The sequence below is a fragment of the Engystomops pustulosus genome, chromosome 5, assembly GCF_040894005.1.
Source record: "Engystomops pustulosus chromosome 5, aEngPut4.maternal, whole genome shotgun sequence".
NCBI classification, from domain to species: Eukaryota; Metazoa; Chordata; class Amphibia; order Anura; family Leptodactylidae; genus Engystomops; species Engystomops pustulosus.
In genome coordinates, this window is record NC_092415.1 from 199,856,529 (window position 1) to 199,928,617 (window position 72,089).

A 72,089-nucleotide genomic window follows, 5' to 3' on the forward strand; every position below is an offset into this window, starting at 1 on the left:
CTCGCATCACACTCGCAACACATGCTGCCGGGAACGCACGGCCCGAACGCTGCACCGCGGGAGTGAACTGACATGCAGAGTTCACTCCCGCGGTGCAGCGTTCGGGCCGTGCGTTCCCGGCAGCATGCGTTGCGAGTGTGATGCGAGTTCATCGCATCACACTCGCAAGTGTGGAATGGGCCTAAGGTTCTGCGTTTTTAATGCCACCACATGAGTTCACTACTAAGAGGCCCAGTGAGGCACTGTAGGGGTCCTCTGTAAGTCGGTTGTCCTTAAGTAGGGGACCTCCTGCGTCGCAATCAGGTTCTTCTTTTTGGACTCTGTAGATATAAATCATCTAGATCTCATGTAACTGACTGACGATACACAATGGTTACAATCAACGTTTATTTCAAAACACAATTATTCACATTATTACAAGTCACTGATTCTGTTTTTGTTGTTTCGTGTCAATCACATTTTATGGAAAGTGAAAAAAAAAAAATTCAAGCTATAAAAACCCAAAGAACATTGTCATCAATGATTTATTACACCCAGAACAAAACGATCAATAATAAGAGTATAAAACCCAATACTCCCCCCCCCCTTGCAATATACTGTAACTAAACCCAACAACCATCAGCAGAGACCCCTGTGGTGGGGAAAGATGGACCTCACTTTCAGGGTCCCGCAATGTGGGGTCACCCTGGGATGGACAAAGCTATGATATATACGGTAGATAGTTTATTGATTCCCTTATTAGAGGTCCCTGAAATGGAATTGGCTCTAAAACAAGATTGATAAATCTGCCCCATGAACCACAATCATGGCCACAGAGACACAAAATAAAAATTAATTATATGAAAAATTAATAATTATTCATAGAAAAAAATTGAGTTGTTTGAAAGTATCAATACATTGCAAAACAATAAATCACATTGTCACAACTTGTAAAATATAAAAAAAAAAAAGTAAAAAAAATTTGCATGTAGTACCCCGTCTGACCACAGGGTGTGCTGTTACAAAGCAACATCTCTGAGCTAGGTTTGTCCTTCCAAGTAGGTTTTATACTAGACACTAGAGCTCCACCTAGTGGTAGAAAAATGTAGTGCAAAAGACAACGGACCCCCGGACGGCTACAGGGAGGACCAGGATCGACCGAGAGCCGGGGCCGCCGGGATTTCGCCGTGGACGGCATACCCGTGAGTAATTCTTCGTCCCCCCCCCCCCCCACCTGGAGGAGAGAGGGCACCTCTCTATGACCTGCCTCGGTAGGGACAGGAAGAACACTGGCGGGAGGATGCGGGGAGGGGAATTTAACCTCTCTTCTTCCTGTCCCTACAGAGGTCAAGGGGCATCCTCCAGGTGGGCCGTCATGGGGGACGAAGTGGAAATACTAAGTATTCCTCATAAAGAAGTTCTCCCAATGTATGAAGATATTATATAACCAAGGCAAGTGCTGCTTCTTAAAGCCTTGAATCACATCCTTAAAGTGACCCATGCTGTCAGGTATTAGATGATAGCAACCCCACGTTAAAGGCGTTGGCCATTATTTTTTTTTGGATGGCCTATCCTTAGGATGGGCCATCAAGATCAGTTCAGCTTATGTTAGAGCTCAGGTCTTCACAGAAAAATTAGTTCTCTAAGAAATGATCCAATTTGAGGTCCTGCTTAAAGTAAATGTCCAAAATAAGGAAAAAACATGGCAGCTTTCTTCGACAAACAGCGCCACATCTGACCACAGGTTGCTTGTGGTACTGCAGCTCTGGCCCAGTAAATGTAGTTGACATGGCACAGTTTCAGGGAGGAAGCGACCATGTTCTCAGAAATGAAAGGGTGGTATTAGGAGCTGGTGACCACCCAACATCTTCAGACAAGTATAGATATTGAGAGTTATCACACCAGTGTCTGCTGATGCACAAGTGTAACACTATTCCCCAGTGCATTCACTGAATACAACCACTCGAAATATCCATACCAATTCTACTAATTATGTGTTATCTAACAAAACATGGTCCTCCAGCCTCCGGGGGCAGCGTTCTTAGTGCCAAAGTCCATTATTACAGTTCACAGTACAAAGCTCTGTGAAATATTGTCCCCATGAGAAGTTTATTATCATATACTGCGGCAACGGTGGAAGCTTGGATAACGGAGCCGTTGTTGGCGTAGACGGTGGTCACGGTGGGGTGGTCCGAGTGAATGTTCTGGATCCGGATAATCTACAATAAATAAAAAAACATAGTACATTGCTTGAAGAGATTAGTTTTGGAGGACCAGTGCTGGTAATTTATGTGACCGACCATGGTGTAATATTTCATTTACCCTGTGGGGGCACTGCAGGGAAATTCAATGCTCTCAAGGGAAAGGTAAATTGTAGCTACTGTTATTCCTCAACCAAGGGCAGCCTCAACCAAGTGCCCTATAAACCTTCCCAACCTCTCAAAGCCAGAGGAACTTTCAAGGGTCATGGACTGATGACCTCTCTTAATTGAAGCCTAGAGAAAGTTCATCTTGCTCCAGTGATCCGTACGATGTCTTCCCCTTCTCCTCTCTCACAGCAGAACACACAGACAACCTGCAGCTGCATCCCCCTCCTCTCCCCAGATTGACAACTGGACTTTGTCTTTGAGAGGTTGGGAAGACTTGAGCGTTGGATCCACCCATCTCTACCCATAAAGTCACCAAAGTCCAGTTGTTACTCTGGGGAGAGGAGGGGGATGCAGATGCAGGTTGTCTGTGTGTTCTGCTGTGAGAGAGAAAAAGGGGAAGACATTGTGCACAGTACAGATCTTATATCACAGGAGCAAGATTAGCTTATTTTAGGCTTCAATTAAGAGAGTTCATCTGTCCTTGACCCTTGAAAGTTCCTCTGGTAACTTTATGGGTAGAGATGGGTGGATCCAACGCTCAAGTCTTCCCAACCTCTCAATCTCTACCCATAAAGTCACCAGAGGAACTTTCAAGGGTCAAGGACGGATGAACTCTCTTAATTGAAACCTAAAATAAGCTCATTTTGCCCCTGTGATAGAAGATCTGTACTGTGCACAATGTCTTCCCCTTCTCCTCTCTTACAGCAGAACACACAGACCACCTGCAGCTGCATCCCCCTCCTCTCCCTCGATTGACTACTGGACTTTGGTGACTTTATGGGTAGAGTTGGGTGGATCCAACGCTCAAGTTCAACTGCCTAACCCAGAGGACATATTGCAGGACTGGCGGGAGGACAAATGTTATGGCTAATCTGGCAATATGTCCGGGTCATGGAAGCCAAACTTCTGGTTCATGGGTCGTCAGGTATATAAAATAATTAAACGACTTATACTATATACTGACCTCTGACCCCGGAACGTCTTCAGTGTTGTATATTAACAATTTAAAGCCATTTGGATGAGCCCCAGTCCAGACGTCTCCTGTAGCCGGGTCCACGAAAAGGTTATCCAGGAGACAATCCAACTGCACCACCTGGTGTGGAGAGCACAGGAAAATATCATATTACTCAATTCATTCACATTTATATGTCCAAAGTTTCTAGCGGGTTGGACTGGGGTTCCCTGGGACAACCAGATAAAATAATTACATTACATTTCCCCAGGGACAATACCTAACACTGGGTGCAAAGCGCCCAGAGCACAGCAGTGTGAGGACTCTACGAGAAGCTACAATCCTGGAATAAATCCATATTTCACAGTCCTGCTGCTACTATCATACACAAAGGTCTGATTACACACCTCTCCAGGACTGCCTGGTCAGGACTCTAAGACAGTGACAAAGTTCTCAGGTCGGTATCTGCTCTGTCTGTATCATCCATTGCTATGATCAATCTCACCTTTACTGGAGACAGTGACCAGTCTTCATGTTTTTCAAAGATATTAACTGTGTGACCAGTGACATCAGCGACATAGATGAACCTAAAAGGAGTCAGGTGTTATTATTCTGTATTTCAGGGATCCATATCTGTGCTGAAAATGTCTGAAGTGGCTGTCCAATCCTGGTCTAGCACCTCCACAGCAGAAATGTGGTATGACATAGAAGGTCCAGACTACACAGCCAGACTGCAGTTATAGGGGGAGGTCCAGACTACACAGCCAGACTGCAGTTATAGGGGGAGGTCCAGACTACACAGCCAGACTGCTGTTATAGGGGGAGGTCCAGACTACACAGCCAGACTGCTGTTATAGGGGGCGGTCCAGACTACACAGCCAGACTGCTGTTATAGGGGGCGGTCCAGACTACACAGCCAGACTGCAGTTATAGGGGGAGGTCCAGACTACACAGCCAGACTGCAGTTATAGGGGGAGGTCCAGACTACACAGCCAGACTGCTGTTATAGGGGGCGGTCCAGACTACACAGCCAGACTGCTGTTATAGGGGGCGGTCCAGACTACACAGCCAGACTGCTGTTATAGGGGGCGGTCCAGACTACACAGCCAGACTGCTGTTATAGGGGGCGGTCCAGACTGCACAGCCAGACTGCTGTTATAGGGGGCGGTCCAGACTGCACAGCCAGACTGCTGTTATAGGGGGCGGTCCAGACTGCACAGCCAGACTGCTGTTATAGGGGGCGGTCCAGACTGCACAGCCAGACTGCTGTTATAGGGGGCGGTCCAGACTGCACAGCCAGACTGCTGTTATAGGGGGCGGTCCAGACTGCACAGCCAGACTGCTGTTATAGGGGGCGGTCCAGACTACACAGCCAGACTGCTGTTATAGGGGGCGGTCCAGACTACACAGCCAGACTGCAGTTATAGGGGGAGGTCCAGACTACACAGCCAGACTGCAGTTATAGGGGGCGGTCCAGACTACACAGCCAGACTGCTGTTATAGGGGGAGGTCCAGACTACACAGCCAGACTGCTGTTATAGGGGGAGGTCCAGACTACACAGCCAGACTGCTGTTATAGGGGGAGGTCCAGACTACACAGCCAGACTGCAGTTATAGGGGGAGGTCCAGACTACACAGCCAGACTGCAGTTATAGGGGGAGGTCCAGACTACACAGCCAGACTGCAGTTATAGGGGGAGGTCCAGACTACACAGCCAGACTGCTGTTATAGGGGGAGGTCCAGACTACACAGCCAGACTGCTGTTATAGGGGGCGGTCCAGACTGCACAGCCAGACTGCTGTTATAGGGGGCGGTCCAGACTGCACAGCCAGACTGCTGTTATAGGGGGCGGTCCAGACTACACAGCCAGACTGCTGTTATAGGGGGCGGTCCAGACTACACAGCCAGACTGCTGTTATAGGGGGCGGTCCAGACTACACAGCCAGACTGCTGTTATAGGGGGCGGTCCAGACTACACAGCCAGACTGCTGTTATAGGGGGCGGTCCAGACTACACAGCCAGACTGCTGTTATAGGGGGCGGTCCAGACTACACAGCCAGACTGCTGTTATAGGGGGCGGTCCAGACTACACAGCCAGACTGCTGTTATAGGGGGCGGTCCAGACTACACAGCCAGACTGCTGTTATAGGGGGCGGTCCAGACTACACAGCCAGACTGCTGTTATAGGGGGCGGTCCAGACTACACAGCCAGACTGCTGTTATAGGGGGAAGGTCCAGACTACACAGCCAGACTGCTGTTATAGGGGGAAGGTCCAGACTACACAGCCAGACTACTGTTATAGGGGGGGAAGGTCCAGACTACACAGCCAGACTGCTGTTATAGGAGGAGGTCCAGACTACACAGCCAGACTACTGTTATAGGGGGGAAGGTCCAGACTACACAGCCAGACTGCTGTTATAGGAGGAGGTCCAGACTACACAGCCAGACTGCTGTTATAGGGGGAGGTCCAGACTACACAGCCAGACTGCTGTTATAGGGGGAGGTCCAGACTACACAGCCAGACTGCCGTTATAGGGGGAGGTCCAGACTACACAGCCAGACTGCTGTTATAGGGGGCGGTCCAGACTACACAGCCAGACTGCTGTTATAGGGGAGGGTCCAGACTACACAGCCAGACTGCTGTTATAGGGAAGCATAGACTATAGAAATAGTGGAAAGTTTGGAATACATAGCGATACTGTAGTAATAGTTGGCGATACTGACAACATACTTTTTGTCACTTGACATTGCAATCCCATTGGCGCTGTAGAATCCGGTTGCGACTTGTCTGACATCTCCTGGACTGTAATACACCACATTTGTCCACCTTAACCCAATGAACATCTCGACAATTCTCATGATGAAGTCCGTAAAGTAATAATCATTAGTGGCATAGAAGCTTTCAGGTCCTACAGCAACAACGTCATTGACGCTGGAAGACAAAGCAGAAATATCAGTGCAAAGACAAAAGTCTGAAAATCATTTGGTTTACTGTAAATTAATATTTATAATTCTATTAAAATGCCAAATATAAATAATTTAGGGGTCTCTCTCTGATTTGTACAATCCTTTAATGGCAGGAAGAGTCTGTCCAGTGATCATTGGTAATGTGCTGGAGAATCGGGCAACAACTGTTTAGTTTCCCCGCAGTGCCCCCAGTGGAGAAATAAAGCATTACATCATTGTCCCCATAGAATCAGTGTATTGCGGGGAGGTTGTGAGTCCTCCAGAGTTAGAGACACTTTTTAAAAAACTTTTCTATGCTCGGGGGAACGGGGACGTCTTTTTTCTCAACACAGATCTGAACGCAGGATTATTAGACTTAAAATAAGATATTTTTGTTATTTCCCAGTCTCTGTGGCTCTTAATTCTTCCCTTACCTGTGCAGCGCTGAGTGTCTAATGGTTTTCAGGTGCACAAGAACATTTTCCTCCTCTGCAAATCTAAATATTTCCACAGTAGACTTGTAATGAGGATGATTCACCACGAAGAGGTAGACAGAGTCATCTGGAAATAGAGGGGGAGACTCATAAACCAACAGGAACCGAAGAACTTCTCTACCTTATGCTGGAAAATCAGCCTGGAGCTCAGAGAGCCCTAATTTGTCTTGTTCTCTTAGCCACAGATGGAGATATAGGCTGTTCGCCAATTTATACTATATTTAAAGGGAACCTGTCAGCTGGGGTTTAACTTACAGAAGTTGATCATTGGGTTGCCACGTTACAGGAGAAACGTGCCAAGGGTTCGGTGACTTGAGCCACTTAACACCAAGGGCACCAACACAAGACAAGGTTAGTACCCACCTCACTTCACTTTGTCTAGGGTCCAAAGCAAATTCAAGTCACCGGACTTTAATTTTCTGCAGCTTAGTAACATGTTTGGCAGTTTAGGAGCCCCACTCCTACTGACAGGTTCCCTGAAAGCACTTTTTACAATGCAATACATGAACGTTACATTCAGTGCCCAAAAATACTCCCATGCATTGCCCGAATAATACCACCAGACAGTTTTGACATAATACTACATATAATATCATATACCATATACCAAATACTTCCTATACAATCTGGTGCCCCCAACATAAGACACAAATACCCCACAAAAAGTGGTGGAGGAGATAATGGTAAATCCCTGGTTTTACATGTTCCTCTATCAGTCTGCTCGTGGGGAGCTAAGTGCTGGGGTCTCCCAAAGGAATTGGGGGTTATCCGCAGTGGTCCAGATTGGCAGCTGCTACAGATGGTCCTGGATGAGGTCAAGGGTTACAATCAGGACACAACCCTGGATACTGCAGCCTAGATCTCTGCTTCCTCCATTCTATCTGTAATTTGCCAGATTATAGAATGTTCTGTACAATCAGGAGTCGTCTATTTATTCTGCTTTTAGGGTGTCTCCAGTGACATACAAGTAATGCTGGTTAGTGGGGGTCTCAGTGACGGGATCATGAGAATGGGGGTCTTTTGTACCCAAGATAAATATAGCAGCCAGTTGTGTGTTACATCGGCTGCTCTATTCATCTCTATAGAGCTGACGGAGATAACCAAGTGCTAGGCTCCAGTTTTTTGGGGTGCAATGAGGTACAACAGACCCCTGTTCTTGTGATCTTTGGGGGTCCCATCATTGAGACCCCCACCCATCAGCAAGTTAGCCGATCTGTTGTCACAGAAAAACCTCTTTAACACCATGAGAAATATTAGCATAAAATGTATCAGTAAAAGGAATTTTGGGTTGTACAGGTAATGGAGAGATGGGACCCCCCCTACACATATCTCCGGACTCACTGGTGGTGGTTGTGGTCACAAAATCTACTGAGCAAAGGGAGAATCTTCATTGATGAAGGGCAGACATGTATCTGCAATGAGACAGGGGAAGAGGGCTGCAGGATCAGCAGGAGGGCACCCAGTGAGTAAGGACTCCTAGCAATAGGAGTAATAGTGTAAGGGACGAGCAAGTATCAAGAATCGGAGAGAAAAGAGACCCCTATCCGAAACTTCATTAAAGGGGTTCTCCACTCACATACAAGTTACAAGGATAGTGGATGATGGGACCCCCACAGATCACAAGAACAGGGGTCCGTTGTACCCCTGTCATAGTCCTGGATAATAGTTGGTTGCGCATGTACCGGCTGCTCTATTCATCCCTATGGCGCTGATGGCAATGGCGCCGTACTTGGCAATCTCCTTTGCGCTATGTCGGGGGTAAAATGGACCCCTGTTCTCACAATCTGTGCAGTTCCCATCACTGAGACCCCCACCTGTGGATAGGGGATAACTTGTTTGTTGCTGGAGAGCCCCTTTAAGGCTCATCTATCAGAAAGTGTAGCCCGATTCGCTTGTGAAATATCACTGCGGTATCTGAAGTGTTCCTAGTAACTTTGTAGTCAGGAAGGAGTGTGGGCAGCGGTTTTGTTACAATTGGTAAGTATATTTACACAAATGACTGATATGCTGAGACAATTAATGTCACTACAAAAGACTGGAACCCAGTAATGGACTGCGGAAATAAGATGCAATTTCTAACATTCCAGGTTTACCACCTGCTAGCACCTCACACTATTGTCCCATATGACTGTACTGTTTGTAGCTCGTGTCACTCCCTCATCCTCATAGACTGTAAGCTCTTGTGTCACCCCCTCGTCCTCAGACTGTAAGCTCTCGTCACCCCCTCATCCTCATAGACTGTAAGCTCTCGTGTCACCCCCTCATCCTCATAGACTGTAAGCTCTCGTGTCACCCCCTCATCCTCATAGACTGTAAGCTCTCGTGTCACCCCCTCATCCTCATAGACTGTAAGCTCTCGTGTCACCCCCTCATCCTCATAGACTGTAAGCTCTCGTGTCACCCCCTCATCCTCATAGACTGTAAGCTCTCGTGTCACCCCCTCATCCTCATAGACTGTAAGCTCTCGTGTCACCCCCTCATCCTCATAGACTGTAAGCTCTCGTGTCACCCCCTCATCCTCATAGACTGTAAGCTCTCGTGTCCCCCCCTCATCCTCATAGACTGTAAGCTCTCGTGTCCCCCCCTCATCCTCATAGACTGTAAGCTCTCATGTCACCCCCTCATCGACTGTAAGCTCTCGTGTCACCCCCTCATCCTCATAGACTGTAGGCTCTTGTGTCACCCCCTCATCCTCATAGACTGTAAGCTCTCGTGTCCCCCCCTCATCCTCATAGACTGTAAGCTCTTGTGTCCCCCCCCTCATCCTCATAGACTGTAAGCTCTTGTGTCACCCCCTCATCCTCATAGACTGTAAGCTCTTGTGTCACCTCCTCATCCTCATAGACTGTAAGCTCTTGTGTCCCCCCCCCTCATCCTCATAGACTGTAAGCTCTTGTGTCACCCCCTCATCCTCATAGACTGTAAGCTCTTGTGTCACCCCCTCATCCTCATAGACTGTAAGCTCTTGTGTCACCTCCTCATCCTCATAGACTGTAAGCTCTTGTGTCACCCCCTCATCCTCATAGACTGTAAGCTCTTGTGTCACCCCCTCATCCTCATAGACTGTAAGCTCTTGTGTCACCCCCTCATCCTCATAGACTGTAAGCTCTTGTGTCACCCCCTCATCCTCATAGACTGTAAGCTCTTGTGTCCCCCCCCTCATCCTCATAGACTGTAAGCTCTTGTGTCACCCCCTCATCCTCATAGACTGTAAGCTCTTGTGTCCCCCCCCTCATCCTCATAGACTGTAAGCTCTTGTGTCACCCCCTCATCCTCATAGACTGTAAGCTCTTGTGTTACCCCTCATCCTCATAGACTGTAAGCTCTTGTGTCCCCCCCCTCATCCTCATAGACTGTAAGCTCTTGTCATCAGGGCCCTCACTCCTATTGTTCCATATTAATGTTTGTAATCTGTAATGTAATATTATATGTGTATTTGTCCCCTATGATTTGTAAAGCGCTACAGAATATGATGGCGCCATATAAATAAAGATTATTGTAGTAGTGCATGGTGTGTGGAATGAGGGTCCAGGACATGGATCTCTATACTGAAGAGAATTACACTGGACACCACAAACTCCTCTGAGATCCTCGGAGAAGATCTGACCAGTGTCCTTCCCTTCTTTTACGTCTGTAAACTGTCCCCTTAACATTAATAATCACATTCATGTCATATGCAAATGACCTGATCAGTCTTACAGAGTAAATAATTTAGGCCAAAAGTCTGGATGGGGAGAAGTCACTTGAGACAACGCTCTCTTAGGCTTCTGGTTTTTAAAGATTGGAATCTCATCTTTAAAACTGCACCAAGATCCTATTTTTCAGTCTTGTAGGATACGGGCAGTCAACGACACAGTTACAAATGTAACCAGGAATTACAGATCCACTTCCCAATTGGATGCAATTTTAAAGCTGAAATTATTATCTTTAAAATGACGCCAGAATCATGGTACAAGGTGCCACTGAGCACAAGGTAGCAGAGTCACTCCCCACCCAGCATCTTATTGTTACTCATCGAGGGATCATATGACTCTTTTTAACAAGTTAGAATTCCCTCTTTTATATTCTAAAAGTATATTATAGACCCGACCCGAGTGGGGGGCAGGTTTAGCGGTGTAAATGCTGGTGATGGTGTCCCTTTAAAGATAGGGAGAGCTACAGATACAGGATGTGTCCTGGGGCACATGTCTTCATGATTTACTGATTTTTGGCCATGAACACAAAGTTGTTGTCCAGGACACCTCTGGTTCTACAGACAATACATTTCCTCGCAGTTTATGTTGCTTTATCCGTGTGATCTGTATAAGATCCGATTGACTTGTGAAGGAACCGGCTCTACTCGTTCCGCAACTACAGGAGCCAAGTCAGACGCCACCACATTTATATATAGAATTACTCTGCGTAAAATCTGCTGCCGTCACCATTCTCCCGCCCTCAGAGCTGAAATCTCCCAGCATTCCCTGTATAATGGACAGTAAGTGGGTCATGTGGGTTTACTTACCCTTCTCATCAATGTAGGTGCTGATTCCATGAGGGTTAAATGTGGACAGGTCAAACCCTTTACTGATGCGCAGTGATGAGGGGCGGAGCTTTTCATCGTTCAAATCGAGAAGGAATATTTCTCCTGGGTTTTCCGGGGCAAAGTGTACAATTCCAGGATATTTCAGACCCTTAAAGAACATATAAACAATTAGGGGGGAGAGGAGGGAGATGCAGCTGCAGGTTCTTATGCATTCTTACGTGACATCTGATTGGTTTAGAGCAGACAACATAGCTATGACATCACAGGTAGTGCCCGCCCACTGAGCAGGCATGCTGTACAGGAGCAGGCAGAGCGAGGGGGGAAAGTTTACATAAAAAAAGAGATTTTTTTTTTGTTTTCCCCTCATTATTATAGAAATCTGCCCTCAAGCCGGGTGACGGGCGCTGATGCGTACGACCTCTATTCTGTATGGGAAGCGAATCCGTGTTTTCAAGTTTGGTTGAAAAAATGTCGCCATCTGGTCTTTGTTGTTGGCATATTACAAATTCCTGACATTGTTAGATTCCACTTTAATCAGCAAAGCACCAACAACCATCCGAAAAACCACCGTCCTCCAGTCACATCCAAAGCTGCGTCTGCTAATTCAACAACCCAGGCTGCACCCCCAGGGAGTCACCTATCCTGGGCAATTATTCATGGTGCTAGTATTTGATATAATTGCGGTATTATATAGGAAGCATGTGGCAGTGCTATGTGAGCAATGTATGGGGGTATCATATGGATCCTGCACTATTTAGGCATCGTATAACGGTGTTATTTAGGCAGTGGAGGGCTGTATTAAGTAAGTGTGTGATGGGGGCGCTGTATGGTAGCATTATGTGGATATGTTGAAGTATTGTATGGACGTGTGTTTTTGTAAACTGAAAAGCAGCATTGTGGGTGCACTAACTGGAAGTATTATTTAGGCTCTATAGGAATGTATTGTGTGAGCACTAGATGGAAGTATTATTATTATTGAAGTGTAATATCACTGCGGTATCTGAAGTGTTCCTAGTAACTTTGTAGTCAGGAAGGAGTGTGGGCAGCGGTTTTGTTACAATTGGTAAGTATATTTACACAAATGACTGATATGCGGAGACAATTAATGTCACTACAAAAGACTGGAACCCAGTAATGGACTGCGGAAATAAGATGCAATTTCTAACATTCCAGGTTTACCACCTGCTAGCACCTCACACTATTGTCCCATATGACTGTACTGTTTGTACATTGGGGCAGAATTACTTACCCGGTCCGTTCGCGATCCAGCGGCGCGTTCTCTGCGCTGGATTCGGGTCCGGCCGGGATTCATCAAAGCAGTTCCTCCGACGTCCACCAGGTGGCGCTGCTGCGCTGAAGTCCGCTGGAATGCCTCGAAATAAACCGGCCTATCCAGGATGAAGGTGAGTGAAATTTTCGCGACACAATTTTTATTTAAATGCGGCGGTTTTTCTGAATACGCCGGGTTTTCGCTCGGCCACACCCCCCGATTTCCGTTGCGTGCATACCGGCGCCGATGCACCAAATTCCGATCGCGTGCGCCAAAAACCCGGGGCAATTCAGGTACAATCGGCGCAAATCGGAAATATTCGGGTAACACGTCAGGAAAACGCGAATCGGGCCCTTAGTAAATGACCCCCATTGTGTGTGCATTGTACATAGATGTTATGTATGCAGTGTATGGCTATACTGTGTACGCACTATGTGGAAGTATTATTTAGGCTCTATAGGAATGTATTGTGTGAGCACTATATGGAAGTACTCAAGCAACGTGTGGATACACTGGGGCACATTTACTCACCCGGTCCTGCACGTTCCCCTATCCGGAGTCTCCGGCGATAATGCTCTGTGCCGCGATTCACTAAGATCGTGCCGGAGTTCACCTTCTTCTTCCCGGTGCATGTAAGTGCTTGGCTTGTGACACAATTTTAAAGTTAAATCAGTCCGAATCCGTTCGACAGCTGGCCCCCCAGATTTCTGTCGCATGAAAGCCGGCGCCGATGTACCAAAATCCGATCACGTGTGACACATTCCCCTTCCAAATCCCTGCATAGCAGCGCAATTCCCAAAAACATTGGCAAACCCAGCTGAAAATGCGGCCGCGGAGCCTTAGTAAATAAGCCCCATTGTGTGTGCATTGCATATAGATGTTACCTATGCTCTGTCTGCTGATGTATGTATGGCTATACTGTGTACGCACTATATGGAAGTATTATTAAGGCAATGAATAGATATATTGATTGCTATTTGAATGGACACATATGTGTGCACTGTATGGATGTATTAAATAGGCGATTTTCCCTGAATTGCCCCGTGTTTTTGGCGCACGCGATCGGATTGTGGGGCATTGGCGCCGGCATGCATGCGATGGAAATTGGGGGGGGGGGGGGGCGTGGTCGTCAGAAGACCCGCCGGATTCGGAAAAAACGCCGTATTTAACTCCAGTGAACTCCGACGGACTTCAGCGCAGCAGCGACACCTGGTGGACATCGGGCGCACTACCTTAGTGAACCGGAAGACCCGAATCCTCGAATGCGACACTGGATCGCGACAGGACCGGGTAAGTAAATCTGCCCCATTGTATGTGCTCTGTATTGAAGAATTATTGGATGGATTGTATGGATATGATATTATTTAGGCACTGTGTAGCCATATTGTGTGGGCACTGTATGGAAGTATTATTTGGGTGCAGTGGGGATGTATTGTTTTTGTACTTTATATTGTATGTGCTCTGTATTATACTGTATACATATACTGTATTGCAGTATTATATATCATTTATAATGCTTGCCTGGAGCCCCGCGTTGTGCATGACCCGGGTGCATTGCCATGCATCACCTTAGCCGACCTCTCATTGGTTTATCTAAATGCAGGTCCCAGGGAGCAGCCAGCAGATTGCAGCTCATATAGAAACGTATTCATTAGTAATTTTTCTGTAGTTTCTGTTTACCATAGGGGCAGGTCTAGACAAATGCCTTAAGAAATCAATGACCATATCTTCATTATTAGAGCAAACTGAAGATCAGCCAACAGCAGCTGCTCATAGGCACCGGCGTGAGCGCCCTCTGACTATAACTTCATGTCAATATTAGATATTTACAGGGATTAACTGTTCCTGTAAATTTTGGAAAGTGGAGGTCTGATAGCTGGAAGGAGTTGATTCCTGAGATGCCCCTCATCCCTTCTGCACTCGAGGGACAGTCTCTCAGCACTCACACTAATCCCCCTCCCTTCTATGTCGGGGGCAGTCTCCTCTCAGCACTCTCACACTGCTCTCACTCCCTCAAACTCTTGTGGTATTAAAGGGGTTGTACATACAAGTAAACTTAAAGGGGTCCTTAAACATACTATCCATCCATATTAGCTTATACTTTCCGCACGGTATCTTTTGGATGGCATTAGACATATGAGAAGATCCTATGTACTCACGGAGCTGATGAAGGCCAAACCATTGGGAAGGATCTCTATATCTTCAGCGCCATATTCTGTGGAAATGTCATGGAATAAGCAGACGCTGGTTATAATACGGTAACTCTCAGTGTAGTCCAAGTAGCGACTAAATTATAAGCAAGAATAAAATCCCACATCTCTGTGATATATATATATCTATTTGGCCTGTTTACATGATGGAAACCATCAGTAAGTAGTCCAGCACCCGTCCTATCTAATTATGACCTACCCGTATTTTTCGGACTATAAGGCGCACAAAAAAATCCTTTGATTTTCTCAGAAATCAAAGGTGCGCTTTATAGTCCAGTGCGCCTTATATATGAACCGTACTTACAGACAACAGCTGCCTTGTACTGTGCACAGGTCTGCCACCTGCTGGTCATTCATCCTTATAATCAGGGGCGCCTTATAATTAGGTGCGCCTTATATATGAACCGTACTTACAGACAACAGCTGCCTTGTACTGTGCACAGGTCTGCCACCTGCTGGTCATTCATCCTTATAATCCGGTGCGCCTTATAGATGAACCTCGACGTTTTAGCAGGTATTTATTGATGGTGCGCCTTATAATCCGGTACGCCTTATAGTAACTACAACTATAACTAGTCCCAAAAGGAGCAAATTCAGCCCTGCTACATCTGCGCTGAGCTCCATATATTACTAGTTATTATATGTTATTTCCATAGGGCAAGGCACATACATACCGATCCCTTTCAGGAGTTGGCAATTAGGAAGGTCCACGGGGGCGATCTCTCGGAAGAGGTTGATTCGATGGCTATAAAATAAATAAGAGTAAATTAAAATCTGTTCAGAACAATAAGTTGATACATTTATATTATTAAATAGACTTTGAAGCGATTGGCAGCAAACATGAGGATGCACTTTGTTCCTGGTGGTTCGGTTCCATGCAAAATGCCAAAGGTGTCCGTCATTCCCGGGATCAGTGGGCAGTAATCCCATTATTCATACAGTTAGAGCATAACCTGACACCTGTGACAGCGATATATGTCCCAGAGTATAACAGGGTCTAGTAGGATGAATAAGGATGAGCCGATTCCAAAATATTCCCGGCCAAAGGTGCCAACCAGAGGATTCTCCGGCGAGTCTCGTCCTCACCCCATAACAGACTGTGGAGGTCCAGCAGAAGACAATCCAAGTTGAAAGTTGACGCATAGACCTCAATGGAGAGTGGCCGCCCTTGCACAAATTGACTATCCACTGAGTCCCAGATGAGGGTCTTCCTACTGGAGATCCGTGAGAGTCGCAGAGGAGTTAACTGCATTAATTCTGGTGCAGTCTTAAAGCGGTGACAATAGCCTGTGCCTGGTGACAGGTTCCTATAGCCTATGTTATTCTCATTTTAAAAATGCCTTATCAGTGTTCTGAATCATTTGACCACTTTATAAAAGATTATTTCACATTACCTTGCTCCCTGCCAGCAGCATGTGGCGAGTCCCTGGGGAGGGAGCAGCTGCAGCCGGTGTCTCAGTCTCCTTCAAACTCATCCAGTCCCTTCCCCTCTCCACCTCTTGTCATGTGCACTGGGCAGGAGGGGAGGGAAGGGGATGGTGTAGTGCGGGGGATTAGAAGACTGTATGAGGAGACATAGGCACACACAGGCTGCAGCTATCCCTCCCCCTGGACTCACCACACACTGCTGGCAGGCAGCCAAGTAATGTGAAATAAACTTATATAAAGTACTGAAAAGATACAGATTGTTTTAAAAATTCAGCATAGCAGAGGTTATAGGAACCTGTCACCAGCTAAAAATTACATTCCAGGTGACAGGTTCTCTTTAAAGCTCTGAGCTCTGGCCCTTCTATCTTAGCTGCAGCACTAATTTCAAGTCATAATATATTATTTACTTCCTTGGTATTTAAAGGGTTTAGTCTACGCCAGCGTTTCTCAAGGATCTGCCGTTCCAGACTACACATTGTTTGTATGCAGGAAGTTTCCATGGAGACGCATTGCTCAGCATAGAGGCTGCGTACACAAACACTATGAGATTTTTATGGAAGTCTATCTACACAGCTGCCAGTTTTTTATGGCAATGGAACAAAAAATAAATAAAAAAAAAAAAAAACTTGTGGTTGCAAAGGTCTCCACGCCCTAAGTTTACATTTCTGTGATATTTGCACAATCTCCTCGTCTATAGGGGCGGTACAAATAAAACCGCCAAAGATAACAGATAACAATGTGTTGTGCACGACTGTTTCAAAATCTGAACTCTACGCGACGCCCTGACGTGAGATCGAGCCAAAAAGTCACGAGGCGGAGCAGTAGGACATGACGGATCCTAATTTTATCTTGTCGAATACTGCGCTCGCTGCTCGTGTCCTGCCAAGACGAGGATTGCACAATAATGAGCAGACAGGAGCGTTACATACTATACACACAGCATATAGAGGGGCTCTTACCCACTGAGCCAGTGTCAGCAGGACCTATATATTTATCTAATATGTATGGAGAGTGGGGGGGTCCCAGTTTAACCCAATTAAAGAGGTTTATTTGTTCTCCACTTTGACAAGCTGAGCATGCATGTGCATAGTGGAGACAAGAGAATAGCTTTAAAACAACCCCTGTGTAAGATGTATGGGAACCCGTCTTAAGGTTTACCCCACTAAACTACTAGTCCCCCCAGGTAGGGTATTAAATGTTCTTACTAGAATTCCCTCTTTTATGTGAAATCTCTCATATTTACCTATAAAATAAATCTCCCCCAAAGTCAGGGAAATATGACTCATCTCATTCCATTTTCACATGAGATGAGTCAAGTTTAGTGGTTGCAGGGGGAGAGTCACTACAGAAGCCCCTAGGACCTAGATGTTATAGATGCTATGCTGTTGGGGTCATATTTAAGATAAGTATCTCATCTTTCAGATCCCATCAAGCGTATGGTTCTAGAAGCTACAGATCTGGACACAGAGGCAATTCAAATATAGGAACTGGATCTTTATAGGTCTCTTTCATTTCCAACTATGTCTTTAGCTGCCTTTATTTTAGTTTTTGTAGCTTCTAAAGCCATAAGCCTGATGAGATTCGTATCTTTAATATGACACCAGCAGCATAGTTCTAGGTGCTATGGAACCAAAGATATGGACATCTGAAGTGATCCTACCCCCAAATCTAACTCCACTAAACTTAACTTATCTCATGTGAAAAGTCTCCCTGCATCCATCCAGTATTTATTACATAGCCTGTGGATATATACTGTTCATGAGAACATCCCTTTAAATGTCTAGGTGGTCTTATCAGTAGACAGGTCACTGACTCCCTAGTCAATTAGAACGAGTCTCCTTAAATACTCTGTGCTGCTGTGCTGTGTAGGTTCTGTATACAGTTAGGGGCCCCTATATATTCTTGTGTTTGGGAAGATTTCTGCGCTGTGCACATTCCAGGCATTTCCTCATCTGTTAAAGACATCAGAGCGGATCTGGAACCGGAATATTCTATCCTGGGATCTGAGCGTTAGATCTCTGATGCTGAACCGAAACAATAGCGTCTGCAAGAAGGAACGGATACAAAGTCAAGGTGTTTCGGGCTAGCACCTAGGGGTCACCCCATAGACCCCATGGAGCATGTGCCGTGCACTACACCCCTGCACCTCTTCACCCTTTGTGGTCAAATCCAAATAGTGGGACGCTACTTTTCTGTATATGTACATGACCCTGGCACTACAAGTCTCAGCCCGCCCTGAAAACAATGACATCATAGGAGAAAAGTGATTCTGCAAAGCAGCTCATTGGCCTGGGGTTAGTGAGCACTTGGTGAACTACAAATCACAGCATTAAGCCACGACATAAGCTTATAAAAATCCCAGTGCAGCAGGGATCTAGCTCTTATATACTATTCAGGGTGTGCACCCAGGGGCGGCGTGGCCCAAAATGCCTCAATATTGGGGGAGATTTATCAGAAGTGACTGAGAGCACAACTGTTCTACTTGCTCATAGCAACTAATCAGAGCTCAGCTTTCATTTTATAAACAGCTGTGGGAAAAAGAGAGCTGGACTCTGATTGGCTGCCATGGCCAACTAGAACAGTTCTGATTTCAAATGCTTTTGATAAATGTCCCCCAATAATGTCATGGGGGACCCAGAAATCATGAGGGGGGGGGAGGTGACCCACACAATGAAGGAATGGGAAATGAGTGTAAGATGAATCCCTGGGTGCTGTAACTTGTGTTGGCATCTTCATAAAAGTTTAAAGCCATATTAAGGGGACGTGTATTATGGGGGATCCCTGGTAGTTATTGCCCCAGAAATTCCAAAAAACACCTTTGTACAACAATGATGTGGGTGGGAATTAGAAAGCCGCAGAATTAAGATATCTAGAGAGGACTACAAGTCCCAGGCTGCCACAGACCCCTGGTAAGGGAAAGACAAATCACAATGAGCTAGGGAGTAACATAGGGGTGTGGGTGCCATAGGGGGCCCAGAATGTACACAGAGACCATTACCATATGTGATAGATTGGGGGTATAGACACCCTATACCCTAAGCTTCCAAGACCAGCCCTGACATGATCATCCACAGCATGCTGGGACTTGTAGTTATACAAGAGAATGTGAACTAAGGATATTCCCAGAGATGCTGGGGGTTGTAGTTTTACCACAGCTGCGGATCTACAAGTTGCAAACTTTTACATTAGACCCTATGGTTCTAGTAGTCTCCCCTCACCTATAGAATAAGCAGAGGTTTTCCTCCACTGTGTAGGATAGAAGGGGGACTACAAGCCCCAGCTTCCCCTTGCCCAGGAGCATGCTGGGGCTGCAGATACAACGTGTTTATGTTTTGCTGAATTATGTAAATAAATACAATGGCAAAAGAAACAATGTATCAGCTCACAGTAGCCCCTCCCCTTCTGACGAATTCTAGGTCTCCAGCAATCCCCCCCAGTGACTTCTAGTGACTACTTACCTGAACTGCACCAGCCTCTCCCCCAGAGCAGCCAGGAGCACCCCAATAATGGTCAGTTTGAGCAGAGCCCCCATATCTGCAGCTATGTCCCTGCCAGGTCCCTGGACCTTATCAATGTGGAGCAAGTAAGGAGGAGCAGAGACTGGGTGCAGCCTGCAAGTGCCCTGCCTGGGTGTGATCTGCGCATGTGCTGAATGCTACTGACCAGGAGACTTCTACAACTCTGGGGATAAGTTGTGAGCAGGTGTGTAATATGTCTGATTGCTCTGGATGAGCATAGGGAGGGCGCAACAGGACAATGGCACAAGGACCAATTATTTTGTGGAGACCCAAAGACTGGATTTCTAGGAGGAGAAATTTAGAGATTTTGTTGTATTTTTTGCCCACTAAGTGGCATTTTTAGTTTTATTTGGGTGTGGAATGGCATTAGTGTGTGAGAAATATACAACCATCAGCATTGACGGAGACTACCAGTATCCATCAGTATCCATCATTATATACCAGGGACATTATTCATAGATCCAGGCACCGTGACTGTGGGAATCATCTAATATTTGTTATCCATGGCCTCCTCCCTTCTATAGTCAACATTAAAATTATGCTAATAAGCCTGAATGGCTCTCTGGGTGTTACCAGAGCTCCTCCGTGCTGCAGCTTCACGGGTTGTTACACTGTGCAGGAGCAGTTCCCCCTTCCTCTGCCTTTCTCTCCCTTCCTCTGTGAAAGGAGGTGCTCCTGCAAAGTGTAACAGCCCGTGAAGTAACAGCACAGAGGGGCTCTGGTAACACCCCCATAGCCCTTCTGATTCATTACCATCATTTAAAAAATTTATTTTTAGAGTGAAGGAGGCCATGGATAACAAATATAAGAAGATTATCACAGTCACAGTGTCGGGATCTATGAGTAATGTCCCAGGTTTATTAGGATGGATTGTGATAGGAGATTTCCTTTAAAGGGGCTGTCCCTTATAATGTGGATAGGGGATAACTGACTCACCAGTAGGTATCTCATGCAGGATATAGATCCCTATAATATATGGAGCTCCAGTCTATGAGACCAGTGGAGAAAGCTGAGTACTGCACTACTGTTAGAGCCAGTGCCATTGAGACAGGGCACGTGCTGTTTTTATTAAAGGGAATGAGACCCCCATCATTATCAATGTAGATCCTTTAAGATAATAAGGGTTGGAATACGGAGCCCTATGATGACTGTGGGTGTATATGAGGTACATGGCCGTGTGCATGAATTTTTTGCACTTTTTGTACTGCGTTTAGTAATAAGCTGGGGTGGGGGTCACCTACTACCGGTCATATAACATGAAACCCGGCCATGACGAAACTCTCCAGAACCTTCTATATTTAGACTATAAATCCTATAGAAAGCTCAGTGTACACAGAAGACATGGGAGCAGGATGTAGCTGAGCTAACAGCGCTGCTTGTTTAATAGGAGTGATGTAAGATCTGTGTGCAGACACATCACTCACTATGTACAGATGGAGACCATTAGTCTCGGACTTGTGAATGGGAATACTGGGGGTAGTAGTAGTGCAGAATATGCAAATCTGTAGAATAAAACATCTCTACAAAGTCTCCCAAGTCTCCTAATGCATTGCTTATAGCACCTCAGACGCCCTTATTCCCGGGGTGTAGCTGTACCGTTATAGCAGTACCTGTGTGATCTCCGAATGACAGCTGTCACCTTGCAGCAATGTCCTATTTAAAGAGGACCTCTTACATGTGGTGGTGAACTAACCATATTGTACCAGCTCCTACACAGATTCAGGAGCACATTGAATTTTCTTTCTAGCCCCCACGGTGCTAAGATATCAGTCCCCGTATCTGACCATTGTTATCCTCTCCACTGTCAGAGAGGAGTTGCTGGAGCAGAGGAGGAAGGGATGCAATTTGATAATCTTCGCAGTATCTAAGTGTAAGGCCTCATTCACATGAACAGATATCCATCCCCATAGACGCCTATGGCACCGGGATGCAGTACGATGAACATGTGTGTCATGGTAGAGCATGCTCTATTTTTGCCTGTAATGTCGGCCAGGCACCAGGCATCTCTATGTAGGGAAGGGGTTAGCAGAACTCCTCTCTCTGCCTGTCCAGCTTAACATGTGCTACGCCTGGGTGTAGCATACATTGTGTGCAAGGGGCCTAAGAGAAGGCTATCCTAAACACCCCCCCCCCCCTCCTCTGCTTCAGAACCTCTTCTCTGTAGGGGCTAGAAAGAAAATTTAAAGTGCCCCTCAATCTTTGTAGAAGCTCCTGCGTTGTATCAGAATATTCATCACCACATGTGTGAGGTGTTAATATGGGCCACTTCAAAGGGGCACCTACCCAGCCAGTCCTCCTCTCACCCCCATGACCTGCAGCATCTGCATATGATGTCCCATAGAATAGAATTGAATGGATGGAGTGAAGGTGCAGATGGGATTAGTAGAGCAAATTTCAGGAAACATTTGTGTCTCCATTCTTATAACTTCAGGGATTCCCAGTGATTGCACCACAGCAACAGGTTACTAAGAGATGGCAGTATCACTTGAGAGGGTCTTGGTGCATAGTCAGGGGTGTAGCTTGAGAGGGTCCTGGGGCATAGTCAGGGGTGTAGCTTGAGAGGGTCTCTGTGCATAGTCGGGGGTGTAGCTTGAGAGGGTCCTGGGGCATAGTCAGGGGTGTAGCTTGAGAGGGTCCCGGGGCATAGTCAGGGGTGTAGCTTGAGAGGGTCTTGGGGCATAGTCAGGGGTGTAGCTTGAGAGGGTCCAGGGGCATAGTCAGGGGTGTAGCTTAAAGGGTCTCGGTGCATAGTCAGGGGTGTAGCTTGAGAGGGTCCTGGGGCATAGTCAGGGGTGTAGCTTGAGAGGGTCCTGGGGCATAGTCGGGGGTGTAGTTTGAGAGGGTCTCGGTGCATAGTCAGGGGTGTAGCTTGAGAGGGTCCCGGGGCATAGTCAGGGGTGTAGCTTGAGAGGGTCCAGGGGCATAGTCAGGGGTGTAGCTTAAAGGGTCTCGGTGCATAGTCGGGGGTGTAGCTTGAGAGGGTCCTGGGGCATAGTCAGGGGTGTAGCTTGAGAGGGTCCTGGGGCATAGTCAGGGGTGTAGCTTGAGAGGGTTTGGGGGCATAGTCAGGGGTGTAGCTTGAGAGGGTCCTGGGGCATAGTCAGGGGTGTAGCTGACTACTGGGGCATAGCCAGGGATGTAGTTTGAGAGGGTCCTGGGGCATAGTCAGGGGTGTAGTTTGAGAGGGTCCTGGGGCATAGTCAGGGGTGTAGCTTGAGAGGGTCTTGGGGCATAGTCAGGGGTGTAGCTTGAGAGGGTCCCGGGGCATAGTCAGGGGTGTAGCTTGAGAGGGTCCTGGGGCATAGTCAGGGGTGTAGCTTGAGAGGGTCCTGGGGCATAATCATGGGTGTATCTTGAGAGGGTCTCGGGGCATAGTCAGGGGAGTAGCTTGAGAGGGTTTGGGGGCATAGTCAGGGGTGTAGCTTAAAGGGTCTCGGTGCATAGTCGGGGGTGTAGCTTGAGAGGGTCCTGGGGCATAGTCAGGGGTGTAGCTTGAGAGGGTTTGGGGGCATAGTCAGGGGTGTAGCTTGAGAGGGTCCTGGGGCATAGTCAGGGGTGTAGCTTGAGAGGGTCCAGGGGCATAGTCAGAGGTGTAGCTTAAAGGGTCTCGGTGCATAGTCGGGGGTGTAGCTTGAGAGGGTCCTGGGGCATAGTCAGGGGTGTAGCTTGAGAGGGTCCTGGGGCATAGTCAGGGGTGTAGCTTGAGAGGGTTTGGGGGCATAGTCAGGGGTGTAGCTTGAGAGGGTCCTGGGGCATAGTCAGGGGTGTAGCTTGAGAGGGTCCTGGGGCATAGTCAGGGGTGTAGCTTTAGAGGGTCCCGGGGCATAGTCAGGGGTGTAGCTTGAGAGGGTCCTGGGGCATAGTCAGGGGTGTAGCTTGAGAGGGTTTGGGGGCATAGTCAGGGGTGTAGCTTGAGAGGGTCCTGGGGCATAGTCAGGGGTGTAGCTTGAGAGGGTCCTGGGGCATAGTCAGGGGTGTAGCTTTAGAGGGTCCCGGGGCATAGTCAGGGGTGTAGCTTGAGAGGGTCCTGGGGCATAGTCAGGGGTGTAGCTTTAGAGGGTCCCGGGGCATAGTTAGGGGTGTAGCTTAAAGGGTCTCGGTGCATAGTTGGGGGTGTAGCTTGAGAGGGTCTTGGGGCATAGTCAGGGGTGTAGCTTGAGAGGGTCCCGGGGCATAGTCAGGGGTGTAGCTTGAGAGGGTCTTGGGGCATAGTCAGGGGTTTAGCTTGAGAGGGTCCCGGGGCATAGTCAGGGGTGTAGCTTGAGAGGGTCCTGGGGCATAGTCAGGGGTGTAGCTTGAGAGGGTCCTGGGGCATAGTCAGGGGTGTAGCTTGAGAGGGTCCAGGGGCATAGTCAGGGGTGCAGCTTGAGAGGGTCTTGGGGCATAGTCAGTGGTGTAGCTTGAGAGGGTCCCGGGGCATAGTCAGGGGTGTAGCTTGAGAGGGTCTTGGGGCATATTCAGGGGTGTAGCTTGAGAGGGTCCAGGGGCATAGTCAGGGGTGTAGCTTAAAGGGTCTCGGTTCATAGTCGGGGTGTAGCTTGAGAGGGTCCCGGGGCATAGTCAGGGGTGTAGCTTTAGAGGGTCCAGGTGCATAGTCAGGGGTGTAGCTTGAGAGGGTCCAGGGGCATAGTCAGGGGTGTAGCTTAAAGGGTCTCGGTGCATAGTCGGGGTGTAGCTTGAGAGGGTCCTGGGGCATAGTCGGGGGTGTAGCTTGAGAGGGTCTCGGTGCATAGTCAGGGGTGTAGCTTGAGAGGGTCCCGGGGCATAGTCAGGGTTGTAGCTTGAGAGGGTCCAGGGGCATAGTCAGGGGTGTAGCTTAAAGGGTCTCGGTGCATAGTCGGGGTGTAGCTTGAGAGGGTCCTGGGGCATAGTCGGGGGTGTAGCTTGAGAGGGTCCTGGGGCATAGTCAGGGGTGTAGCTTGAGAGGGTCCCGGGGCATAGTCAGGGGTGTAGCTTGAGTGGGTCCTGGGGCATAGTCAGGGGTGTAGCTGACTACTGGGGCATAGCCAGGGATGTAGTTTGAGAGGGTCCTGGGGCATAGTCAGGGGTGTAGTTTGAGAGGGTCCTGGGGCATAGTCAGGGGTGTAGCTTGAGAGGGTCTTGGGGCATAGTCAGGGGTGTAGCTTGAGAGGGTCCCGGGGCATAGTCAGGGGTGTAGCTTGAGAGGGTCCTGGGGCATAATCATGGGTGTACCTTGAGAGGGTCCTGGGGCATAGTCAGGGGTGTAGCTTAAAGGGTCTCGGTGCATAGTCGGGGGTGTAGCTTGAGAGGGTCCTGGGGCATAGTCAGGGGTGTAGCTTGAGAGGGTCCCGGGGCATAGTCAGGGGTGTAGCTTGAGAGGGTCCTGGGGCATAGTCAGGGGTGTAGCTTGAGAGGGTCCAGGGGCATAGTCAGGGGTGTAGCTTGAGAGGGTCCAGGGGCATAGTCAGGGGTGTAGCTTGAGAGGGTCCTGGGGCATAGTCAGGGGTGTAGCTTGAGAGGGTCCTGGGGCATAGTCAGGGGTGTAGCTTGAGAGGGTCTCGGTGCATAGTCGGGGGTGTAGCTTGAGAGGGTCCTGGGGCATAGTCAGGGGTGTAGCTTGAGAGGGTTTGGGGGCATAGTCAGGGGTGTAGCTTGAGAGGGTCCTGGGGCATAGTCAGGGGTGTAGCTTGAGAGGGTTTGGGGGCATAGTCAGGGGTGTAGCTTGAGAGGGTCCTGGGGCATAGTCAGGGGTGTAGCTTGAGAGGGTTTGGGGGCATAGTCAGGGGTGTAGCTTGAGAGGGTCTTGGGGCATAGTCAGGGGTGTAGCTTGAGAGGGTCCTGGGGCATAGTCAGGGGTGTAGCTTTAGAGGGTCCCGGGGCATAGTTAGGGGTGTAGCTTAAAGGGTCTCGGTGCATAGTTGGGGGTGTAGCTTGAGAGGGTCCTGGGGCATAGTCAGGGGTGTAGTTTGAGAGGGTCCTGGGGCATAGTCAGGGGTGTAGTTTGAGAGGGTCCTGGGGCATAGTCCGAAGTGTAGCTAAGGTGGGCACATGGGGGCAGTTATAAGTAGATAATCCAGCTCACCAGTTTGAAGAGACGTGTCACAATATGCGTTGAAGATCTTTCCGTTGGACCAGGGGTAACAACTTTGTAATAGGCAGGGTCCTTCTTGTAGATGTTGCAGCTGACCCCCGGGGTTTCCCATGAACTTGCCTTTCCTCCAGACACATGGACACCTTGGAAAGCCATCATGGAGGTCAGAGTCATCTAAAATTAGTTTCTCCCAACTTGCACCGTGGAGTATAAATAGTCAGGGCAGCCATGGCCGGGCGATAGAGTTACTCATACCGGGGCCATGTCTGTGACTTCTCCTGGGTAGAGGGCATGTTTACAGGCAGAGGATAGCAGACATGGACAGAGAGGACGGGCGGAGGTGCACCCGCACCCTGAATAACCAGATCCTAAAGGACACCTTCCTCCAGGCTCTACAAGCCAATGACTATGTGACGGTGGAGAATATGCTGAACGAGGGGAAGGTAGATGTGGACACCGTCTTCGAGGTGGAGGATGAAGGTTTGGTCCTTGCGTCCTACAAATCAGGTATGAAGAGGGCACCGGGTCAGTATGATGGCACATAGGTCCATGTTATACCTGGGGTGTAACGTTACTTTCCTGGGCCCCAGTGCAAAAACTGCAAGAGGGGCCCCCAGCAATGTGTCATTTATAGGACTGGGGTCCCTGGTGCAAGGGACAGCTACACCTTATTGTATACAGGATGACGAGGCAGATGTTTTACATAACACAGGCCGGTCCTACTCCTCCCCAGATGGATCCCTGCCGGGGGTTACATCACCTGATATTACTAGGAAAGCCAAACGTACAAACCACAACACATGCAAGTACACATACAAGGAGGAAATGTGATTTCCCTTTAAAAATGTATTTCCTTCAATTAAATTAATCTGCATAAAAGTTTGACTGTTGACAAATATTACTTATCCCGTGTTATACTCCAGAGCTGCACTCACTATTCTGCTGCTGGTGCAGTCACTGTGTACATACATGACATTACTTATCCTGTACTGATCCTGAGTTACATCCTGTATTATACCCCAGAGCTGCACTCACTATTCTGCTGCTGGTGCAGTCACCGTGTACATACATGACATTACTTATCCTGTACTGATCCTGAGTTACATCCTGTATTATACCCCAGAGCTGCACTCACTATTCTGCTGCTGGTGCAGTCACCGTGTACATACATGACATTACTTATCCTGTACTGATCCTGAGTTACATCCAGTATTATACCCCAGAGCTGCACTCACTATTCTGCTGCTGGTGCAGTCACTGTACATACATGACATTACTTATCCTGTACTGATCCTGAGTTACATCCTGTATTATACTCCAAAGCTGCACTCACTATTCTGCTGCTGGTGTAGTCACCGTGTACATACATGACATTACTTATCCTGTACTGACCCTGAGTTACATCCTGTATTATACCCCAGAGCTGCACTCACTATTCTGCTGCTGGTGCAGTCACTGTGTGCATACATGACATTACTTATCCTGTACTGATCCTGAGTTACATCCTGTATTATACTCCAAAGCTGCACTCACTATTCTGCTGCTGGTGTAGTCACCGTGTACATACATGACATTACTTATCCTGTACTGATCCTGAGTTACATCCTGTATTATACTCCAAAGCTGCACTTACTATTCTGCTGCTGGTGCAGTCACTGTGTACATACATGACATTACTTATCCTGTACTTATCCTGAGTTACATCCTGTATTATACCCCAGAGCTGCACTCACTATTCTGCTGGTGGTGCAGTCGCTGTGTACATACATGACATTACTTATCCTGTACTGATCCTGAGTTACATCCTGTATTATACCCCGGAGCTGCACTCACTATTCTGCTGCTGGTGCAGTCCCTGTGTACATACATGACATTACTTATCCTGTACTGATCCTGAGTTACATCCTGTATTATACGCCAGAGCTGCACTCACTATTCTGCTGCTGGTGCAGTCACTGTGTACATACATGACATTACTTATCCTGTACTGATCCTGAGTTACATCCTGTATTATACTCCAGAGCTGCACTCACTATTCTGCTGCTGGTGCAGTCACTGTGTACATACATGACATTACTTATCCTGTACTGATCCTGAGTTACATCCTGTATTATACCCCAGAGCTGCACTTACTATTCTGCTGCTGGTGCAGTCACTGTGTACATACATGACATTACTTATCCTGTACTGATCCTGAGTTACATCCTGTATTATACACCAGAGCTGCACTCACTATTCTGCTGCTGGTGCAGTCACTTTGTACATACATGACATTACTTATCCTGTACTGATCCTGAGTTACATCCTGTATTATACTACAGAGCTGCACTCACTATTCTGCTGCTGGTGCAGTCACTGTGTACATACATGACATTACTTATCCTGTACTGATCCTGAGTTACATCCTGTATTATACCCCAGAGCTGCACTCACTATTCTGCTGCTGGTGCAGTCACTGTGTACATACATGACATTACTTATCCTGTACTGATCCTGAGTTACATCCTGTATTATACTCCAGAGCTGCACTCACTATTCTGCTGCTGGTGCAGTCACTGTGTACATACATGACATTACTTATCCTGTACTGATCCTGAGTTACATCCTGTATTATACTCCAGAGCTGCACTCACTATTCTGCTGCTGGAGAAGTCACTGTGTACATACATGACATTACTTATCCTGTACTGATCCTGAGTTACATCCTGTATTATACCCCAGAGCTGCACTCACTATTCTATCCTTCACTATCCTGCAGGTTACTGGTTGCCTAGTTTTAAGCTGGCAGCCTCATGGGCGATGGGGCTGCATGTTACCGTCATGCTGGGGCACCTGGAGAGCCTGCTGGTACTTCTGGAGCATAACGCTTCCATCAACACCAAACCGAACGGAAAGACCCCGCTACATGTCGCCTGTCAAGTAGCCAACCTGGACTGCGTCAAGATCCTGATCGGCCATGGCGCCAAGCTTGATGTCTTCTCTGTCAGCGGGCACGCACCGTTACATCACTGCAAAACCAAGGAGTCTGTGCGCTGCGCCAAGGAGCTGGTGTGGAGCGGTAAGAGTCCTTGAATATTCATCATCTACAGATGGTAGATTATAATATAATTCTCTCAGCATGTGTGACCATGCAGACTGCAACCAATGTTGTAATCAGACCTTTGTGTATGTTGTTAGTAGCAGCAGGACTGTGAAATATAGATTTATATTCCAGGATTGTAGCCTCTTCAAATGAACTAGGGGTGTGTCCTCATGTCCTAACCCTGTCCCTGTCCTGTGATATATTTGTATTCCAGGATTGTATCTTCCCATGTGCACTGGAGGCAGGTCCTCACACTGTTGGGCCCTGCGCTCTCTGCAGCCAGTGTTAGGTATTGTCCCTGGGGAGATGTGCCATCATACCATTGTGTTTTAATAATAGTAGAAGCAGGACTGTGAAATATGGATTTATATTCCCGAATTGTAGTTTTTTCCAAATGCACTAGGGGTGTGTTCTCATGTCCTAACACTGCTATGCTCTGTTCTCTCTGGAGCTAGTTTAAGGTCTTGTTCCAGGGGCGACGTGTAAACATACCGCTGTGTATGTTGTTAGTAGCAGCAGGATTGTGATTGGATTTTTATATGGATTTGTATTGCTGGAGGCATGTCCTCACACTGCTGTGCTCTGTACTGCACCACAGACAAAGCAGGCAAAGCAATACATGTGGGAATGAAGAAAGGAGGGAAATGAGAAGAGAGGAGTAGAGGAGGGTAAGAATGAAAGGAGGGAGTAGATAAAGGAAGAGGAGTAAACAGAAGAGAGCGGGAGTGGAGAGAGGATTCAAGTGAGAAGAAGAGAATGAGGATAGTAAGAATTGGACAGAAGGAGAGGATGTGGAGGCAGGGAGGAGGGGGATGAAGCTGCAGATTCTCATTTATTGGTCAGTGGGAGGGAAATTACCCAAAATTCAGGTTCCATAGATATTTCTGACTCCTCTCCATCTGCATTATTCATTATTTTGTGCTGTTTTAGGGGCAGATGTGAACCTCCAGAGCTGCGATCACGCCCAGGAGACCCCCCTGCACACAGCCGCCCGCATAGGAATTCCAGAACTCGTGGCTTTCTACGTGAACCACAGGGCGATGGTGGACAGTGTGAACTCCACCCTGGAGACCCCTCTGGCCACCGCTGCCTACTGGGCGCTGAATGTGAAGGAGCAGAAGTACAGCAGCAAACACCACCTCATGTGCAGGATGCTGCTGGACTACAACGCCAACGTCAACGCCCGAGACATCGACCGCAAGACCCCCCTGCACAAGGCGGCCTGGAACTGTGACCATATCCTCATGCACATGATGCTGGAGGCCGGGGCCCTGGCCACCACTATGGACGTCAATGGTTGTGCCCCCCAGCAGTACGTCCTGAAAGTCACATCTGTCCGCGCCGCCGCCCAACCCGAAATCTGCTACCAGCTGCTCCTGAACCACGGGGCGGCCCGGATATACCCACCGCAGTTCCATAAGGTCCATTATCTGCATCTCAGTCTGAAAGCTTTCTAATACGTGTTATATTAATTCCTCCCAGTGGTCAATATCTCTGCTTGTTGTCAGTGAATAGGGTGAACAGCTCATCACATCTCCAGGGCTAGATGCTGGCACTGTATATAAGGGGGCATTCTGCTGGTACTGTATATAAGGGGGCATTCTGATGGCACTGTATATAAGGGGGCATTCTGATGGCACTGTATATAAGACGAGATTCTGCTGGCACTGTATATAAGTGGGCATTCTGTTGGCACTGTATATAAGTGGGCATTCTCCTGGCACTGTATATAAGGGGCATTCTGCTGGCACTGTATATAAGTGGGCATTCTCCTGGCACTGTATATAAGGGGCATTCTGCTGGCACTGTATATAAGAGGGCATTATTCTGGCACTGTATATAAGGGGCATTCTGCTGGCACTGTATATAAGAGGGCTTTCTGCTGGCAATGTATATAAGGGGGCATTATTCTGGCACTGTATATAAGGGGCTTTCTGCTGGCACTGTATATAAGAGGGCTTTCTGCTGGCACTGTATATAAAGGGGCACTCTGCTGGCACTGTATATAAGGGGACATTATTCTGGCACTGTATATAAGGGGCTTTCTGCTGGCACTGTATATAAGAGGGCTTTCTGCTGGCACTGTATATAAGGGGACATTATTCTGGCACTGTATATAAGGGGACATTATTCTGGCACTGTATATAAGGGGCTTTCTGCTGGTACTGTATATAAGAGGGCTTTCTGCTGGCACTGTATATATGGGGGGATTCTGCTAGCACTGTATATAAGGGGCTTTCTGCTGGCACTGTATATAAGGGGCTTTCTGCTGGCACTGTATATAAGAGGGCTTTCTGCTGGCACTGTATATATGGGGGGATTCTGCTAGCACTGTATATAAGGGGCTTTCTGCTGGCACTGTATATAAGGGGCTTTCTTCTGGCACTGTATATAAGGGGACATTATTCTGGCACTGTATATAAGGGGACATTATTCTGGCACTGTATATAAGAGGACTTTCTGCTGGCACTGTATATAAGGGGCTTTCTGCTGGCACTGTATACAAGTTGTACTGGGTGTTAACATTTTGTTAACATTGTTAATGAGGGGGACATAGTTCTGGTTCTGTTGATGAGAGGGCATTCTGCTGGCACTGTTGATGGGGGCCATTGTTCTGGTTCTGTTGATGAGAGGACATTGTTCTGGTTCTGTATTTCGGAGCACTGGGCTGGGCATTCTGCTGGTATTATTCTTCTGGGTGCTCACATCACTGTATGGTCCTTGCGGTAAGATGCTCAGTAGATCCGTCTCCTCGTTGTGCATGGGGTGGGGGGGGCACTGCCAGGTTCTGGCCTGGCCCATTCTGCCGTACACTGACCCCTGGTGACTCCCCAGGTCTTACAGGAATGTCACTCCTATCCCAAAGCTGTGGAGGTCATGGTCAATGCCTACGAACACATCAAGGCGACGTACAGATGGCAAAGAGCGATTCCAGAAGACGACCTGGAGGTAAAGAGCAGGAGGAGGAGGAGGAGACGTGGAGTGGATGGGGGTGAATGATGAGAGTGATTGTCCCCCCTCCCCCTCATTGATTTAAATGGGGTAAAAAAAACCTCTAAAGGTTTATTATACTCTAATAACACAATGAAATGTTTGTATTCCTGATAAAATAACAATTCCAGAGCATTTGTTCTTCTATTATTCCTCCTAGAAATGTTTAAATAATTTGACAACTGAGTCTATTAATGATTAGGAGGAATAACCGGGGAACAACACAATTTAATGCAGTTTACTGTCAGGAGAGGTGATTTCTTCAAAATGGATAAATCCCTTTATATATACAGAATATTAATAAAGCCAGAACATCTGTACGGAGCTCCAAATCCACCACTTTCCTTCACGCATTGCGTTACATGATAAAACCCACTAGGGGGCGCTATATACAAGTGGATTTATAAACCTCATATGAAGAGCAATGGAGCTGAATCCATATACATGAAGGAAGCTCCCCCTAGTGGTAACTATTCATATGGTGCTGTGCATCCTTCAACATAAATTCCATTCATTGTTGGAGAGTTTTCCAGTCAAATATTACAGGTTACAGGAATACAGAGCTAGTCCTGCTCTTAGCTGAGATGTGGAGACAGTTATCCAGCCTAGGCAATGCTCTGTGAGCTCTACAGCCTGGATTCAACACTGATACATCACAGCGAACCACCAGACAGATCTGTGCAGCTACTGATGTGTTTCGCTCACAGAGCATTGTCTCAACTTCTTACCTATAATAGATACAATAATATCCTGTCCCGTCTATGAGCTCCACAGCCTCCACTCCAGGCTGATACATTATAGCAATCCTGTACTTAGCAAGTCCTGCTCTCAACTGAGAAGTGGAGACAATTGTTTCTAGTCTAGACAATGCTCTGTGAGTTCCACAGCCTCCATTTCAGGCTAATACATCATAGTAACCCTGTACATAGCAAGTCCTGCTCTTAGCTGAGTGGAAATGCTCTGTGAGCTCCACAGACTCCAGACTGATACATCATAGCAAACCAACAGAGAGATCTGTGCAGCTACTGGTGTGTTTAGCTCACAGAGCATTGTCTCCACTTCTCATCTACAATATATAGAATAATATCCAGCCTAGACAACATCTCTGCTGGTTTGTTACTATGTATCAGTCTGGAGTCTAAGGTATATAGCTCACAGAGCATTGTCTAGACTGGATACAGTTGTACTGGGTTAGAACAGTACTTGCTATGTACAGGTTTGTATAGGGCAGTGGTGGCGAACCTCTGGCACGGGCTCAGAGGTTTTCACCCAAACACAGAGTTTGCCAGCTAGGACTCAAGGCTTCCTCCTCCGGTCCAATACATCCTGGGACGCGCCATGCTCAGTGCTATCCAACACCTCCTTGGCTGTCAGGACTACAGGAGGAGCAAGAAGGTGTGGGCAGAGATGGACTATCACTGGAGCTCCTGCTCTGGGAACCCTGATTCTTCTTCTTCAGGGGTCCCTAGATATCTCCATCATCTTTCTACTGTATTGGTGTCCTCAGGATGCTGATACGATTGAAACCTGTGATACAGCAGGGATCAATAGGTTACTGCTTAAATTGTAATGTTGGCACTTTGCGACATAGAAGTAGGTTTTATTTGTACTTTGTGCACTCTGTCTCTTAAAGTTTCGCCATCACTGGTATAGGGTGAGAGCTTGTCTGGAGTCCAGGCTTTGGAGCTCACAGAGCATTGTCTAGACTGGATACAACTGTATTGGGTAAGAGCAGGACTCGCTTTGTGCAGGGTTACTTTAATGTATCAATCAGGCTGTTTAGTTCACAGAGCATTGTCTAGACAGGATACAATTGTGTCGGGTGAGAGCAAGACTAGCTATGGGTTACTATAATGTATCAGTCTGGAGTCCAGGCTGTGGAGCTCACAGAGCATTGTCTAGACTGGATGCAATTTTATAGGATGAGAGCAGAACTAGCTATGTATAGGGTAACTACAATGTATCAGTATCGAGTCCAGGCTGTGGAGCTCACAGAGCATTGTCTAGACTGGATACAATTGTATAGGGTGATAGCAGGTCTTACTATGTACAGGGTTGCTACAATGTATCAACCTGGAGTCCAGGCTGTTTAGTTCACAGAGCATTGTCTAGACAGGATACAATTGTATCGGGTGAGAGCAGGACTAGCTATGGGTTACTACAATGTATCAGTCTGGAGTCCAGGCTGTGGAGCTCACAGAGCATTGTCTAGACTGGATGCAATTTTATAGGATGAGAGCAGAACTAGCTATGTACAGGGTAACTACAATGTATAGGTATCCAGTCCAGGCTGTGGAGCTCACAGAGCATTGTCTAGACTGGATACAATTGTATCCGGTGAGAGCAGGACTAGTTCTGTACAGGGTTACTACAACGTATTAGTCTGGAGTCCAGGCTGTTTAGCTCACTGAGCATTGTCTAGACTGGATACAGAGATTGCATGAGTTGGTACTTGCCCATGTGTCTAAGATCAGAAAATGTGTTGTATCCTTCTTGGGCAACTAACAGTGTGTTGCCGCTGTATCTGTGCGCCCCAGTGGCAGGGGTAGTGTGTGGCATTATAGATCCTCTCTCTTATGTTCTATGTTGATCCTTTTCTCTTGCAGAGACATCAGGCTTTCTACGATTCCCTATTTGAGGTCTGCAGTAACTCCCCGCGGAAACTCATGCACCTGGCCAGGTGTGCCATCCGGGCCATCCTATGGAGGAAATGTCACCGCGCCATCCCTCAGCTGCCCCTGCCGAACCCCCTGAAGAAATACCTCCTGCTGGAGCCCCAGGGGCGACTCTACTGACATCACGTACTGCGCAGACCCCGAAGCAAAGGGCTACTTGTTGTCGCATTGTATTTTCCGAATTGTAGCCAGAGCCAAGGACTCTCAGCCAGAAGCCGATAAACATGATGTCTAATTATATTCCGTAATATCCGGAGGTGCTGGATTATCAGGAATTCTGAATGATGTCATCTATGTATATAGACAGTGTGATTATACAGTATATACACTGTATACATAAACCATCATATAATCAGATTTATAGCATTTCACTGTAGAGAAGTTCATGGTCAGACGTGGTATGGGAAACGTGGCGTGTGGCAATGTCACCAGTGATCCCTGCAGGAGTCAGAAGTTATTTATACATTTAGTGTCTATATGTAGATACATGTGATATAATAATGCTGGCATATTGTGCTGCTTATGTCCTATATGTCCAGACCCTTATGTTGCTGCATACGGTGCTGCCTGAGGCAAGAGGCTCAACTCGCCTCATGAATGGTGCACCCCTGGCATCACGCCATATACCCCTGAAGCCTCTCTGTCTTTAACTGCTCACAGATACAGGCAGAGACATAGGAGGTTATTTAACATACGCTGGCACGTGGTTCTGTGGCTAGTGACCAGCTGCCAGCCCGCCCCGTTGCTAGGTATGCCCCTTCACACCCCTCCATGTCCACTTGACTTAGAGATGGCAGACCCCCAGGAATTACAATAATTTCCGGGGTTGTACACTAGGAAACTGACGTACAAGCCCTGATAAATCTCCCCCACAGTTGGGATTGTGAGCTGCACATAAAGATCCAGTTTAGCTGTTTGTATCTTTAATTCTGTAATTCATTATGCAGATTATTAGCTTTAATATGGCACCAGCAGCATGTTTCTAGGTGATATAGAACTGAAGATAAGGGAGAATTAAGTGACACTACCACTAAAAATGACTCATCTTAGGTAAATATGACTCTTCTCTGCTCAATGTCACATGACTTTGGAGGAGATTTCTATAGGTAAAAGGATGATATTTCACATAAAAGAGGGAATTCTAAAAAGGACATTTCTGAGGGGTCTTAGTAGTTTAGTGGGGTAAAATCTTGTGACAGGTTCCATTTAATGTAGATTGTTTGTATATACATATTCTTTACGATTATTAAACATATGATATAATATAAAGAGGTGTGAACCATTTGGTTATTTTTGCAGGATTGATATTATGATGGGTGATATTATTGGATTGTAACACTTTGCAGACCATTTAATCAGATCTTGTACTTGACATCTGCAACCTCCCCAATATTATCTCAGCAATGGGGTACAGCAGATCAGCAGCAAGACATAAAAATTATTGTGTACCAAAGGGGTTAACGGCGGATGCCCCCGTGTGTGATCTGTAGGCGATACTTTTTACAAAAAGTCTTGTCCAAACTTTTGTTCATCCAAAACACAAAATAATCAGTTCTTCCCTGTGACCCAGAGGGGGCGATCTTATTTTATATTACCATTGATTATGACTCCGGCTCATCCAAACTTTTTGCTTCAGGCTGCGTTCACACATTGCGTTACGTCATGTTTTTTGTTGCGTTTTTGACGCACTCCAAAGGGGTCAGCCTTGATCATATGCTGAGGTTACATTGCGTTTTCCATTGCATTCTCTAAAACGCATGTGATCACGAATTAATTGGAATGCGACAAAAAGCGCAACACATTGGGGCACATTTACTAAGGGTCCAAATCACGTTTTTTCCGCAGGGTTTCCCAAATTTTTCCGATTTGTGGCGAATTGCCCCGGGATTTGGCCGCACGCGATCGGATTGTGGCGCATCAGCGCCAGCTTTCACGCGACAGAAATCGGGGGGCGTGGTCGTTGGAAAACCCGACGGATTCCGAAAACCTGCGGAATTAAAAAAAAAAATTGGTGTAGCAAAAATAGCACTCACATACACCGAGACGTAGGAGGTGAACTCCGGTGGACTTCAGCGCAGCAGCGACACCTAGTGGACATCGGACGCACGACCTTAGTGAATCCCGGCAGAACCCGAATCAGCGTCGGAGAACGCGCCGCTGGATCGCGTCAGGACCGGGTAAGTAAATGTGCCCCAATGTGTGAATGCAGCCTCATTGTAGTTTTATACTTGTATAAGATCCACCCCCAGCCTCCCCATGTGGGGATGCGGGTTATCACTTAATATGTTCTCAGACACACACCTGTGCCATTAAAGGGGTTGTATCCCCGTTCCATAGTACCCCATACCCCCCACTGCTCATGGGAATAACAATCCATTTTGGGACAAGTTGGGTGGAAGCCTTATGTTAGAGATGTGTCCTTCCTTAATTTCTCCAGTTATGAGGGTAAGCAACATTTAAAGACAATACTATTTTGCAACACTGCCGCAAAGTGATATCCTATTTGTGTCTCTGTGCTGCCATCTTGTGGTTGTGCAGTGAATTGCAGGATTCCGCAGGTTGTTGCAATTGGTTATTAGATTGCATTTGTTTAATGAAAATATGAGTTTTGCGCCAAATCTGAGCTAAGAGAAGGTATAAGGGTCAGTCCTTGTATTGTGCTGATCCAAACTGCAAGAAGAAACCCGGGATTATCCCAATGTGATTCACGTAATCCTTGTATGGATCTTCTGAGATCAAAACCGCACATCCATGTGCTCAGCCACTTGCACGTGGCAGTAACGTGGTCGGTATTTATTGGTGAAAATCAAGAGGGGAATCAAGAGGGGAACTTAAAGGGCTTGTATACTTAACCCCTTCAGGAAGCAGCCAGTTTAAAGGCCAAGGCCGCGGTCACGCGTACCGCTAGGAGTCCGTCATAACGCGACGCTAGCGCATAGGGGAAGGTCCCGGCCCGAACGGACATGCAATTGATAAGCCGATCACATGCGTTTCCCTGGTAACACATGTGTGTTCGGGCCAAGGACCACCCCCTGTGCGCTAGCGTCGCGTTATGAACGGACGCCTAGTGGTAAGTGTGACCGCGACCTCAGGGTTAAAAACGCATCCGTTTTTGTCCGTTTACCAGGCGTTTGGTTGCTTACAACCTGTTTATTAAGATAATTGGGAAAAACTGATAAAAACGGTCAAAAATGGATGATTTTTTAAACGGACTGAAAATGCTTGCTTAAAAACTGACAAAAACGCCACGTGTGGCATCACCCTCAGGGCGCGTTCACACGTTGCGTTTTTGTTGCGTTTTCATTGCGTTTGAAACGCATATACAACAGCTGATGAGAGGTAATTTGCCTAATTACATTACCATTTAAGTTTGTAAAGCAATGTTAATGTTAACAAAACGCATGCGATAAAGCTTTGTTAATGCGTGCGTTAACATCGCGTTTACAATGCGTTTTGTAAACGGAAACGTTAACAGTGATGTAATTAGGCAAATCACCTCTCCTCAGCTGTTGTATATGCGTTTCAAACGCAATGAAAACGCAGGTCAAAACGCAACGTGTGAACACGCCCTAAGGCTCAGCCCCATTTTTTGTATTCTGACTTGTGTCACTTTATAAGGTTATAACTTTTGAACACTTTTACTTACCAAAGTGATTTTGAGAATATTTTTTCATCATTTATTGTACTTTAGTGGTAAATTTTGTCTGATAAGTTTTGCATTTATTTATAAAAATAATGACATTTTTTTTAAAAATTCGCCATTTTACCACCTAAATTAGTTACCAGATAACATTTCCCATATGTCTCCTTTAATTTTTAAAACTTCTGTATATTTTATTTACAGTTTACCGTATTTTCAATTTACCGAATTTTTCAGCACTGCAAGGGAGACGTCGGGAAAAATTAGTATTGAGTATCTTTTTTATTTGCCAGGCATACTGGGGGGCTGGCTATATACTGGGGGCTTGCTCTATATTGGGGCTGGCTATATACTGAGGGCTTGCTCTATATTGGGGCTGGCTATATACTGAGGGCTTGCTCTATGTTGGGGCTGGCTATATACTGAGGGCTTGCTCTATATTGGGGCTGGCTATATACTGAGGGCTTGCTCTATATTGGGGCTGGCTATATACTGAGGGCTTGCTCTATATTGGGGCTGGCTATATACTGAGGGCTTGCTCTATGTTGGGGCTGGCTATACACTGGGGCCTGGCTGACTATATACTGAGGGCTTTCTATAAAATATTAGTTTTTTTCATTAATGTGTCCATATGAGGCCTTATATTTTGCATCATGTGATGCAATTTTCAGTGGTACGATTTTGGGGTGGCTATGTCCCATTGCTGAAAATTGATTTAACTTTTTTGTGGGGGGTTGTAGAAAAAAACATAAATTCTGTCCTTAATAATAATAATTCTGTTATTTATAAATGCGCATACAGACCTTGCCAAATCAGTCCCTGTCCCCAATGGGGCTCACAATTTAATGAACCTACCAGTATATTTTGGAGTGTGGGAGGAAACCAGAGGACCCGGAGGAAACACACGCAACCACTGAGAGAACATACAAACGCTTTGCAAATGTTGACCCTGGGACCTGAACCCAGGTCACCAGCGCTGCAAGGCTGTAGTGCTAACCACTGAGCCACTGTGCTGCCCTTGATTTTTTTTTTCCCTTTTTAAAATTTTTTGGTGTTGATGTATACCCTTAGTAACATTTTACGTTAATCCTATAGCTCAGTAGTCTTATGGCGATATCAAATTTCTATATTTTTGCTTGCATTTTCCTAATTTTGTAGGATAAAATCAAATGTGGGGGGGTCAGAAAAAAAATCAATAAATTTTGCATCAGCCATTTTCCAAGTGCCAAGAATCTTTGAAGTAACGGTCTATAGACTAAATAGCAAAGAGGTCACATGACCAGCGGCTATGATGTCATCAAATTGGATTAAAAAAAGAAAAGACACTTTATACATCGATTTCTATTTTATGAAACTATTAAAAGTGATAAAGAAAAGTATCAGAGCAGCAGCTGCGACGTTCTAGAGGAGGTGGGAGGCGGAAAAGCGTTACAAGATGATAGTGATTATACATCCCGGGTACCCGAGCCACGATGACACCGATCACTGCTGCCCCCCAATATCTCCCCACCCCCCTCTGTCAGGGTGAGTCACCCAGGACACCTGCCATGGGAAGAGACTTACACTAAACCCCCCCAAAGCTTTTCTATTAAGGGGGGATAATGGGGCACATTTACTTGCCCGGTCCCTGCGCGTTCCCTGATCCGGAATGTCTGACGACGGATGAACTACGATCGTGCATCCGATATCCTGCATGTGTCTCTTCCCCGCTCAGGTCCCTGGAGTTCACCTTCTTCTTCCTGGTGCATGTAAGTGCATTGTCCGTGTATAATGCGCTGTGCGGGGAGTCACTAAGATCGTGCATCCGATATCCTGCATGTGTCTCTTCCCCGCTCAGGTCCCTGGAGTTCACCTTCTTCTTCCTGGTGCATGTAATTGCATTGTCCGTGTATAATGCGCTGTGCGGGGAGTCACTAAGATCGCGCACCTGATATCCTGCATGTGTCGCTTCCCCGCTCAGGTCCCTGGAGTTCACCTTCTTCTTCCTGGTGCATGTAAGTGCATTGTCCGTGTATAATGCGCTTTGCGGGGAGTCACTACGATCGTGCATCCGATATCCTGCATGTGTCTCTTCCCCGCTCAGGTCCCTGGAGTTCACCTTCTTCTTCCTGGTGCATGTAAGTGCATTGTCCGTGTATAATGCGCTGTGCGGGGAGTCACTAAGATCGCGCATCCGATATCCTGCATGTGTCTCTTCCCCGCTCAGGTCCCCGGAGTTCACCTTCTTCTTCCTGGTGCATGTAAGTGCATTGTCCATGTATAATGCGCTGTGCGGGGAGTCACTAAGATCGTGCACCCGATATCCTGCATGTGTCGCTTCCCCGCTCAGGTCCCTGGAGTTCACCTTCTTCTTCCTGGTGCATGTAAGTGCATTGTCCGTGTATAATGCGCTGTGCGGGGAGTCACTGAGATCCTGCACCTGATATCCTGCATGTGTCACTTCCCCGCTCAGGTCCCTGGAGTTCACCTTCTTGTTCCTGGTGCATGTAAGTGCATTGTCCGTGTATAATGCGCTGTGCGGGGAGTCACTAAGATCCTGTGCCCGATATCCTGCATGTGTCGCTTCCCCACTCAGGTCCCTGGAGTTCACCTTCTTCTTCCTGGTGCATGTAAGTGCATTGTCCGTGTATAATGCGCTGTGCGGGGAGTCACTAAGATCGTGCGTCCGATATCCTGCATGTGTCGCTTCCCCGCTCAGGTCCCCGGAGTTCACCTTCTTCTTCCTGGTGCATGTAAGTGCATTGTCCGTGTATAATGCGCTGTGCGGGGAGTCACTAAGATCCTGCGCCCGATATCCTGCATGTGTCGCTTCCCCGCTCAGGTCCCCGGAGTTCACCTTCTTGTTCCCGGTGCATGTAAGTGCATTGTCCGTGTATAATGCGCTGTGCGGGGAGTCACTAAGATCGTGCGTCCGATATCTTGCATGTGTCGCTTCCCCGCTCAGGTCCCCGGAGTTCACCTTCTTCTCCCTGGGGCATGTAAGTGCATTGTCCGTGTATAATGTGCTGTGCAGGGAGTCACTAAGATCGTGCGTCCGATATCCTGCATGTGTCGCTTCCCCGCTTCGGTCCCCGGAGTTCACCTTCTTCTTCCTGGTGCATGTAAGTGCTTGTCTTGCGACACAGTCCGAATCAGTTGGATCGTCCGACGGCACGCCCCCTCACATTAAAGCCCCAATATACTTTTAGACTTTTTTTTTTCCTTAAAATTGCACCACAACTGGTCATGTGTAGTAATTGCAGCTCCGCCATTACTGGTACTACTATGAAAATCTAATTTTAGGAGGAAAAAAATATCTTTTTTTTATATTGTAGTCATAAGGTCAAGTGTTTTTTAATCCAAACAACATTTATCCGGATTTACTGGGAAAACTTTCCACTTGGCTCTGGAATCTTAGATGTCGTCGGTATAGATTGTGATACACCCTGCGGAAGAGAGAAGTGAGGGAGAGGAGGGCGCTGTGCCCAGTAGGGTAAAAGTAACTGGCACAGGGAGCGCGGGGTGAGAGGGCGCAGGATCGTACACAACAGCTGCCGCCGTCATTATAGTAATTACTATTACGGATCGTTATGGAGTCACATGTTCATGTTTACTCAGAGGCTTCTGCTCCTTGTCCAACCTCTAGTAATAGGTGCGACGCCATGGAAAGGGGGCAATTAGCCGGGGTACATGGGCCGTGAGGAATGGCGCACAACAAGGACGGGCACGTAGTTTCCAGGAGACGATGAAGCAATAAGTTGTGCTGACCGGGTCATTAGGATCCACTGGGGTCAGGAAGGAATTTTTAGACTATTCTTGCAAATTAGACCATGAGTGGTTCTGACCTTCAAGGGTTGTTCCATGACTAGGATATCAATATCAGAACTGCGGGGCTGTGACGCCCGGTATCGCCACCGCTGAGCAGCACTCGCAGGTTTGTGATATTACGTCCATTAGTCATAGGACTGGCTCGTAGATAAGTTCTCTTCAATGTGGCTGCAATACCAAGCGCGGCCACTATGTAATACATGGAGCTGTGCTTGGTAGACTGACACTGCAGAGAAGCAATTGTGCTTGTTACATTGTTGCATGTTACAGTCTGATATAAACAAACTGTCCTGATATTAATTACCTGTCCTAAGGATAAGGCGACCAATGAAAAATATCCTGAAATATCCCTTTAATGGGGTATTTGTGGGAAATATTGTTTTAAAGAGAATCTGTCTCCCAAGTGCACTGCTGTGCTCTGTGCTCTCTGCAGCCAGTGTTAGATATTGTCCCTAAAAAGATATCTAATTAGACCTTTGTGTGTTTGTTAGTAGCAGCAGGACTGTAAAATATGGATTCGTATTCAAGGCTTGTAGCTTCTTCTGGTGCACTGGAGGCGTGTCCTCACACTGCTGTGTTTTGTACTCTCTACAACCAGTGCTAGATATTGTCCCGGGAAAGATATCTAATTAGACCATTGTGTGTGTGTTAGTAGCAGCAGGACTGTGAAATATGGATTCATATTCCAGGCTTGTAGCTTCTTTTGGTGCACTGGAGGAGTGTCCTCACACTGCTGTGCTCTGTGCTCTCTACAGCCAGTGCTAGGTATTGTCCATGTACAGATGTGTTATCACACCTTTGTGTATGTTGTTAATAGCAGCAGGACTGTGAAAAATTGATTTACATTCCTAGATTGTAGCCTCTCCAAATGCATTGTGGGTCTGTCCTCACACTGCTTTGCTCTTTGCTCTCTGCAGCCAGTGTTATGTATTGTCCCTCTAGAGATATGTAATCAGACCTTTGTGTATGTTGTTAGTAGCAGCAGGACTGTGAAAAATTCATGTATATTCTAGTATCCTCTTTGCATTGAGCTATTCCACAACCCTCCATTTTGCTTTGAGTAAAAAGTGGGATCAGAAGAGGAGTAAGGATCAGAAGAGGAGTAGAGATCAGAAGAGGAGTAGGGATCAGAAGAGGAGTAAGAATCAGAAGAGGAGTAGAGATCAGAAGAGGAGTAGGGATCAGAAGAGGAGTAGGGCTCAGAAGAGGAGTAGGGATCAGAAGAGGAGTAGGGATCAGAAGAGGAGTAGTGATCAGAAGAGGAGTAGGGATCAGAAGGGGAGTAGGGATCAGAAGAGGAGTAGGGCTCAGACTAGGAGTAGGGATCAGAAGAGGAGTATGGCTCAGAAGAGGAGTAGTGATCAGAAGAGGAGTAGGGATCAGAAGGGGAGTAGGGATCAGAAGAGGAGTAGGGCTCAGACTAGGCGTAGGGATCAGAAGAGGAGTAGTGATCAGAAGAGGAGTAGTGATCAGAAGAGGAGTAGGGATTAGAAGGGGAGTAGGGATTAGAAGAGGAGTAGGGATCAGAAGAGGAGTAGGGCTCAGAAGAGGAGTGGGACTCAGAAGAGGAGTAGGGATCAGAAGGGGAGTAGGGATCAGAAGAGGAGTAGGGATCAGAAGAGGAGTAGAGATCAGAAGAGGAGTAGGGATCAGAAGAGGAGTAGGGATCAGAAGAGGAGTAGAGATCAGAAGAGGAGTAGGGATCAGAAGAGGAGTAGGGATCAGAAGAGGAGTAGAGATCAGAAGAGGAGTAGAGATCATAAGAGGAGTAGGGATCAGAAGAGGAGTAGGGATCATAAGAGGAGTAGAGATCAGAAGAGGAGTAGGGATCAGAAGAGGAGTAGGGATCATAAGAGGAGTATGGCTCAGAAGGGGAGTAGGGATCAGAAGATCAGTGTTTATCAGTGTCATTTGCTTTATTATCTCAGATAGATTAATAATTAAGACAATTTTCCTGGAAACCTCTGTAGATGGATACTCTAAGTCTTCCTTGTTGTCAGTGTTTATTTAATATCTTGTGGAATTTGCAGGGAGCGCTGCTCAGTATCAGGATAGAAATGTGTCATATGACAGCAGCAGAACTTCATCCAAGTGTGTACAGAAGTAGAAAGCGGAGACATAAGGAATGACCCCGCCCACTTTGTGTCCAGTTTTATATAAAGGTTTATATCGCAAAAATTGCTGACCCTTAAAGGGATTTTCCAGGATTATTACAATTCCCAGGATTCCTCCCCCCCACAATGGGTTTCCTGCTGCACTGGGCTGAAAATTCTATGTGGTGTCCTGCAGGAAGTGAGAGTTTGGTCATTTGTGATTTCCCCTTGTTATCACATTTTTCTACCTTTCTCTCAACGTTGTGGAAAAATCCAACACTTCTTAATTATTGGACAATTCTTGTACTGTGACATCACTGTGTGTATTATCTCTGTACTGTGACATTTCTGTGTGTATTATCCCTGTACTGTGACATCACTGTGTGTATTATGCCTGTACTGTGACATCACTGTGTGTATTATCTCTGTACTGTGACATTTCTGTGTGTATTATCCCTGTACTGTGACATCACTGTGTATATTATCCCTGTACTGTGACATCACTGTGTGTATTATCCTGTACTGTGACATCACTGTGTGTATTATCCCTGTACTGTGACATCACTGTGTGTATTATCCCTGTACTGTGACATCACTGTGTGTATTATCCCTGTACTGTGACATCACTGTGTGTATTATCCCTGTACTGTGACATCACTGTGTGTATTATCCTGTACTGTGACATCACTGTGTGTATTATCCCTGTACTGTGACATCACTGTGTGTATTATCCCTGTACTGTGACATCACTGTGTGTATTATCCCTGTACTGTGACATCACTGTGTGTATTATCCCTGTACTGTGACATCACTGTGTGTATTATCTCTGTACTGTGACATCACTGTGTGTATTATCCCTGTACTGTGACATCACTGTGTGTATTATCCCTGTACTGTGACATCACTATGTGTATTATCCCTGTACTGTGACATCACTATGTGTATTATCCCTGTACTGTGACATCACTGTGTGTATTATCCGTGTACTGTGACATCACTGTGTGTATTATCCCTGTACTGTGACATCACTGTGTGTATTATCTCTGTACTGTGACATCACTGTGTGTATTATCCGTGTACTGTGACATCACTGTGTGTATTACATCTGTACTGTGACATCACTGTGTGTATTACATCTGTACTGTGACATCACTGTGTGTATTATCTCTGTACTGTGACATCACTGTGTGTATTATCCCTGTACTGTGACATCACTGTGTGTATTATCCGTGTACTGTGACATCACTGTGTGTATTACATCTGTACTGTGACATCACTGTGTATTACATCTGTACTGTGACATCACTGTGTGTATTATCTCTGTACTGTGACATCACTGTGTATTATTCCTGTACTGTGACATCACTGTGTGTATTATCCCTGTACTGTGACATCACTGTGTGTATTATCCCTGTACTGTGACATCACTGTGTGTATTATCCTGTACTGTGACATCACTGTGTGTATTATCCCTGTACTGTGACATCACTGTGTGTATTATCCCTGTACTGTGACATCACTGTGTGTATTATCCCTGTACTGTGACATCACTGTGTGTATTATCTCTGTACTGTGACATCACTGTGTGTATTATCCCTGTACTGTGACATCACTATGTGTATTATCCCTGTACTGTGACATCACTGTGTGTATTATCCGTGTACTGTGACATCACTGTGTGTATTATCCCTGTACTGTGACATCACTGTGTGTATTATCTCTGTACTGTGACATCACTGTGTGTATTATCCGTGTACTGTGACATCACTGTGTGTATTACATCTGTACTGTGACATCACTGTGTGTATTACATCTGTACTGTGACATCACTGTGTGTATTATCTCTGTACTGTGACATCACTGTGTGTATTATCCCTGTACTGTGACATCACTGTGTATATTATCCCTGTACTGGGACATCACTGTGTGTATTATCCCTGTACTGGGACATCACTGTGTGTATTATCCCTGTACTGGGACATCACTGTGTGTATTATCCCTGTACTGTGACATCACTGTGTGTATTATCCCTGTACTGTGACATCACTGTGTATATTATCCCTGTACTGGGACATCACTGTGTATATTATCCCTGTACTGGGACATCACTGTGTGTATTATCCCTGTACTGGGACATCACTGTGTGTATTATCCCTGTACTGGGACATCACTGTGTGTATTATCCCTGTACTGGGACATCACTGTGTGTATTATCCCTGTACTGGGACATCACTGTGTGTATTATCCCTGTACTGGGACATCACTGTGTGTATTATCCCTGTACTGTGACATCACTGTGTGTATTATCTCTGTACTGTGACATCACTGTGTGTATTATCCGTGTACTGTGACATCACTGTGTGTATTACATCTGTACTGTGACATCACTGTGTGTATTATCTCTGTACTGTGACATCACTGTGTGTATTATCCCTGTACTGTGACATCACTGTGTATATTATCCCTGTACTGGGACATCACTGTGTGTATTATCCCTGTACTGGGACATCACTGTGTGTATTATCCCTGTACTGGGACATCACTGTGTGTATTATCCCTGTACTGGGACATCACTGTGTGTATTATCCCTGTACTGGGACATCACTGTGTGTATTATCCCTGTACTGGGACATCACTGTGTGTATTATCCCTGTACTGGGACATCACTGTGTGTATTATCCCTGTACTGTGACATCACTGTGTGTATTATCTCTGTACTGTGACATCACTGTGTGTATTATCCGTGTACTGTGACATCACTGTGTGTATTACATCTGTACTGTGACATCACTGTGTGTATTACATCTGTACTGTGACATCACTGTGTGTATTATCTCTGTACTGTGACATCACTGTGTGTATTATCCCTGTACTGTGACATCACTGTGTATATTATCCCTGTACTGGGACATCACTGTGTATATTATCCCTGTACTGGGACATCACTGTGTGTATTATCCCTGTACTGGGACATCACTGTGTGTATTATCCCTGTACTGGGACATCACTGTGTGTATTATCCCTGTACTGGGACATCACTGTGTGTATTATCCCTGTACTGGGACATCACTGTGTGTATTATCCCTGTACTGGGACATCACTGTGTGTATTATCCCTGTCCTGTGACATCAGTGGAAAAAAAAAAAGTTAGACACAACCAGTAACTTTCTCATTTCAAGTATTTTTTTTTTTTTATTTCTAATGAAAACATCCTAATAATAAACCGCATGACACAAGACGTAAAAGATCATTTACAACACTCGGAACTTATTGTCCAAAAATAATATGTGTGGTTCTGTCCGGAGCGGAGGCGCAGCACATGAAGGACGTCATTATAATAAATTAACAAAAAGAATTAGACAATAAAAACATAAGAGCTATAACCTGGGATGTGGGGGGAGGGGTCAGGGGTGATGGGGGAGGGGCCAGGGGCGATGGGGGGGGGGGGTTAGAACTAAATAAAAAATAAAATATTACGTTAGGTTATTGGGATTTTAGATTGAAATAAAAGACTTGAAGGTAAATGAGTGAAAATACTTAAAGGGCATCTCCATGTAGTACACAGGGACCTCCCCCAGCACCAATGTGCAGCTTATTGTATAGCAGACGTCCTGGGACTGCTATGTGCTCGTGGTCTGCAGTGAATTTTGGCATCAAAACAGAATACATTAAAGTTATTTTCCGCTGTTATCAGCCACTTGTAGTGGAAAAAGTGCTTTGCTATAGCTTATATATTAGATTTAGCTTTCTTTTACATCTTCGTAAATTGGACAATTTCTTTATAAAACGTACATTACACGGACATCTACCCCAGGTGTTACCCTATAGGTTTATAGTATAGTGACATTCTCTTTTAAAAAATACGATTTTTTGGGATATTCATTTTGCTGAATTGCAACGCGTTTCGCTGCCTGACTTCATGTACTGTGTGTATGAGAACATGTAACAATCTGTAGATTCTATGCATGGAATCTATATGTATCCACACGTTTCGCAGGCTATGACTTTCTACTGCACATACTTTGTGTACGAGGCCCTGGACATGTCATACGAGGATGTCAGTCTACTGCAGATACACTCCCCTTCCGACGCGTTTCGCAGTCTGTCTTTCTACTTAATGTGCTGTGTGTTTGAGAACATGTAACACTCGGTAGATTCTATACATGGACATCAGTCTACAGTCCGTACATTCCTGTATCCACGCGTTTCGCATTCTACGGTCTGACTTTCCACATTCTATGTGTATGAGGGCATATAACTCTCAGTACATATTATACGAGGATGTCCGTCTACTGTAGATACACTCCCCTTCCCACGCGTTTCACAGTCTTTCTACTGTGTGTGTATGAGAACATGTAACACTCGGTAGATACTGAGATATTATATACTGACATCATTGTAGATGCATCCACCTACCACGCGTTTCGCAGTCTGTGACTTTCTCCTGAATACACTATGTGTATGAATATATGCAACAGTCAGTAGATACTTGGACATCAGTCTGCTATAGATGTATTCCCACGCATTTCAGAGTCTATATAATGAATATACTGACACTTGAATGCATGCAACCTTCAGTACATGCTATATACGGACGTCAGTCTACATGTTTCGCAGTCTCTGACTTTCTACTGAATGTACTTTGTGTATGACTACATGTTACACGTGTACACACAAATGGCAGTCTTCTGGTATACATCCCCCTTCCCACACGTTTCGCAGTCTGCGACTTTCTAATGAATGCCCTGTGTAAGAGGACACGTAACACTCAGTACATACTATATACTGCTGTTGTCACCTGTAGCTACATCCACCTATCCACGCGTTTCGCAGTCTGTCTATGTCTAACTGAATGTACTTTGTGTATGACTACATGTAACACATGACCACACTATACACACGGATGTCAGTCTGCTGTAATACATCCCCCTTCTCACGCGTTTCGCAGTCTGCAACTTTCTACTGAATGTCCTGTGTTAGAGCACACGTAACACTCAGTACATACTAATCACTGCTGATCGTTACCTGTAGCTACATCCACCTATTCACGCGTTTCGCAGTCTGTCTATGTCTAACTGAATGTACTTTGTGTATGACTACATGTAACACATGACCACACTATACACACGGATGTCATTCTGCTCTAATACATCCCCCTTCTCACGCGTTTCGCAGTCTGCAACTTTCTACTGAATGTCCTGTGTAAGAGGACACGTAACACTCAGTACATACTAATCACTGCTGATAGTCACCTGTAGCTACATCCACCTACCCACGCGTTTCGCACCGCCTATTTGTATAACTGAATGTACTATGTGTATGGGGACTTGTAATACTCAGTACCTACCGTTCTCTGTAGATACACCCCTTCTACCCACGCGTTTTGACATTCAAGAGGTCATAACCAACACAGTCTACAGCTCCGTGATCTAAATATTCCTTAAAAAAAAATACAATCAGATCCTTATGGATCGCCCCACACATTCACGTTTATATTCTCGGTGACCAAAACGCGTCACCCAAGAATAATATGGCATCACAGATACGTTATGGTCATTTCCGGCCAAAAATCACTGCTCTTAGGTTTTTGAGCAATTTTTTGGCAAAGTGGAAATATAAGTCTGTTAAAGGGATTATTAAAGGAATTCTGCTTCCTTCTACTATACAGCGGTGGGGGCAGGGCAGTGGCTCCTCGGCAGGTAGTGAGTCCGTGCTGGTGGCTCGATGGGTGGGATATGTCCATAGGGATCCTAGGAGGCACATCTGAGATTTGTAGTGCCTCGTCCATTGAGATCATAACGTTCATTGACGCGTTTTGAATTTTTTTTTTTTGACGAAATGAAGCGCCAGAAATGGGAATATTAGAAGATCGGTGAACATATACAATTACTAGCTACAGAGATTGGATCAGTGACTGGTTCTCCTTGTTGCATCCGCGGCCAGCGCCAGCACCGTACAGTCCTCCTCGTCCTTCCTGGCCACAGAACACTCGCAGGGTAATAGTCCTGTGCAACTAAGTGCTTGATCCCTTTATTCCTCTCTCCTCGGCTCCAGGTCTCTTCTACCTCGCAAGGTTCTTGGGTTCACTGCTAGGAATACACCAGTCATCTGCTTCTGTACTAAACTTATAATGTTTCCAGGCAGACTTGTTGAAGACCGGTAATCGCTCTATGGATTCTGTGGATAGTGCCTAAGAGAACAGACAAGTTATACTCCACAGCTGCACACACTATTCTGCTGCTGGTGCAGTCACTGTGTACATACATGACATTACTTATCCTGTACTGATCCTGAGTTACATCCTGTATTATACCCCAGAGCTGCACTCACTATTCTGCTGCTGGTGCAGTCACTGTGTACATACATGACATTACTTATCCTGTACTGATCCTGAGTTACATCCAGTATTATATTCCAGACGACAATAGCCATGTCCAACACAATCAATGTCCCTGATATCTGGGGAAAGTGACAGAACCTCACATCTGCCACATGCACTCCCCAACCAGGTGTCATCTAGCACCGGAATGGAACTGGCACCAGAAGGGAACTGGAAGCCAATTACGAACAGTGCGGAGGGAACACAACCCAAAATGTACATGAAAAGTACCAGAAGGTAATTCAACTTTCAACAGGATTTTACTTTGTATCATACTCCAGAGCTGCACTCGCTATTCTGCTGCTGGTGCAGTCACTGTGTACATACATGACATTACTTATCCTGTACTGATCCTGAGTTACATCCTGTATTACACCCCGGAGCTGCACTCACTATTCTGCTGCTGGTGCAGTCACTGTGTACATACATGACATTACTTATCCAGTACTGATCCTGAGTTACATCCTGTATTATACCCCAGCGCTGCACTCACTATTCTGCTGCTGGTGCAGTCACTGTGTACATACATGACATTACTTATCCTGTACTGATCCTGAGTTACATCCAGTATTATATTCCAGACGACAATAGCCATGTCCAACACAATCAATGTCCCTGATATCTGGGGAAAGTGACAGAACCTCACATCTGCCACATGCACTCCCCAACCAGGTGTCATCTAGCACCGGAATGGAACTGGCACCAGAAGGGAACTGGAAGCCAATTACGAACAGTGCGGAGGGAACACAACCCAAAATGTACATGAAAAGTACCAGAAGGTAATTCAACTTTCAACAGGATTTTACTTTGTATCATACTCCAGAGCTGCACTCGCTATTCTGCTGCTGGTGCAGTCACTGTGCACATACATGACATTACTTATCCTGTACTGATCCTGAGTTACATCTTGTATTATACTCCAGAGCTGCACTCACTATTCTGCTGCTGGTGCAGTCACTGTGTACATACATGACATTACTTATCCTGTACTCATCCTGAGTTACATCCTGTATTATACTCTAGAGCTGCACTCACTATTCTGCTGCTGGTGCAGTCACTGTGTACATACATGACATTACTTATCCTGTACTGATCCTGAGTTACATCCTGCATTATACTCCAGAGCTGCACTCACTATTCTGCTGCTGGTGCAGTGACTGTGTACATACATGACATTACTTATCCTGTACTGATCCTGAGTTACATCCTGTATTATACCCCAGAGCTGCACTCACTATTCTGCTGCTGGTGCAGTGACTGTGTACATACATGACATTACTTATCCTGTACTGATCCTGAGTTACATCCTGTATTATACCCCAGAGCTGCACTCACTATTCTGCTGCTAGTGCAGTCACTGTGTACATACATGACATTACTTATCCTGTACTGATCCTGAGTTACATCCTGTATTATACCCCAGAGCTGCACTCACTATTCTGCTGCTAGTGCAGTCACTGTGTACATACATGACATTACTTATCCTGTACTGATCCTGAGTTACATCCTGTATTATACCCCAGAGCTGCACTCACTATTCTGCTGCTGGTGCAGTGACTGTGTACATACATGACATTACTTATCCTGTACTGATCCTGAGTTACATCCTGTATTATACCCCAGAGCTGCACTCACTATTCTGCTGCTAGTGCAGTCACTGTGTACATACATGACATTACTTATCCTGTACTGATCCTGAGTTACATCCTGTATTATACCCCAGAGCTGCACTCACTATTCTGCTGCTGGTGCAGTCACTGTGTACATACATGACATTACTTATCCTGTACTGATCCTGAGTTACATCCTGCATTATACTCCAGAGCTGCACTCACTATTCTATTTTCAGTACTAGCCCACTATCTTGAGGACTTCTTATCGCCATGTATTGTATACAGAGGAAGTGAAGCCTTGGAGTCGGCTCTTCCTCTCTCTGGAGTACAGGCTGTTCCTTTATACATAAACACAGTTAAGTAAATGTGCAATTCCCTGATACAAATCATTAAACCGTCTCTCATTTTATTGTACACAAGACTTCCCTGCGGCTACAACCACAAACACTTAGTGATCTGTGTAATATAACAACACAATAAATAATCCATTGATTTACCTTCAAGTAAATGACCGCGTCGGTCCCAAATCCTTCCATTGAATGCAGCATTAGATCCCCTTGAAAGTACTTGGCGTAGAGTCTGGAGATTGGTAATCCATAGCCGAAACCAGCCTGATAAAAATGGTATTATTAGTAAGTGTAATATAGAATATATTCACACACATGTATCGATGCTGAGTATTTTACAATAAATTTTACTATAAAATTTGAGTATTTCCATTGATGGACTTTCATTTCTTTACCAGAGCATTTGGAGGACCCCGGCATGTAATACTTAATTCCTCCTGCGAAGGAGCTGCAGGGAAGTTGATCACTTGAAAGCGAGTTCACCCAAGTGAGATACTATTAAGTTATTGGAAACGCCCCCAATACAACCCAAGCACACCCACTTTTAGTCATATTTGCATAAGCCCTGCCCACTCATCACTTACCAGTGGTGCGTTGCGTGAATTATCCATCATGGGCCGGGGAGCCGTGGAATACATATAACTAAAGAGACGCTCTATTTTTCTTAAAGGCACACCTCCTCCATTATCGGATATCTAATAAAAAATGGGGACAAAGAAGAATATAAGACGTAATCCAGCGCAGGTTTCCATTCACTGACAGCAAGTTCTTAAAGGGGTATAAAATTATATTTTGTTTCCAGTCCTGCAGTTAGGATCAATAGTAAAAATCGGTGTCACGGCAACACCTAGCACCTCTTCCCTCCTTAACATAAAGCTGATTGGCGGGTTATCTGGTTATTAACCCTTGCAATTAGGACATTAATCATCTTAAAGGGATTATCTGAAAGCGAAGAAAAAAAAAACAATGGCTGCTTTCCTTTAAAAATAGTTAATCTCCTGTTCATGGGTGGTCGATGGTATTGCAACTCACCTCCATTCATTTCTATAGAGCGGAGCTGCAATACCAGTACAGACCAAGGTCAGGTGTGGCGCTGTTTTTGGAAGACAGCAGCCATGATTCTTAAAGGAAATGTACCATTGCAATACATCATGATAAACCAGGGACATTACTCATAGATCCAGGCACCGGGACTGTGGTATCTTCTTATATTTTTTTTTATCCTTGGCCTCCTGCCTTCTAAAATCAATTTTTAAAGTTATGCTAATTAGCCCAAAGGGCTCCTGGGTCCGTAACCAAAGCCCCTCCATGCTGCAGATGTACACTGTGCAGGAGCACCTCCCATGGTGTGATATTACAGCAGGGAAGTGCTGAGGAAGCAGGGGGGGGGGGGGGGGGGAGAGTGTAACATCCTGTGAAGCGGGAGCACTTATGGCTCTGGTAACACCTCAGAGCCCTTGGGCTCTTTAGCATAATTTTAAAAGTTGATTTTAGAAGGAAGGAGGCCATGGATAACAAATATAAGAAGATACCACAGTCCTGGTGCCTGGATCTATGAGTAATGGTCCTGGTTTATCAGGATGGATTTTAGTGGTAGATTTCCTTTAAGGATAAATAATTAAATCCTGGAAAACCCCTTTAAATATTAGGGGATAATATATCAGGAGCCGTCCTGAGAAAGTTGCAATTATAACTCCCAATGATATTATGAAGCATGTAATCCTAGAACCTGGGAAAGTTGAGTATTGATCATAGCAGGAGCCGCAATGGCCACCATCAGTAGCAATCGCGATGAATGGTTACGGCTCAGGAGAGTAGGGAGCAGCATCTGCATTTATCTAGAAATACTGACACTGCAGCGCTGACCACGGGCCGGTGAGATCCGGTTATGGCCTTATATGTAGAGATTGTTCCCGTCTCCGGTCATTAGTTAAATCGTCCTTATAATCGGCTGCTGGTGCACAGATTGTGTTTGCTCTGCCTCCTGCTGCCGGGTACTTACCTTAATGGTGAGGTCCTCCTTCCCCAGGACGACGTTCACTTTGATGGGTGGCAGGGACGGACTGTTCTCGTGATTCTCCACCGTGGCCCGCATGGCGTTCTAGAGAGACACGGAACACAGAACGTTACATTGTAACAATTGTACGACTAATAATGTAAGACAAGGGGCCACACAGACCCCTCCCCTCCCCCACCCCTTGTGCCGAATTATCCCATCTTTGTAAATGGATTAGAGAATGTCCCAAAGTTTTCATCTATCTACAGGTAAGGAGATAAGAATGGGGGGTCCTGTGTACCCCTGATAAGTGGAGCGCTGTCACTCCATCCACCGCCTATGGAATCTCTGGTAATCCCATAGACAGTGAATGCAAAGCACCTCTGAGGCCGCTGCTCCATTCAGACAGGGGATGAGACCAACAATTTTAGGATATTTTGGGGTCTCTGCAATCAAACCTGACCCTTATGTATAGAAGACATTAAATCTCGGGCCAAGCCCTTTAAAGTGTCAGTACATCCCATGTTATCTATAGTCCTGGGTAGTGTATACAAAGGGAATTTTCCAAATTGTGTCCACTGGGTCCCATGCCAATCATTGATTTTGGTAAATGCCCCCTGTCTATGGGACTGGCACTAAACTTTGCCACTCCTTGAGCCTGTGGTCCATTGACTGGATCGAATGAGCCATTCGAACAAAATGAGTCAAGTTAAGAAGCTGCCACCATCTTCTGTTCTACAGCACCACGTAACATTAAATATCTCATCTTTTAGATCACATCAGCCTCGTGGTTCTGTGAACTACTGAACCAGTGTTGCAGGCAACTGGGGAACAAAGCCTGAATCTCCAGTTCCAGTTTTGAAATATGAGATTCTTATCTTTAATATGACACCAGCACTATGTTTCTAGATGCTATAGAACTTAAGATAGGGGTGTCTGAAGTGACCCCCCCCCCCCCTGCAAACCTTAAACATGACTTATCTGTAGCAAAATATGACTCTTCTCAGCTCATTTTCAGATATTCTATGGAAAAGATCAGGGTTACTGCCATGTGGACCCCAATTAGCATCTATACATGCAATCTGGATGACCGGAGCTGCTCTGCCTTGTGTCGTTACAAGAAGGAAATGTACGAGGTGATGCACTAAATTTAGCAAACAACAGCAGTGGCCAATTAATCAAGAGGCCATGTGTTATTAAAGGGATGATATCAGATATGGGGCGGCCTGTGAGGCATCCCAGACAGCTCACAGATATGTTCATGGCTGCAAAAAGGGTCCATGAGAGTGATAAGGGGGGCTCTGGCTGGAATCTCCCTGCTGCTATATTTACACTTAAATTGATGTCCACCAACTTCAATAGACCCCATGTAATGCCCCTGACTGCCCCAATTTTTGAATGCAAAATTGTGCTATATTTTTCTATGGTATGGGACTTAATGGAAGATGCACTAACCGGAATCCAGTTAAAGGGATTGTCCAGTTTAATAGAGGGTTTCATTTCTTCCATTTAGGCCACAAGAGTGTTTAGAGAGAGACAGATATCCCATTGATATGAATGGACACTGTGCAATGCTTCACTCCACCTGCGGGGGCACTGCAGGGAAACTTCCCCACAGATTGCAATTGATTGCTTTTAAAAGTCCCTACTTGTCACAGATTGTCCCTGCTGAGAAAACCTTTAAAGATTTCAATGTTTCACTACAAAGTAGATTTACAATTCCATTAAATGTATTGTAATATGATCACCTATTGCAGAGAATTATCACCTACAGGTGACCTACCTTGAACAGCTCAAACAGCATGTGGTAGAGATGGGAAGGAACATAGACGATATTTATGGGCTGCCCGGGAGCTTTACCTGCAGGGAGAAAGTAATGGAGTTACTTATCGGTAGGATACATTGTATACGTAGCTTTACACCAACCTATGAAGTTATGGCCATTACTCAAATATTCCATCATTAATGGCATGAACTGAGGCCCCCAATATAAGAGTATTGGATAACAAATTACATGTAGCCAGTGTCAACCTTTGTTTAGGATGTAATGTGCCTACCTACAGCCACCACTAAGAGGAGCTCATGAGCTTGTTGGATACAGTGACTGTATACATAGTTTACATTTAATGAGGTTTTCCAGGACTATAAAAGTGGTTGTTCACTATCAGCAAATAAATGTTAGTGTTTGAAGAGTTCCTACAATTTTCCAATATACATTTTGTATCAATTCCCAATGGTGTTCTAGATCTCTGTTTGCTGTCATTCTATAGAAAGCTTCATTGTTTACTCTCTGTGCACCTGTGTGACCATGGACAGATTTCTATCCACAGGGAGTAATCAGAGCTGTGGGTTATAACGAGCCATGCACCTGTGTGACATCACATGACCAGGGATGATATGAGCTGTGCACCTGTGTGACATCGCATGACCAGGGATGATATGAGCTGTGCACCTGTGTGACATCGCATGACCAGGGATGATATGAGCCGTGCACCTGTGTGACATCGCATGACCAGGGATGATATGAGCTGTGCACCTGTGTGACATCGCATGACCAGGGATGATATGAGCCGTGCACCTGTGTGACATCGCATGACCAGGGATGATATGAGCTGTGCACCTGTGTGACATCGCATGACCAGGGATGATATGAGCTGTGCACCTGTGTGACATTGCATGACCAGGGATGATATGAGCTGTGCACCTGTGTGACATCACATGACCAGGGATGATATGAGCTGTGCACCTGTGTGACATCACATGACCAGGGATGATATGAGCTGTGCACCTGTGTGACATCGCATGACCAGGGATGATATGAGCTGTGCACCTGTGTGACATCGCATGACCAGGGATGATATGAGCTGTGCACCTGTGTGACATCACATGACCAGGGATGATATGAGCTGTGCACCTGTGTGACATCACATGACCAGGGATGATATGAGCTGTGCACCTGTGTGACATTGCATGACCAGGGATGATATGAGCTGTGCACCTGTGTGACATCACATGACCAGGGATGATATGAGCTGTGCACCTGTGTGACATCGCATGACCAGGGATGATATGAGCTGTGCACCTGTGTGACATCGCATGACCAGGGATGATATGAGCTGTGCACCTGTGTGACATCACATGACCAGGGATGATATGAGCTGTGCACCTGTGTGACATCGCATGACCAGGGATGATATGAGCTGTGCACCTGTGTGACATCGCATGACCAGGGATGATATGAGCTGTGCACCTGTGTGACATCACATGACCAGGGATGATATGAGCTGTGCACCTGTGTGACATTGCATGACCAGGGATGATATGAGCTGTGCACCTGTGTGACATCACATGACCAGGGATGATATGAGCTGTGCACCTGTGTGACATCGCATGACCAGGGATGATATGAGCTGTGCACCTGTGTGACATCACATGACCAGGGATGATATGAGCTGTGCACCTGTGTGACACCGCATGACCAGGGATATGACGAGCCGTTCACCTGTGTGACATCACATGATAAAGGATATAACTAGCTGTGCACCTGTGTGACATCACATGACCAGTGATAAACGAGCCGTGCACCTGTGTGACATTACATGACCAGAGAAATAACGAGCTGTGCACCTGTGTGACATCACATGACCAGGGATATAATGAGCAGTGCACCTGTGTGACATCACATGACCAGGGACATGACGAGCTGTGCACCTGTGTGACCATGGACATGTTTCTGTCCACAGGAAGTAAAAAATGAAGCTTCCTATAGAATGACAGCAAGCAGAGATCTAGAAACTGAGAAGAATTGATACAGAAAGTATATTGGAAAATTGAATAACTTTTCACCATACAAACAACATCAAATTGCTGTAATGGGAAATACTCATTTAATTACTCATGTCCTATTCACAGATCAGTAGGGGTCAGACACGACGTGTGAAGCTGTGATGCTCCCATGATCTATCACATGATCCGGCTACAGCTCAGGCCCACGGAAGTGAACCGGGCTGCAATACCAGGCACAGCCACTATACAGTGTATGGCGCTGTCCTTGGGAAGGAGCAAACAGGCTGATCAGTGGAGATGTTAAGTGTAAGGACCCTCAAAGATATCGACAAGGATTCTATACAAACATTAGAGAAACATTTTTGGTGACTTACCATTTGTCTGTTTCATGATGACTTCAGGAGACGCTAAATAATACTGGTCACACAGCATCTTGGAGTTCTCAAAGGCGTCTGAAAAAGTTTAATATTCACAATTTAGATGATCTAATATATCCAATTGCCATATAATACAACCTCATTGGGCTTGCAATGGGCTAAAACCTCTTCTACAAACTTTCTGGAAGAGGTGGAGTTCCCCTTTAAGCAAGCGCTAGTCACTTACCATGTACAACTTCCACCACGTCACAGTTTGGGTCGATGCTTCCGATGTGTTTGGGATGTGCGGGGTTGGTGCCGCCATCAAAGAGAAGGGCTAAAATATAACAAACACAAGTATAATAACTAATAATAATCAGGACGTACAATACACATGTACATATACACCACGACAACAGTCTTATATAATGTGTGACGTACACGGATCATGGATTATCAGCAGTGATACATAATCTCAACACACAAGATTCCGGGAAACATCTATAGCAAAGAGCTGGATCAGCGGATTCCTATCATATTGACCCCTGATTATCCGCATGGAATTCCAACTTGTCAGAGGTGTTTTTCTGCACTTTGTCCCGGTCTATGTTGTAAAGTTCAGTCTTTTCGGGAAGTTGCTGTATAGGGCAGATTTTATGGACTGAGGTTTTGTATGATGTGCAGATTTCATGGCCGTATACCTGGAGCAGTGCATATTGGGACAGCGATCTGTGGTGGAGTCATGGCCAAAGTCACTTATACCCTATCCACAGGGTAAGGGATAATGGTTTGATCAATGGGGGTCTGCCCACTGCTATCGAGAGTAGGGGAGACCCAAATTCTCTTTACCGCTATGGGACTTCCAAGACGTCTTATAATGGGGCTCACAATCTAATCAACCTACCAGTATGTTCTTGGAGTGTGGGAGGAAACTGGAGGACCCGGAGGAAACCCACACAAACACCGAGAGAACATACAAACTCTTTGCAGATGTTGACCCTGGGACATGAACCCTGGTCCCCAGCGCTGCAAGGCTGTAATGCTAACCACTGATCTTTATGGCAGCTGTATCCCCGATGTCCTATAGAAGTGAAGGTAGACCGGGTTCTCAGTATTGTCTTAAAGAGAACCCATCACAAGGATTTACTCCACTAAACTCCCAGCCCCCCACAGGTAGGATATGAAATGTCCTTTCTAAAATTCCCTCTTTTATGTGAAATCTCTCCCCAAAGTCAGGCAAATATGACTCTTCTCACCTCATTTTCATGTGAGAGGAGTCAAGTTTAGTGCCTACAGGTATCATTTCACCCATTTGGTTCTATACTACTTAGAAACATGCTGCTCGTATCATATTAAAGACAAGAATCTCATCTTTCAGATCCAATCAGGCTTCATGTTCTTTGAGCTACAGAACTCGACATATAGGCAGATAAATAGGGAACTGGCTCTTTATTCTCAGCTCACATTTCCAACTCTGTCTTTAGCTCCCTGTATCTCCAGTTCTGTAGCTCACAAAGCCTAATGGGATCATTACCTTTAATATGACACCAGCAGCAAGTTTCTAGGTGCTTTTGCATAGAGAGGCTTCTGAAATGACATTACCCCCTGCAACCACTAAATTTGACTCATGTGAAAAATGAGTTGAGAAGAGTCATATTTGCTTGACTTTCGGGGGAATTTTTTTACAGGTAAATGGGTGAGATTTCACATTAAAGAAGCAATATAGAAAGGGCATTACATCCCTTACCTGAGGGGACTGGTAGTTAAGTGGGGTAAAACCTGGTGACATGTTGCATTTAAAGGGTTTTTCTAGAAACTAAAAGTTATCACCTACCCACTGCAAAGGCCAACACTGCTGGATGAATAGGGGGGTGTATGTCCACAGGTGACTATGCTGTTTAAAGTGGTTGTAGCAAGTTATGCCCTATCGGGTTATCCTGCACCCACTGCGAGAACCAGACCTCCGGATTGCCTGTGATCGCTGGGGGTTCCAGATTTCGGGCCCTCCACGATCATCTTGTTATCCCTTATCCTGTGGGCCTGGTACAACCATTGGTAGTGGGTATGGATGGAAATAGGTCCTGGCTCCTTAGGGGGCCCACAATGTGTTGCTTCCCCATATACCAGTAATATACACAGTATTTGGGCACCAGCAGCTTCAGGTCTCCATGCTGATTAGAGTCCATTGAAGGGATAACACAATCTGTGATGTTGGTGTGTACAGAGCCCTAGCAGGATTTCCTCTCATCAGGGCAGAGTTGCTGGAGGGCAGGATTCAGCTCTCCATATATATCAGCGCGCTCCATTAACCAGATACACGGAGGAAGCGCAGATCTGATAACGGCTCAATATTTTCCAAGCATTGACCGATGGTTTCCATGTAAGAAGTAGGTCAGGAGAGAGACACTTACTGTGCTGGTTGATCAGCATCCTGATGGAGATGCGGCTCATGTAGAAGCGGTCCAAGAAGTACTGCACGTTCTGGTTGGTCACTGGATCCACCCCAAAGCCTTCCTTGTACTCAATGACCCCCTGGGCCATGGTGGGAACGACATTGTTGTGGCGATTGCGGATGTTCACCAGCGTCTCTGTAAAACTGAAGAAGGACAAGTTTATTATATACTGTAATAGGATAATCTGAAGTTATACATCATATCTTATTATATGTCAAATTATGTTACTTCTGAGGAGTGTATCTAGAGGTTCCGCATCGGTGACAGCGTGTGTAAAGAGGTTCCGCGTCAACTCCGACGCATGTAAATATGTTTCGCGTCGGGTATGGCTAGTGTAAAGAGGGTCCGCATCAGCTCTGGCGCATGTAAATAGGTTCTGCATCGGCTACAATGTGTGTAAAGAAGTTCCGCATCGGCTAAGGTGCTTGTAAAGAGGTTCAGCATCAGCTATGGTGCATGTAAATATGTTCCGCATTGGCTACCGCGCGCGCAAAGAGGTTCCGCATCAGCTCTGGCGCATGTAAATTTGTTTCACATCGGCTACGGCTCATGTAAAAACGGTTCGCATCAGCTCTGGCGCATGTAAATAGGTTCTGCATCGGCTACAATGTGTGTAAAGAAGTTCCACATCGGCTACGGTGCTTGTAAAGAGGTTCCGCATCAGCTATAGTGTGTGGAAAGAGAGTCCGCATCAGCTACGGCGGGTGCAAAGAGGATCCAGTGTGTGTAACAGAGCTCCGCAGCAGCCGAGGTCTGAACGCGGATGTACATAACATGCACCACAGCTGCTGCGGACCTTCTTGAGAAGCAGACATGGGCAGGCGACGCCTCTTTTTCGTATGAAGGTCCCGAGATCAGGATGTGATTATGTCAGTATTAGGCGGCGCTGTGTAACATTATAACTCCGCCATCCCTCCAGGAACACGTTACACGGCTGAGATTCCCGTCTCTGGTGTTGTATAAACAAGCGCTGAGCATTTCCTGATCGCTCACAATCCCCGTCCTGCGCCTCCAGCTACAACCACAGAGACAAACACCTCCACTCACTCAGATAACACCCGCTGGTCCTCCGGATTCTTCTCCACAAATTCTATCAGCTCCATCAGACTCTGCACATACCTGGGGGAGAGAAGACGCAGACACATCAATAATCACTATCATTCATGTTGTATCTACACATCAAATGTCTATTGATCTATTTACAACTCTGCCCATTCCACGTCTCTATTAGGGGGTCATGCACCTCTGATGCACCTTTTTTAGGGACTTGGGGTATTTGCGCCATTTTTTGCACCTTTTTCCAAGAGTTCCTAATTTGTCTTTGTATTTCTCCGTCTTCCAGGTATTTGCACCCTATTAACATTGATTTGCATCTATATGGGTGCACATAATTGCGCAATAAGACGACAGTCCTGACCGTCCGCAAAAAGAGCGAAGAGAAGGGGGAAATAAGATAAATCACCCCCTTAGTGTCTACTTATGTGTATATCTGGGTAACCTTCACTTCATCCAATGTCTATTTCCTCGGACATCTGTGCAATGTCTGTCCAATCTCCATTTAGCTATCCAACCGTCCATCTTTCAATGTCTACTGATCAGTGATAAATGTATCAATGTCCAATGTGTCCATTTATCTCTTCATCCAATGTCTGTCCATCAATCTAACAATACGTCCATTGTCCATCTTTGTATCTATTCATCTATCTATAGAATGTCTATGCAGCTATACATCTACTGCACCTATGTATCCTTCCTACCATTAGACACCTGTATCAATCATCAATCAGTAAACCTCAGATACAGTGGGCAGTGATTTCCTGCCCATAACAATTGGTCCTGGTGTCCTGGTGCCCTCCTCTGTAGTGACAGCGGTGCCCTGCGTGATACCAGCTCATTCATCGCCAGATACCTGGCACAAGACACAATTCGCTTTCATGGAATTTCTTTCTCAAACTCCTTGGACACCTCCCAACTAAGTTCACTGAATGAAGTTAAGTAAATGCGAACAAAGTGTTCTGCCCCAAACTGCGCCCGGGTGCCAAGGGAGGCGCCACCTGCGTCACACAAATACAAAGAGCGACGGATCTGTGTGCCCTGGATAAAGAGTCACAGAGAGAGTTCATTACAAGTACTCACAGCCAACCTATTTACAAAAGGGATCCTGTCAGCAGGATTGATCCTACCAAACTGCGGACAGTGTCCCCACACTGCTGTGCTCTTAGCTCTGTGCATGGAGCCCCTCACCTTCCCTCTTAGTGACTACTGTATCATTCAACCCGAAGCCTTAAACAGATTTTACTATAGAGAGCAAAAGTAAGGGGCTGTGGAGCAGTTGAATGCACAGAGCCAAGAGCAAAGCAGTGTGAGGACATGCCGCCAAGTGCACATCTACTAAAAAAGAAAATTAAAAAAAATAGCTCTATTTTATTGCAGTCCTTCTGCACAAATTGTTAGGATTACAAAATTTTCTAGGGATGATACTGGACACTGCCTGCACAGAGCACAGTACACAGAAGTGTGAGGACAACTCCCCAGTGCAGAGAGAAGCTACAATCCAGAAATATAAATCCTGCAGCTACTGACAACATAAACAAAGGTCTGATTACACATCTCTCCAGGGACAATACATAACACTGGCTGCAGAGAGCACAGAGCACAGCAGTGTGAGGTATAATTACACATCTCTCCAGGGACAATACACAACACTGGCTGCAGAGAGCACAGAGCACAGCAGTGTGAGGTCTGATTACACATCTCTCCAGGGACAATACACAACACTGGCTGCAGAGAGCACAGAGCACAGCAGTGTGAGGTCTGATTACACATCTCTCCAGGGACAGTACACAACACTGGCTGCAGAGAGCACAGAGCACAGCAGTGTGAGGTCTAATTACACATCTCTCCAGGGACAATACACAACACTGGCTGCAGAGAGCACAGAACACAGCAGTGTGAGGTCTGATTACACATCTCTCCAGGGACAATACACAACACTGGCTGCAGAGAGCACAGAGCACAGCAGTGTGAGGTCTGATTACACATCTCTCCAGGGACAATACACAACACTGGCTGCAGAGAGCACAGAGCACAGCAGTGTAAGGAAACAAAGGTCTGATTACACATCTCTCCAGGGACAATACACAACACTGGCTGTACAGAGCACAGCAGTGTGAGGATACAACCTCAGTGCACTTAAAGATGCTACACTCCAGGAATATAAATCCATATTTCACAGTCCTGCTGCTACTTACGTCATACACAAAGGTCTGATTACACATCTTTCCAGGGACAATACACAACACTGGCTGTACAGAGCACAGCAGTGTGAGGATATACACTTTGTGCACTTAAAGATGCTACAATCCTGGAATATAAATCCATATTTCACAGTCCTGCTGCTACTAACATCATACACAAAGGTCTGATTACACATCTCTCCAGGGACAATACATAACACTGGCTGCAGTCTCATGTGGTTATATACCTGCTGATAGATTTATACCAGATCTTAGTCTCCATTCACATTCAAAGCTGCAATGACAATTCTGCAACTTCCAGGAGCCAAGGTGCAGATGTAGCAGTGCCAAATGTGTAATTTTACCAATATGTGTATTTATATCTCTCAGCAGATGAAGACTGTGACCATTTAGTAGCAGTCCCATGTAAAGCACACAATCTTAGCTCTGCAGCCTACATGTCATGGATAACTTCAGGGTCGCCCTGGCAGGAATGCGGCACCTGTCCAGCCGAGCCGTGTATGTCCAGGATTACTGAGTATCCCTAATAAGATCTTATCCAGACCAGTCCTGCACATTGTCCCTGCCATATATCAAGCTGAGAAACCCAAAACCGGTTCCGGGCACAGTCTGCAGATCTCAGCTATGTGAGTGTGGGCACCGCAGCTGCTGACGCGCTTCAAGTCTGAAGGGAAGTGACAAACCCTTTCTGTGGTCATAGGATATTTAGGCAATTGTCTTTTTTGATCCTGTTGGTCATAGTTTCTATATGGTTGGTACTACAACATATAGAATCTATAGTGTGGGTGACTATTAGCCAGTTGTACATATATACAAATCATCATCAAATCCTTATTATATTATTTGTATTATAATTATTATATATATTGACTTTACTTATTATTTATATATTTTTAATCTTTTTAATATGCATTATTTTTTTTTTTAAACAATTAAAATATATTCCTTTTAAATACCGGTATCTATTATTATTCATTATTTATACATCATTTTCATATCAATTAATTTTACCAATACAACTAATGTATTCATTTTAGGCCATTTTTGCTTTTTACTCCTTTATAGTTATGATAAATCATCATTACGTTCATTGTAATTGTTTGTATTGTGTATTTGCTATTTTTCTTTTATTCCTTTTCATATTTATGATGATTTTAATCATTTATATTGTATTCCTTTTACAATGTATTAAATATAATATATTGTATTATATTTATTTTATCATTACACTTAATATATTCATTGTAATTACTTTTTATAATCTGTTTTTTTTGTATTCAATTTTCAATGTGTATCTAAATATATATTTGTCTATATCTAATTTATATCTTTATAGCATTTGTATTACTTTTTAGAATTATTATAATTTTTTATTCTTATTGAAGGTTATTTTTCTTATTACAGGCGGTCCCCTACTTAAGAACACCCGACTTACATACGACCCATAGTTACAAACGGACCTCTGGATGTTGGTAATTTACTGTACTTTAGCCTTAGGCTACAATAAACAGCTGTAACAGTTATCACAGGCGTCTGTAATGAAGCTTTAGTGTTAATATTGATTTTTATGACAATCCAACATTTTTAAAATCCAATTGTCACCGAGACCAAAAAAGTTCTGGCTGGGATTACAATGATAAAATATACAGTTCCGACTTATATACAAATTCAACTTAAGAACAAACCTACAGACCCTATCTTGTATGTAACCCAGGGACTGCCTGTATTAGCAGAATTCTTCTTATTCCAATTTTATTCTGTCCCTTCTTTAGAATCCAATCCTATCAGATAAAAACTTTCTTATTCCAAATATTTTTACATAGTTAAGTGGGTGTTACCGTTAGGGGGTGTTTTCCTACAAGTCCAACACTGTCCAATCAGAGCCATGTATAGGGAGACACCAGCCGGGGGCTTGTCACTGTATAGAATGACACTGGCCAATCACAGCCGGCTATAGGCACACACCCTTATAACAAGGGGATTGGTAACGCCCATTGTAAATGTAGATGTTGTAACATTAGATTTGCAGTCAGGAGGGGCAGCGGCAGTCAGAAGTGGATACAGTAACTATCACTACTCCAGGGATTGTACTTACCAGCTCTGGACGAGTTGTACGGACGGAGTTCCCAGTAACGGATCCGGGAGGATGTAGAGTTCCCTCATGATATTCGCCAGACGCACCGGAAGCTCCTGGCGCAGGAAGACAAAAGACGTCTTCTCACATCCATTGGCCGAACCTAGAAACAAGAAGAAGTAGACGCATAAGGAAACAGTGGAACATCCACAAGTGTCTGATACAATGTAGCGAAAGAGAAAGAAACAGGAAATAAAAAACTTTCCAGTCTTTAAAAATAACTTTCAATCCATCCACTGACCCGAAACAAATCTTATCAATCTCTAAAGTTGTGTGGATGGCTAATATGTTGCAGGTTATAGAAGAGATCAGGCAGTGACCTCGGAGATAAAGGTCATCCAAGGTGAAGGGTCTTAGTGATACAGGAAAGTTCTATAAATATATCCCCCTCCCCCCGCTATATACCTGCTGTGCCAGTATAACCCCATATCCATCCCCAGTCACAGATCAGCAGCTATAATCTCCCATCTGATAAGCGGCTGCCAGGTCACTGACCCTGCACTTGACCTCTGCCCTCCCTTATCTCGGGTCGGCCCTTGAACTCCCGTCACTTACGTAAGCAGGATGTAGCGGATTATTTGCCAGCAGACACTTTCACTGTGTATAACCAGAGTATTATTCCCTACATTTGCTGACTGATGTGCCAATGTTCACTGTTCTGGAATTCTATTCATGAACCAGCAGGCTCAGGCTGAACATTTTGATTCTCACAGACCCAAATCAAATCTAATACAACTAAATTACAATTCAAAATTCATTTGCTCTCTGTTGTGTCAGTCCTTACTGCAGTCCTGGAATTGTATTCATGAACTAGAAGGCGCAGGATGTTCACAGACCCCGAATATGGTATAGAGAACATAAGCAGCTGGAGATTGGGCTATTCTGAGAGCTGTGATTGCTCTCAGTGCCTGCTGGGAGTTGTAGTCCCGCCCATAGTTAGAAGAGTAAACCTGGCTTAATGTACAACTAAAACTGAAAAACTCTGAGAGGCCGGAGCCGCTGCCGAGCACATCTGCTACGTTCCCTAGAAGGACCCTGGAAAGCTGGAGCCACGTCAAGTCATTCCTCTGGCAAGAGGCGCCTGAGGGGGATTTCTAAGAATCCGAAAAAACACGGAGAACAACGACCAAAAGTTCACAAATAAAACACAAGTCAATTACAGAGTTTAAAGGCATCTGTGTTCTGGGAAAGCTGGGTGACCGCCAACTATGGCCTCTATTTCAAGGTAACGTCAAGCATAATGCCTCGAGTCTTAAAGGGAAAGTTTTGGACTCTAGAAGAGTTGGACGACAACCAATATGGCTGCCACAAAGCTTCATAATCCGACTCTGCTGATCCTTTCATTCACTTCCTAATCTCTAGCCTTGAACGTTTGTAAAAATAGAGCCTTGCGCTGTGGAGAACCCATCCAGTGCCGTCCCATTGAAATTAATGGACATGGTGTAATACTTCATCTGCCCTGCGGGGGAGCTGCAGGGAGCGCTTACACCCAGGTTTCCGCATAGATCCGGACCAGAGAATCCACTTCATGGACCCTTGTAACAAGTATAAATTATCCAAAGTGTAGCGCCCCCTTTAACTGCTCATATTTTTGCCCCCGTCCATGATAAATTTTAGGACAGCTTATTTATTTTGTAAGTAAATACAAAATATTTGCACAAGTAATCGCTGCCAGGCTTCCCGAAACAGAAAACAGGAGGCACTTACATAACACGCGGGTTGTTTCTGGTCTCTTACACAAGGACAGATTTTTTTTATTTGGCTAATCCATGAGATTTATTTAACCTCTGGGGGTGCAGGAAGGAGGAGACAATGGATTCTGGGAAATATCCCATAATCTGGAAGTTGTTGCCCCAATAGGTTTTAGCAGAAATAATAGTCAATAAATCTGTAACCTGTGACTCACAAGACTTGTAGTGCTGCAGCAGCCGAAAGCCAGCGGCAAGCTGGGACTAGTAGTGCTGCAGCAGCCGACAGCCAGGGGCTCGCTGGGACTAGTAGTGCTGCAGCAGCCGACAGCCAGGGGCACGCTGGGACTAGTAGTGCTGCAGCAGCCGAAAGCCAGCGGCAAGCTGGGACTAGTAGTGCTGCAGCAGCCGACAGCCAGGGGCACGCTGGGACTAGTAGTGCTGCAGCAGCCGACAGCCAGGGGCACGCTGGGACTAGTAGTGCTGCAGCAGCCGACAGCCAGGGGCACGCTGGGACTAGTAGTGCTGCAGCAGCCGACAGCCAGGGGCACGCTGGGACTGGTAGTGCTGCAGCAGCCGACAGCCAGGGGCACGCTGGGACTAGTAGTGCTGCAGCAGCCGAAAGCCAGCGGCAAGCTGGGACTAGTAGTGCTGCAGCAGCCGACAGCCAGGGGCACGCTGGGACTAGTAGTGCTGCAGCAGCCGACAGCCAGGGGCTCGCTGGGACTAGTAGTGCTGCAGCAGCCGACAGCCAGGGGCTCGCTGGGGCTAGTAGTGCTGCAACAGCAAGGGGCATGCTAGGAGTTGTAGTTCTGCAGCAGCTGGAGAGGCTCGAGTGGCAATGTACATCAAATTAGGTTGCAATAAATAGTATACGACCTACAGCTGGCATCATCCTCAGCCATGAATAAAATTCCAGAGCAACAGTGAAGACTGACACACCGACAACAACAAGACAATGTCCAATTGCAACTTTGATACAATTGTCAAACTTGTATGAAGACTGGAAACACATTAGACTGGAGCCCCAGAGACGCGTTTCGGAGCCACGTCTAGAAATTCTACGCCTCAGGGTACAGTAAAGAGAAATATTTCCCAAATATCTGTGCGTAATATTATGTCATGTACTGCCTGAGAGTAACACGAGAGAGGCGGCGTCTCCTGGAGGGTAACGCACATCATCCTGTGTACACACTGGCGGTATGTGCAGATGTCAGACCGAGAACAACTTGTTTACTCCAAGAGAAGTGGGAAAAAAAAAACGAGTCCGGTGATAAGAGAAGACGAGAGCGAAAAACAACCTGAGACACAGAAAGAGATCCCTCCTGTGCAGTGACAAAACAAGCAGCGGCCCTCCCCCCCACCCCTCTACTCCACTACTATGTGCACGTACACATCAATGTCTCAGAACATGCCAGAAAGAGACGACCCTAGGGGGGGGCACCACTCAAAGAAAAAAATGAAAAGATTGGGCAGGTGGGCCTCAACATGTCCGATCATCTTATTCCCAAATGAGAACACGCACTATATATATATATATATACATAAATACATATACACACACACATATATACAGCACTTTGACAAGTCCAGTGTGGAGGTGTATGAGACATTCTAACAAGTATGACCTCCTTAAAGGGGATGGCACACGTATGACATGCTGATTCACTTCTTGGACCCAATGGAGGGGCTACACTGCGCAGCTGGTTCAGTATGTGCCCGATCACCCAGTCTATGGTACTGCCCCAGGATAGGGGGGGGGAATCAGTAACTGAGGTCAGACAGGTGGGGGATAATAGGGAACCACGCAGCGCCCCATATTGGACGGTCTATGGGACCTATAGAATAAGTCCCATTGCAATGAACAGAGCCTGTACACCTGCGCTGGGGCACATCAGGGGATTACTGATTCCCCCCATTAGGGTCAGACCCCCAGAAGTGTTCAGACGTACAGGAAATAAGCGTCTCGCAAGACACAAACTCTTTAAATATATATATATATATATTTCTAAATTTGCCGACTCAACAATTCCCAAACATGATGTAATTGCCGTGTAAGCGATTGTCTTACAAGCAGTGACTCATTGAATGCTACCCCGGGCACAGGACTACCATGCCCTCTTACCCCATGGAAAGTGCTGCGCTGCTACTCGCTTTACTGCCGATTAAGCGAACGTCAGCAAAAAGACCCAACCGGGAAGAGACGCTGCGCTGGAAGTTTATTTGGGGTCACGGTCAAGTCATAGTAAATGACGTGTAGAGGAAATGCTGTGTGCTATTTAAAGGGGAGGTGAATGTTGTGGAGCGTAGTTTATAGGGGTGACGGAGAATCCCTTTAAATTCCTGTCATATAGTAGTAGTAAAAAAAATACATTTGTGGAACAAAACTTTATTGAGAAGCAAAAGCACATGACTGCTCCGCGAAACGCGTGGTGCCAAGATCAGAGGATAAAGTATTCATTTAAAGCGGTTCCCCCCCCCCCCCCCCCAAAGCAGAACATCTCCAGGATCCAATTTATAGGTGACAGGTGCCTGGTCACTTTTGGGGCCCCCAATGATTATAAACCCCCCCTATAACTATAGATTGCACCTATTTGGCATGCAGGGCATGCTGGCACCTACAGTTCCACATCATCCAAAAATGAATAATAAGGCGTCAAAAAGACACTTACCAAAGTCAATGAACTGCTTCATGGAGAGGGGGGACGGCGAGAAGCGGCTGAACCTCTCGATCTGTTTGGGGGCATTGGCCAGCGCGGCGTTCTTCAGGAGGAACCGGGCAAACTTCATGTTGGCGCAAGGACGTGCGAGTCTTCACCTAGAAAGCGAAAACGGACACCAGTCATGTTCCAATTCATTCAGAATAAGAGAGTCCGATTGGGAGGCTGCTCCTTTAACTGTAACTACAACTCCCAGCATGCCCTGAAAGCCACAGGGCATGAGAGACATAGTTCTGCAAGAGCCAACTGTTAGGGGTATGCTGAGAGTTGTAGTTCCACAAGGGCTGACCGTCGGTCAAAATGCTGGGGGTTGCAGTTCTACAACAGCTGACGGGAATTTCTGGGAGTTTTAATTCTGCAAATGTTGACTGTCAGCTGCATGCTGGGGGTTGTAGTGCTGCTATAGCTGACTGTCAGGGTCATGCTGGTGGTTGTAGTGCTGCTATAGCTGACTGTCAGGGCCATGCTGGGGGTCGTAGTGCTGCTATAGCTGACTGTCAGGGGCATGCTGGTGGTTGTAGTGCTGCTATAGCTGACTGTCAGGGGCATGCTGGGGGTTGTAGTGCTTCTATAGATGACTGTCGGGAGCATGCAGGAGGATGTAGTGCTTTTATAGATGACTGTCAGCTGCATGCTGGGGGTTGTAGTGCTGCTATAGCTGACTGTCGGGGGCATGCTGGAGGATGTAGTGCTCTTATAGATGACTGTCAGCTGCATGCTGGGGGTTGTAGTGCTGCTATAGCTGACTGTCAGGGTCATGCTGGTGGTTGTAGTGCTACTATAGATGACTGTCGGGGCATGCTGGAGGATGTAGTGCTCTTATAGATTACTGTCAGCTGCATGCTGGGGGTTGTAGTGCTGCTATAGCTGACTGTCAGGGTCATGCTGGGGGTTGTAGTGCTGTTATAGCTGACTATCAGGGGCATGCTGGTGGTTGTAGTGCTGCTATAGATGACTGTCGGGGGCATGCTGGGGGTTGTGGTGCTGCTACAGCTGACTGTCGGGGGCATGCTGGGGGTTGTAGTGCTGCTACAGCTGACTGTCGGGGGCATGCTGGGGGTTGTGGTGCTGCTACAGCTGACTGTCGGGGCATGCTGGGGGTTGTGGTGCTGCTACAGCTGACTGTCGGGGCATGCTGGGGGTTGTAGTGCTGCTACAGCTGACTGTCGGGGCATGCTGGGGGTTGTGGTGCTTCTACAGCGACTGTCGGGGGCATGCTGGAGGATGTAGTGCTCTTATAGATGACTGTCAGGGGCATGCTGGGGGTTGTAGTGCTGCAACAGATGTTTGTGAGGAGTCTGCTGGTTGGCACTGTATTTATGTCCCATGTG

At 46.0% G+C, this 72,089-nt stretch overlaps 3 protein-coding genes across 3 annotated transcripts in view; 1 reads left to right on the forward strand and 2 right to left on the reverse strand.

Moving 5' to 3' along the window:
- Window positions 1–370: 370 nt before the first annotated feature.
- On the reverse strand, window positions 371–19,832 carry LOC140133766 (serum paraoxonase/arylesterase 2-like). Its single transcript, XM_072154342.1, has 9 exons — window positions 19,630–19,832; window positions 15,418–15,488; window positions 14,693–14,748; window positions 11,243–11,411; window positions 6,682–6,808; window positions 6,033–6,233; window positions 3,806–3,887; window positions 3,313–3,441; window positions 371–2,198 (listed from the first exon to the last, which is right to left on the reverse strand). The coding sequence occupies exons 1-9, from the start codon at window positions 19,701–19,703 to the stop codon at window positions 2,040–2,042; spliced, it is 1,068 nt and encodes a 355-aa protein (XP_072010443.1). The 5' UTR covers window positions 19,704–19,832; the 3' UTR covers window positions 371–2,039.
- Window positions 19,833–25,939: 6,107 nt separating this feature from the next.
- ASB4 (ankyrin repeat and SOCS box containing 4) lies at window positions 25,940–35,724 on the forward strand. Its single transcript, XM_072154878.1, has 5 exons — window positions 25,940–26,248; window positions 28,500–28,799; window positions 29,754–30,244; window positions 31,659–31,772; window positions 34,421–35,724. Exons 1-5 carry the CDS (start codon window positions 26,059–26,061, stop codon window positions 34,607–34,609), a joined length of 1,284 nt encoding a protein of 427 aa, XP_072010979.1. The 5' UTR covers window positions 25,940–26,058; the 3' UTR covers window positions 34,610–35,724.
- A 12,187-nt stretch (window positions 35,725–47,911) lies between these two features.
- Window positions 47,912–72,089, reverse strand: part of PDK4 (pyruvate dehydrogenase kinase 4) — a 25,719-nt gene continuing 1,541 nt past the window's right edge. The window contains exons 2-12 of the mRNA XM_072154343.1: window positions 70,711–70,856; window positions 66,312–66,453; window positions 62,007–62,078; window positions 60,918–61,102; window positions 58,754–58,843; window positions 58,525–58,602; window positions 56,148–56,224; window positions 54,371–54,469; window positions 52,953–53,063; window positions 52,519–52,632; window positions 47,912–50,219 (exon numbers count right to left, since the gene is read on the reverse strand). Of these exons, the coding sequence (XP_072010444.1) occupies window positions 50,091–50,219; window positions 52,519–52,632; window positions 52,953–53,063; window positions 54,371–54,469; window positions 56,148–56,224; window positions 58,525–58,602; window positions 58,754–58,843; window positions 60,918–61,102; window positions 62,007–62,078; window positions 66,312–66,453; window positions 70,711–70,828 (1,215 nt within the window). The 5' untranslated portion in view covers window positions 70,829–70,856 and the 3' untranslated portion in view covers window positions 47,912–50,090. The remainder of the gene's footprint in view (window positions 50,220–52,518; window positions 52,633–52,952; window positions 53,064–54,370; window positions 54,470–56,147; window positions 56,225–58,524; window positions 58,603–58,753; window positions 58,844–60,917; window positions 61,103–62,006; window positions 62,079–66,311; window positions 66,454–70,710; window positions 70,857–72,089) is intronic.

Excerpts from the sequence above, each read along its gene's own strand:
- LOC140133766 (XM_072154342.1), bottom strand. The coding sequence starts at position 19,703 with ATGGGGGCTCTGCTCAAACTGACCATTATTGGGGTGCTCCTGGCTGCT. Across the intron at positions 15,489-19,629 it reads GAGAGGCTGGTGCAGTTCAG|CCATCGAATCAACCTCTTCC; the intron begins GTAAGTAGTCAC and ends TTTATTTTATAG. Across the intron at positions 6,234-6,681 it reads AGACACTCAGCGCTGCACAG|CGTCAATGACGTTGTTGCTG; the intron begins GTAAGGGAAGAA and ends TTTGTCTTCCAG.
- ASB4 (XM_072154878.1), top strand. The coding sequence starts at position 26,059 with ATGGACAGAGAGGACGGGCGGAGGTGCACCCGCACCCTGAATAACCAG. Across the intron at positions 28,800-29,753 it reads CAAGGAGCTGGTGTGGAGCG|GGGCAGATGTGAACCTCCAG; the intron begins GTAAGAGTCCTT and ends GTGCTGTTTTAG. Across the intron at positions 31,773-34,420 it reads TTCCAGAAGACGACCTGGAG|AGACATCAGGCTTTCTACGA; the intron begins GTAAAGAGCAGG and ends TTTCTCTTGCAG.